General features: G+C 32.6%; 2 protein-coding genes across 3 annotated transcripts; both read left to right on the forward strand.

Annotated features, from left to right (window-relative positions):
* The first annotated feature begins 9,451 nt into the window (after nucleotides 1–9,451).
* Nucleotides 9,452–14,814, forward strand: LOC143059326 (echinoidin-like). The gene is made up of 7 exons (XM_076232807.1): nucleotides 9,452–9,469; nucleotides 10,161–10,215; nucleotides 10,968–11,153; nucleotides 11,698–11,777; nucleotides 12,480–12,591; nucleotides 12,987–13,215; nucleotides 14,723–14,814. Coding segments are annotated over exons 1-7 (681 nt in total). The 3' UTR covers nucleotides 14,724–14,814.
* Nucleotides 14,815–29,837: 15,023 nt separating this feature from the next.
* On the forward strand, nucleotides 29,838–59,597 carry LOC143059068 (uncharacterized). 2 transcript variants are annotated; one of them, XM_076232532.1, is made up of 5 exons: nucleotides 29,838–30,329; nucleotides 33,789–33,944; nucleotides 34,346–34,469; nucleotides 40,859–41,044; nucleotides 59,495–59,597. In XM_076232532.1, exons 1-5 carry the CDS (start codon nucleotides 29,875–29,877, stop codon nucleotides 59,570–59,572), a joined length of 999 nt encoding a protein of 332 aa, XP_076088647.1. In that variant the 5' UTR covers nucleotides 29,838–29,874; the 3' UTR covers nucleotides 59,573–59,597. The 2 variants fall into 2 exon arrangements, with proteins under 2 accessions (XP_076088647.1, XP_076088646.1); XM_076232531.1 differs by lacking the exon at nucleotides 59,495–59,597 and adding an exon at nucleotides 45,855–48,028 and having other exon boundaries at nucleotides 29,839–30,329.
* Nucleotides 59,598–68,985: the final 9,388 nt, after the last annotated feature.

The raw sequence follows: 68,985 nt of genomic DNA on the forward strand, positions 1-68,985 counted from the left end.
ATTTCTTTCTGTTTCAAACATGCTAATTCATCAGGAAATGTTTATAATTACAAGACTGTATGATTATACAATCAAACATATTATGAATTACATGTATTTCAAACTTGTCAGAAAACATGCACATAGAGTCGGCTAACAATAAATCAAGTCTTGTTTTTGAATTCTTTAAGATTGAAAACAAGAGTGGGGGTATAAAAAGTACTGTAAAGAAAAGTTAGAGTTTAATTTATTGAAAACTTCGGAGCCTTGTTTTCGATATTTCTCAGTATTGTATTCTTATTATTCTAAAATTCTTTAAACACAATTATGTCGAGGCCATTAAAATGAAAAAAAGATATCTAACATCGGGATTTTCTTTTTGAAAATAAGATATATTGATAAGTTTATACATGTTTGTCTCTATTTTAAACAATCCGAACAACTTTTTTGTATTTTTCCCCCTTATATTCTTTTACTTTGATGAAAAACATTTAATCTTGATGTACAAAAACTACTGAAATCAGATAGTGGCTCATTATTTCTATAACAATCAAGAATTTTTGGATTCATATTCAACACAAACAAAAGTATTAGTATTAGTATATCACAGCGTCACTGATGAGTTTAACGTAGACTAAACGCGCGTCTGGCGTACTAAATTATAATCCTGGTACCTTTGATAACTATTTACAACACTGGGTCGATGCCACTGCTGATAGACGTTTAGTCCCCGAGGGTATCACCAGCCCAGTAGTCAACATTTCGGTGTTGACATGAATATCAATAATGTGGTCATTTTTATAAATTTCCTGTTTACAAAACTTTGAATTTTTCGAAAAACTAAGGATTTTCTTATCCCAGGCATAGATTACCTTAGCAGTATTTGGCACAACGTTTTAGAATTTTGGATCCTCAATGCTCTTCAACTTTGTTCTTGTTTGGCTTAATAAATATTTTGATATGAGCGTCACTGATGAGTCTTGTGTAGACGAAACGCGCGTCTGGCGTACTAAATCATAATCCTGGTACCTTTGATAACTATTTATAATTACTTTAATAAAATTCTTATTAAAAAAACTTGTCTTGAGGACCTTGCAATCATTAACTAATTTCAAATAACATCTTTTAGCAAAATAAGAAAACAATGTAATTTTAAACGATCCCACCCATATTTTAAAATATTTTATCTGATATTTTTTGAATTTTATGAAAAACAACCAATCCTACATGATATAAAGTACAAACATCTATTGGCGGTCAATATTTCCATTTAACTCATTAAAAAAAATATTATATTCTTATTCAACACAATCAAAAGTTTATGCATATTTTTCCTTCATTGATTCAAAATAACTTATCGAAAGGCATGTATAATAACTAATAGCAATTGGCGTTGCATTATTTCTGATACAAGAGGTAAAACATTTGCATTGTAAAGTATAGTGAATAAACTCATCATATTGAAAATTAAATTTTAGTATTAAAAATATGCTATGAAAAACAACCACTCCTGATGTAAAGAAAAGTTCTGAATTCAGATGGTAGTTCATTATTTCTATCAAATTTAGGAAATTAATGCATTTATATTCAACACAAAAAAAGTTAAAGCATTATTTTATTTACAATATTAAAATTCTGAAAGAACTTTTTTACATACATGTATTTTTCCGTGGTGGTTGCATATGTTGCTTGCATATTTCTATTGATTTATGTTTTTGTTTACAAGTAGATTTTCGTGTATATATTAAGTGTAGGAAATTGATGGAATTTGCTTAGTTTGTATCACCAACTTTTGGGACAGTTTTAATTGTAAGTATAGATGTTTTTGTCGCAATAAATACTATATTATGGAAATTGTTTGATGCAATGTTTGGTTAAGTACATCGTTAGTCGTTGTAGCCATTTCATGATTAAAATTTATAGATTTTCGAAGTTTTTTTAAAGGCAGTGGCTAAGAGGGCTATTTTACCATGTTTACCGGCTCCGGCAAAAAAGCCTCCTTGGCGCTTTTTTACAGGTTCCTGCAAAATAGTGACAGTTTTGTTATTTTGACGGTCTAAATTAAGTTTATAAATCAAGAAAATAAAGAATAAAAAAAAAAAATAGAAAAATTAAACTTTATTTAGAATATCTCTTAAAAAATATGTCTTCTGTTACACAATTTTGTTTTTTCATATGTTCATATTGAAAAATGTATATGATAAGCTAATAGGTTTAGAATAAAAAGTAACATTCAACAACGTCAAAATGTTTTTTAAGTGTTACAAAACCATTGCATTGCTCCAGAACACAATTGTTAATGATGTTAACCGTAAAAACGAAGTCGGTGGTATATCTTTATTTTTCATCACTATAATGTTTATATTTTTTTAATCTATGGAGAAGTAATAAAACAATTGTGATTCAAGACAAAATTTAGAAGGATATATGAGATAAATGCATATTTTTGTTCGATTTTCAGTTGAAGTTCATGAAGCCAAAGTTGTATGCAAATGTTTAACTGAAATCTGTGACATAACCCATTTACTGTATAATAAGCTAACGCCTAGTCCCTAGCAGTAAGCCTATTGCCTAAATAATGTTAGGCATTACTCTTATATCCTATTGGATTTAAACTTAAATCCTGAAAAATATGTCCAATCATTAATGTTAATGCCTAAAATGGAAATGAAAAATTAAAATTTAATAAAAATAATTTATTCAAAGTTAGAAAATATTTTGTACATAAAATCATAAGAAATGAAGTTTCCAAAACCTGCTGAAGCTCTTCATTATATTCATATGAGTCGAACTTTAATTGAAGTTTGTTTGATAACAAAAATTCTGTGTTTAAATAACTTCAATACAATTTGTATTTCAAATAGTCCGATTAAAAAGCCGTAACAAGACCGGCAAAATATCAACACTCTATAAAGATACCTATTTTGCCGGAGCCGGTAAAATAGCCCCTAAGAAGATATTTTGCCGGAGCCGGCAAAATATCCACTGCCTTTTTTTAAAACGATAGGGTATTTCTCGGCTACAATATCTTCGAAAAGATACCATAACTGTAAATTGACCCTTCAAAAGTCAGCTTTCTGAGGTTTGATATTGCTTTTTTTTTTCTTTTTTCTAAATCAAAGTGCCTCATTGTATAGGTTTGGGGAATTTAATGTTTAATTATAGTTTAATTTCAGTATAACGCATTGCGTATCATTCCCAGAGAAACTTTTACGAACATATATTGAGGTCTTGTCTTTTCTCTGCATTATTTTTGTTGTTTTTGTATTTTACAATTGTGTTTATTAATGATTTCCCCCTTGGTATCCTCTCTATAATTAAGGTATACCCCGAATCGTTGCTCATCTATCATGAGACTTAGCTTTTTTACAAATATAGCTACATGTAGATCGAATGAATAAGTTTGTCCAAGACTGCATAACAATGGAATATTCGAAACATGTTTTGAAAGAAACATTACTCAAACTTAAGAAGATGTGGTGTGAGTGCCATTGATACAACGTTCCATCCAAGTCACAATTTGTAAATATCTATTATAGGTCAAATTAGGGTTTTCAATCACAGTCATAGGGCTTGAAATGGTTCATATCTGGAGACATTGAAGGCCAAAAGTTAGTTTCAATGTCTTTTGCCTTTTGGTTTTCGGTTACAATCATTGCCATGTGTGATCTAGCGTTGTCGTCCATGTACAAGGGTCTTAACGTATGTGGGTGATTATCAACATGAGGGACTACACTGTTTCTAAGCACTACATCCCTTTTTCACAATACTAGTAGTTAAAAAAATATTGCTAGTTATATTTAGGTGGTGCTAAACTTTTGGCGGACTGTATATTTTCAATGTACTGCAAAAGAGGTACACAAAATAAAAACAACACGAAATGATACAAAAAATGTGCATGCAAGATTTAAATAAAAAGTACCTCTGTCTGTACGTTTGTAACAGTTGTATCATCTTACTTGAGAATTTACTGTGACCAAGTGACAAATTTATAAAAATCGCCAATATCCATGACTGAAAGATGAATAAAATGACGAATTCATTTGTCGACGACATTTTTTTTCTTCATATTTTGTTAATAAATTTGTTAACAATAGATAAAAGACCAAAATTAAATTGATTGATTGATTGTTTGTTGCTTAACGTCCAGTGGTAAATATTTCATGCGTATTTAGGACGAGAACTTGTTCACAATAAATAAAATAGGTAGGTTGATACAATAGAGGCCATCTAGGATGATGGTCGGGGAAATTTGGACTGCCACTGGAAAATGAGGGTATATTGTATAGGGACAGAAATTTTGCCTTGCAACAGGCCACCTACGGACCCCTCAAAGAATTGTTGCAAGGGTTCTTAAAGTGCAAAGAGCGTGGCACTCACTTATACGAGGCATCGGATTTAAAGTCCCCCTTCTGACCGGACGTGACTGCGAACTTGATACATCCCGCACCGCCAAACGGACGCCCCACTTCGGCAAGTGTTTTACTGCCGGTCGGGAGAAGACCAAGTGAACATATTTCTATACCCCAGTCACCCTTTGGGTCCAAAATTAAAAAAAATGAAAAACAAATTGAAAAAAATCAGGATTTCAAAGTCTTTCTAGGGATAGCGAGGATATTCCAAAATTAAAAGAAATGAATATCTTCGCTATCCCTAGAAAGACTTTGAAATCCTGAATTTTTGCAAAATTTTCAAAATTTGAAATTTGACCTTTTGGTGACCTTTCTAAGGAAATTTGAGGATCAACGATAGCATAATCATTAGTACCATATTGGTTCATATTATTGATAAAACCATACTAGAATTCCTACAAAATATTCCTTTTTAATGGATGCCAAAGGCCTATTTTATCAAACATAGCATGTTTTCAACCTGTTATCTTGATAGAAATTCTATGTTTAGTAACAGACCTTTATAAGGAAAATCCTTGAACTTTTTAGAAGAAAAAAAAATTCAGAAATCATTACATGTCTAGACCTTCCTTGTAACAGAATATGAAGATGATCTTGTAACCTTGGTTCTGGATGACTTTGCATGGATTTATCTGAGACAGGCACTTAAGAAAATTGACTTCAATGTTCTTTCTGACAAGTGTATATTTCTAAATTGTATTTTACAAGATTTTGATATGCCATTGAAAAATATCAATAAATAAGATGAAATTGTTTTATTATAACCAAAACACACCATATTTTTTTTCCTTTTTAGATACAAAAAAAAGGGAATTCAAATTATATAATTCTCGTCTGCTGAGGCGATTCTTCCTTGATTTTTATGTGTGACGTCATGACGTTGAGTAATTTTGGACCGGAACGGCTTGAATCTAAATCTAAATTTAGCAAGATTTTTAATATTGAACGTCAATACACATATCAATGGAAACATAGGCCAATATACTTAAAATTAGAAAACAAGGCTTTAGGCAGCAACCATTTGATTTTCTGGGGGGGGGCTATGGTTTTTTTTGGAAAAAAAAGTTTGTTTCCAGTTTTTGGAGAAAAAAATAATTTGTTTTTGATTCTGAGAAAAAAAAAATTGTTTGTTTCACCCTCAGCTGCCACTATATGTAATGCTAAAATTGAAAGAAAAAAATTGTTTTCGACTTGTCGCGAAAAAAATAGATTGTTTTTCGCCGCAGGCGAAAAAAATTATTTGTCCAGAAAAAAAAAACCATAGCCCCCCCCAGAAAATTAAATGGTTGCTGCCTTATATATATATATATACTTGAAATAATATTTGAAACACGTGATCATAATAACCAATGAAAAAAGTAGAATGCTACACCATATGTAATATTATGTAATTGGTGTATTTCATGCAACATGGAGAATGTAAATATTGTATAATATGAGCCGCGTCGGATAGAAATCGACCTTATGCAAAAAAAATCTCAATTTGAGTTTTGTTCATATTAATTTTGCTTATAGTCATACAATTTGAATGCAAAAAACCGTTTTACTCTAGCTTTCTTCTTTCAAACGTTTCGCTATTTCAAAGTTGTGACGGCTACATATATTTAACTTCAGAATCTCACGACATTTCTCGTGAAATTAGCATTATCGTGCATTAATTTTATTCTTTATCGGTCCTTTTCTCGTTATAGAGAGAGCCACGAAAACATGCATTTGTATACAATATTTAATTTATTTTATAAGATTGTTACAATGAAAACATAAATGATTCTCTAGTTTTCAATCCAACTGTAACCAGTACATGTGAAATGTTACTCCTCTGAAGCACGCGGACAATATTCGTCACGGAAATTATACTGGAAAAAAGGACGGACTTCATTGTACAGATAACGCATTCTCTCCTCTGTCAGCCCTACTGGCTGAATAACTTCTGGAAGTGTCGTGAGCAACTCCGCTAAGTTTGTGCTTTCCTTAAGCAAAACCAGTCTTTTCTCCGGTTGATCAAGAGTTTCTCTCGCAAATACGACTCCTACTTTGTCACTGGTAAATCGGAAGTGATGGAATTTTCCTATACCTCTGGGTGGTTTGAAATAATTAGTGAAGAAATTATCCCATCTGTACCACTTTAAGCTGTGTTCGTCATCGTGATTTTCATTATAAACTTCTGACCTATTGCATTTGACAGAATTGTCAACAATTTTAACCAGTTGTGATACAGTGTTTACGTCCGACTTTCTAAATTTCTTTTTCAACATGCCAAAACATGCGTCACATTAACATTCTGAGTACCCAGCAATCATAAAATGCAAATTAATAGTTTTGTGTAAACGCTTTGCGCACCTCCACAACAGATAATGTAAAGTAGTTTTATTTTTGTTTTGTCCCACGGAATTATCAGCATGAATATGACACGCCTTTTCATTGTAAGTATTACCATGCAGATAATGGTGGATCCTGCTTAAAACAGCATTGGGTCCATGTGTCCGACTTCCATTTTCCCCGATTGTTTGTTGCTCATCAATAGAATAATTCGTTTGCATTGGAAAGTTTTCATCGAAAACTCCAAATATTTGAACCTTTCGAGGCGTTAAAAAGTAAAGAGCTCCAACCTCTTGGGACGAATGTTGCAAGTTTATATATTGTGAAAAGTCAATAGTGTAATGAACATTTTCAAAAAAATTTGAACATGGAGTGTTATACTTTCCTATTGGAGACTCAGCCAACTAAATTCATCACGTGATCTTTGTGTACATAATTTATAATATTCACGCTGCGTCCGCGCAGACTGTATATGGTCAATTAATTTTTGAGTTCTCACTTATTTCGCGTCTTCTGAAATAGATCCGGAAATATCATCCCTCAACTGAAAGCACGTTTTACACAGTTCCGTCTTTGGTTTCATAAATTGAATATGAGGGACACATGCATTCCAAACTTCTTTAAATACGGTTAGTTGAACATATTGTTGTTCTGAGTTAACGAATGAACTAACAAATTTGGAGTGTACATATTTCTTGCTCTCGTTACAAGGCAGAAATTTACCACAACATTAAAAAGGAATGGAATTAAAGACAAATTGAACCAAGAGAATTTTTCGATACGACTGGTCGCGCTTTTTGCCATAATACATTTAATAGTTCAACAGTGATTTGTGACAGGTAGATCAAAATCCCAAATACTATCTATTTAAATTATAGTAGTTCAAATTTCAAAATAAACGGGTTTTTTAGATGAAATTTTGGTTTATTATTTATTAATCCGACATCACAGCTTACATCTTTCAAAATTGTTACCTTAATCACGCAGACGGACGGACGGACGCAAAATTGTAAGACCCACCGATGCATAGATCGGGAATTTTATTGCCCGAATACTAATTTTAAAGTTGTCGGGATATGAAAAAGGGAGTTTAAAAGGTTTTATTTTGAAAGTTATTAGTTTTCGAAATACATGTACACATGTATTATGCAAAAATTTCCCTCTTTCTTTCAATTTCTAAATAGAAATGTCATTGAACATAAATTACACGCAACACATTTCTAAATTTCTGAATAGATGTGAACAGATAAATTGCACGCACATAGTACAAAATCCACCTAGAGCACGGGTTGGTCTTTGTTTAATATTGTATATTTGTGTTGTTGTTTCTTTTTAGATTGTTCAAAATGCAACGGTACAATAATATGAATAACTTTTGACTTAATTTTGTTTTTGCGTGTCTCACTGTGTGTAGCGAAGTTTTGCAATAATTTCGTTTTATACTACCAGAAATAGTTTTTCAGAATATTACTTTAGTTTAGTTAAGCTTAAGAATTGCATACAATTATTTTTTAAAGCATGTTAAGACAGGTGTTACTTTCACTTTGTATAAAATGTAAAAATAGATCGTGAACGTAAAAATAGTTCAATATGTAGAACATATAAGCAAATACATACCTTAGCAAAACAATGTATTCCTGTTAGCCAAAACTGATACTAAAGTTGAGAAATATTATATTTAGAAAAGGACAGGATTCAGGAAGAATTTTTTTATCAGATAATTTGAAAATGTTCATGTCGGATCGGATAAAGCGGTTTCCGTGAAAGATTATCGGCATTTTTTACTAAACTTATCAGAAATAATATACTAGTTTTGTCTTATATGTATGGAATACGTTAGCTAAAGGCTCGATTTAATCAGATTAAAATGTAAGGTTTCCCCGTATATCTTTTTTTACAAATTTCATATAAAACCCCACTAAATAATGTGAAGGCATTATGTTTGATTTTCACCAGTACAGAGTTAAAAGACGCAGAATCGTCTAAAGTATACTAGTTTAATTTGTCATAGTTTTGTCGACCATAACTTTTGTTTCTCATGTAATGAACATGTATAACAGTTTTTACAATTTAATTTCGTTGAAATACATAAGAAATTTTTGAACAAAAACAATACTGGTTATATTACCAAAAATTGGAAACGTTTTACAACAAAAATCTATCCAAATAAACAAATATAACTGTGACAATTCTGCTTCTATTGGTACCTAGTTTATTAAAATCCGACCATAAATGTCCCCACAATATTTTTTTGAAAAAACGTAGTTTTGTCAGAAAGCGACATGTTTTTTTTTATAACGTCAGAAACTACCTGTATGAAAACTTGTGAAACTTTATCGTAACGTTACTCGGTTTGACGTCGAATTGCATAAGTAGATATAGGAAGATGTGGTGTGAGTGCCAATGAGACAACTCTCCATACAAATAACAATTTAAAAAGTAAACCATTATAGGTTAAAGTACGGCCTTCAACACGGAGCCTTAGCTCACACCGAACAACAAGCTATAAAGGGCCCCAAAATTACTAGTGTAAAACCATTCAAACGGGAAAACCAACGGTCTAATCTATATAAACAAAACGAGAAACGAAAAACACGTATATATTACATAAACAAACGACAACTACTGTACATCAGATTCCTTTCTATCCGACGCGGCTCATATGTAATATGGAGAATTTAAATTTTTCAGCACCATGTTTAATTTTTGTCACGTGATTGTTATTGCCCTCAGCATTTACCATGTATCAAACGCAGGACGTAAGTTTTTTCAAAATATTATATATATGAATTTAACATTGTAAAATTGGGTGACAATGCATTTAAATAACCAACACTTACTTGGATTTTTAATGTTAGGTTACAGTGTGCTATTATTGTGAAAAGCGTTTCAGATGCAAAAAGTAGAATCACAAAAATACTGAACTCCGAATAAAATTCTAAACGGAAAGTCATTAATCAAATTGTAAAATCATATGACAAAACACTTCAAACGAATGGACAACAACTTCTACAGTTTCGATTTTAGTAATGTTTTCAGTGGCTTAGGCATATATATTAATCATAACATATACGAATGCATCCTTTCGATTATTTTTCAAACCAAATATATTTTCGTTAAAGGTTATCGAGAAACCATTATTCAAATGTTTGTTTGCGTGTCTCATTTTTTTTAAACATATGGTTTATTCACACTTTATACATGTTATAACTAATTTTCTGTTTCACTTTATTGTCGTACGAAACAGATTTCTTTAAGCATGACAATTATCGTGCTTTCTCACTCTCCATGACACTATTTTCTCATAGTGCAATAATGCTTAGTCAGAAATACCAAAAGTCGCATGACATATATATTTCATTATATACAATTGAACTTTTAAGAACTCACCCGTCAATGTATGGCCTACAAGGGCAGATGCGGCAGCAAAAAAGGCTCATCATGTGCTAGCGTATTCGGATCTGGGTGGACGGGAAATGTTGTAGGAACAAACCATGTTGCGTATGTTAGTATACTTATTTGAGGTCATTTTATTGCTTAGAACATTTAGAAACTGAGTGATATGACGCTTACCATGTCAGTGTTCCTGCTCAAAGTCCTGTATTTCAACACACTTTGATGTAAACTCCAAAGTTTGACTTTTTTTATACCAGACATATTTCTTACCATTGGATACTTGTATTGACGTTGTCTCTTTAATTATCATATAGCAAGTTGTTCAAAATGTGTATTTTAATCTGACGTCTAATGCGCTATTACAGTCATTTTTAATTGACGTTAAAACACCAACTTATAGAATATCAGTAAATTCTTATGTTTAGATGAACAGTTTCTTCAAAATTTTAATAGAAGACGAAATAAATAAAAACGTTATAATGAAATATCAGATTCATTTTTTTGTTTTTCGTTGATGTTGATATTTCATCAACTTCATTGTTTTCTCTGAAAATTATGTCAAAGCACTATAAGACAATTTTGCTGTAACGCACTTTTATTTTGTCGTATCGGACATATCTCTTTAGAAGGATTGTTTCTCTCTAATTTTGAATGGCAGAAATAATTGAACATGTTTTTCCCTTGAAAAAGGACATGGTAATCAGAATTGATATTAGGTATAACGATTCTGATATTTGCTTCGAACAAAATTTTTTTGAAAAAAATCAGTTTAAATTTATATAATGGAATAGATAATAAAATGTTTTGTTGTTGTTCTATTAATTGAAACTATCTCGTTTAAACTAAAGAACATGTTTTCAGTTCATTGTGACGATATCCAGCAGGATCAGCTTCAAAACGGGCAAACAGTTAATATTACCGGAACAGAGGTCGGTGACACTGCAACTTTTTCTTGCAAAGCAGGATATGTTTTTCTTGGAAACCAATCTATAGAAAAGAAATGCCAAGAAACAGGATGGAGTGGAGGTGGCATCCAAACATGCGTTGGTATGGACAACATTGATTATATTCTTACGTTTGATGACTGTTGTTTGTTTAAGGTGGTACCTAACACTACAGGAAGATAACTCTGTAAAGTCAGCTGAACGTTTTAATTATGTTGTGTTGTAAAAGGAATATTAAGCACTGTTTAAAATTGGTGTCAGTCAAACTGCTATATAACCAGTGTATTTTCTGACAAAACGGTTGGTTCAAAATTTTTGAAATTTGTATATTTTTGTTAAAGGGTCAAAGTAAATACTTTTTCTAAATTTGATGAAAATTAAACGGGCCAAATAAATTTTAGTGAAAGTGTTGGGTACCACCTTAATATATAAGTACAATATGTTTCCCTTTAGAAAGTCAAATAAAATGTTAAATAAAACCACTAAAAGAAAACTATATAAAACATTAGTTCAATTTCAATTTCAATGTTGTTTTAAATTGGTTCAGATGAGAATGCATAGTTCACGTTCTTACATAATATCCTCAAATAAGATCTTAACGGGGTCATTGCCTTATGCAAATAACGCTGTAATCTTGATTATTGCAGGTTGTCCAGAAACGGTTATTAATTTCCGCGGAACAACTTACAAGTTTAACTGTGGTGACTTTACATTCGACCAAGCTGAGGTATTCTTTTAGCATTAAATTACTGTTGAATTTTGTAGATTAAAAACTACTTGCATTTAAAAAAATATATATATATTACACATTGTTAGCATAGAAATACTTGCGACAGTCTTATTTTTCCTTTGGTTCGATAATAGTGGACACACACACATATTTAAAATATCTACTTATACTTCAAAGAATAATGACTCAAAAAATGAAAACCACCCATTAACGTATACCAATATGATTTTGTACATGCCAACTTAGAACAAAGAGAACCGTGGTGTAGTGGTTAGTTCATCGGACAACTAACACAAAGGTTCCTGGTTCGATCCCCGTTCCGGGACGAAAATGTTTCCAAACTTTAATATACCAGATGTGCATTTTGACCATTTCTGAGGTTTTTTCAGTTATGCCTGAGATCAAAATGATAAAAGATCAGAAACCCCATACAAACGCTGATACGCTTGTATAGCAAAAAAAAAAACAGAAATACAATAAAGCCTAACTCGAACAAACAGTCAAAGATATGCATGCATTCATTAATTCCAAATTATTTGACTTTTTTATCGTGTATAAGCAGATTGTATTATTTATTCATAAGTGTACGTGATAGAAGAGATGGTACCAATCAATGTGTTTTATCAGAAACACATGTTATACTACGATTATTGGATTTCTACATATATGTAGTCGTTTAACTAGGATTACCTTTTGTAGGCTTTTTGCAAAAACCAAGGTGGAAATATCACAAGTATAGAAACTGAAGAGGAAAACAGTTTCTTAAAGCATATACTTACACTAATAAAATCTGCTGGAGGCGCTTCGGCGAGTAAGACACTTTAACATTTCTTTAAGACTTGAAGAATATGCAAGGTTATTACTGTGTCATACGCAATTTTGTTTGTGTAATTCAAAGACGCTTGGAGAAAATTTATAATATCTAAAATTGATGTGTTGAAATGCATGCACTACGCCAGGAATACAACAGTTGTTTCCCATTCGTTTGATGTGTTTGAGCTTTTGATTTTGCCATTTGATAAGGGACTTATACAAAATCAAAGTTCGCTATTTTTCATTTTAATTTTTTTTCTATTTTTGAAGCTTAACGCTCCTATGTTATGATATTTTTTATTTTGAATTTATCTAAGACGATGCATTATGATTTTATAACGTTACATATAGAAAAAAAACTATGCGTATATATTTGTTTATATCTTTTGGCAGATAACTGGTGGATAGGTTTTACAGACATTAAGACAGAAGGTTCATTTGAATGGATCTCTGGTCAACCTGTGACATACACGGACTGGTTTCAAGGACCACCGCCTGAACCTAATGGTGAGACTTGGAACAATGCACAAGCGGACTGTGTTCTGATGAGGTACAGTTATGGATTTCAATGGACAGATGATTATTGTGGATTTATTGATGGCCACGCAATTTGTGAACTATGGTAACTATTCAAATACTTTAATCATTTGGTGTAGTGTGATGCATGTAAACATGAAATGCAATTTGTTTTTCCACTGATCAACCATAATTGAAACATGACCGTTAAAGCCTATCGACTAAATAATATGTAGAAAAGCCGTTCGTTCGATTAAAATGTTTTTAAAAGTGAAGTCGTAAGAGACAAGCACATGTTGAGGTAAGGCATCGTTATATATTTCCTGATATAGAATGATCTTATACTTTGCCGAAAATGTAGCTTTTACCTTACTTAAAAAAACAAACTAAGAACAAATTAGGGGTCACCATATCTTTGTTAAGTTATGCACAGTTGTATAAATGTAAATATATTATATGACAAAAAAACACCTTATTTTTAAAAAACAAAACAAATTATCTTTGAGATTGAATATTCTAAAATAGCATGTGATGATAGGTTAAATAATATGCTCGAAGAAACTACAAAGTAAACATGAACATTTGTTTAACATTCCTTTACAACATATTAGAGTTATCCTCTTTAAGATAAAGTTGAAATTGTATGTCAACACAACGACAGGTATATCGTATATGTTTGAAGAGTGCCAAGAAGGCAATACATAAAAAAAATTGATTTTATAAACGTTGATTGCCAATCTATCATAAAGTTTGCATATTTAAGCATTGATATAAACCGATTTTGAACTTCTGCAATATATTCTACAATCCGAGATGGTTAATAATAATTTACCTTAACTATGTTGTGTCTTGTGTACTATTATTTTTCTGTTTGTCTTTTTGTAGCCATGGCGTTGTCAGTTTAGTTCCGATCTATGAGTTTGACTGTCCCTTTGGTATCTTTCGTCCCTCTTTTAAAAGAGAGGTAAAAGATACAAAGGGGAATTCAAACTCATAAGTCGACTATAAACATACAACGCCAAGACTAAAAAAGGTCAAAATACCAACAATATTTTTTGGCAACAATAGTTTACTGGTGTTCAACAAAAGATGCTGAATACACGTCCATGAGACGAAAACCAAACCAACTTCTAAGCAAGGACCGAAGCTCATAAACTCGACAATTAAACGCAGGACTTCGGTAAAGTTCGGAGAGCCAACAACCTTGCTTCGGCCGCATGAATATGAAAAAGATTATTACTGACACAATTATTTACTTGCAAACTGGATTGATATACAAAGAGTATATAATCTAAGTTTTGAAACCAACTATTTGACACACGAAAGAACAAACAAGATATGTTAAGGTTATATTTCCCTTAAATAGTTAAATACTCGAAAATGTGTATATGTTAAAATATCAGTATTGTTATTATAGTGCTCTCAATAAAAAAAACAAGGATTCGGATATGTCTGGAAACCTCCGACACCTTGTTTTATTCTAAAGTGCCTTTTGAAATTGAGCAAAATTAATAAATGTATTTCTTTGTAAGTCGTTACCTATGTGTCAATGTATCAAACATACAAGAAACAATTTTTACTCTTGCCAGTAATGACTTCTTGAAATTTTGTAGATCCCATTTATTTATCAAAGACAGATCACAGATCCAACACTGAGGAAAGGCATTTCGGCGTTATCTGTCTTTATAATAAAACAGTGTGAAAAAATTATTTGTATTATAGCATTGTTATATGTCCCCCTCCCCCTAAAATCAACATCCAATAAAAAATCAAATACAATAAAACAACGACAGAATTGTACAATCAAGACACCAGTTTCTTCGTTCCACATAGAAAAAAAACGACCATAAATGTATGCTACTTCCAGCATGTAGTTAAAAGTCTTCTGTGTTGTACAATACAAATTTGGTAAAACGAACAGCAAAGTTAGAACAAATGTATTAAGTATGATATTGTGTTTATTTTTAGTTTTAAGGTCCTCAATGCTCTTCAACTTAATTTTTACCTCTTAGGTTTTTTACAACTGATTTTATCTGAGCGTCACTGATGAGTCTTTTGTCGACGAAACGCGCGTCTGGCGTTCTAAATTATAATACTGGTACGTTTGACCACTGGGTGGATGCCACTGCTGATGGACGTTTCCACCCCGAGAGCATCAACAGCCCAGGAGTCAGCACTTCGGTGTTGACATGAATATCAATTATATAGTCATTTTTATAAATGATATTTGGTTTAACTGTTTTATTGTATAAATTTCGAAATTTGTATAATTTAATCAAAGTAGATTAGTAAGATTCATTTAAAATGATAATCATACTGATGAAGGATTTCTGTTATTCGAAATATTTATAAATAATTACATTAATCGTTTCCTTTTATTTGTTATTGGTGTTGTTTTGTACACTTTTTATGCGTTTATACCATCATACTAAAGCGAATTTACTCCTCGGAATTCAAACTTAACTATCGTTTGGGACAACTAACTAGAGGCTCTAAAGAGCCTGTGTCGCTCACCTTGGTCTATGTGAATATTAAACAATGGACACAGATGGATTCATGACAAAATTGTGTTTTGGGGATGGTGATGTGTTTGCAGATCTTACTTTACTAAACATTCTTGCTGCTTACAATTATCTCTGTCTATAACAGTACTTTCTGTGGAAAATGTTATTGAAAATCTTCAAATTTTAAGAAAATTGTTAAAAATTGACTATGAAGGGCAATAACTCCTTAGGGGGTCAATTGACTATTTTGGTCATACTGACTTCTTTTTAGTTCTTACTATGCTGTACATTATTGCTGTTTACAGTTTATCTCTATCTATAATAATATTCAAGATAATAGCAAAAAAACAGCAAAATTTTCTCAAAATTACCAATTGAGGGGCAGCAACCTAACAACCGATTATCCGATTCATCTGAAAATTCCAAGGCAGATAGATCGTGACCTGATCAACAATTTTACTTCCTGTCAGATTTGCTTTTAATGCTCTGGTTTTTGAGTTATAAGCCAAAAACTGCATTTTACCCCCATGTTCTATTTTTAGCCATGGCGGCCATCTGGGTTTGTTGGCCGAGTTACCGGACACATTTTTTTTAACAAGATACCCCAATGATGATTATGGCTAAGTTTGGTTAAATTTGGCCCAGTAGTTTCAGAGGAGAAGATTTTTCTAAAAGATTACTAAGATTTACGAAAAATGGTTAAAAATTGACTATAAAGAGCAATAACTCCTAAAGTGGCCAACTGACCATTTTGGTCATGTTGACTTATTTGTAGATCTTACTTTGCTGAACATTATTGCTGTTTACAGTTTATCTCTATCTATAATAATATTCAAGATAATAACTAAAAACAGCAAAATTTCCTTAAAATTACCATTTCAGGGGCAGCAACCCAACAACCGATTATCCGATTCATCTGAAAATTCCAGGGCAAATAGATCGTGACCTGATCAACAATTTTATTTCCAGTCAGATTTGCTCTAAATGCTTTGGTTTTTGAGTTATAAGCCAAAAACTGCATTTTACCCCTATGTTCTATTTTTAGCCATGGCGGCCATCTTGGTTGGTTGGCCGGGTCACCGGACACATTTTTTAAACTAGATACCCCAATGATGATTATGGCCAAGTTTGGTTAAATTTGGCCCAGCAGTTTCAGAGGAGAAGATTTTTCTAAAAGATTACTAAGATTTACGAAAAATGGTTAAAAATTGACTATAAAGGGCAATAACTCCTAAAGTGGTCAACTGACCATTTTGGTCATTTGACTTATTTGTAGATCTTACTTTGCTGAACATTATTGCTGTTTACAGTTTATCTCTATCTATAATAGTATTCAAGATAATAACCAAAAACAGCAAAATTTCCTTAAAATTACCATTTCAGGGGCAGCAACCCAACAACGAAATGTCCGATTCATCTGAAAATTTCAGGGCAGATAGATCTTGACCTGTTTAACAATATTACCCCTGTCAGATTTGCTCTAAATGCTTTGGTTTTTGAGTTATAAGCCAAAAACTGCATTTTACCCCTATGTTCTATTTTTAGCCATGGCGGCCATCTTGGTTGGTTGTGCGGGGCACCGGACACATTTTTTAAACTAAATACCCCAATGATGATTGTGGCCAAGTTTGGTTAAATTTGGCTCAGTAGTTTCAGAGGAGAAGATTTTTGTAAAAGTTAACGCAGGACGACGACGGACGACGACGGACGCCGGACGCCAAGTGATGAGAAAAGCTCACTTGGCCTTTCGGCCAGGTGAGCTAAAAACACAGCTGAATTCAAGAGGATATAAAACTAAAAACATCAAAGACGCTTTTGATAAAGCCAAAGAAAAAGATCGAGCTAGCCTCATGGAATACAAAGATAAGACGACCCGTGCAGATGGAATTCCGTTTGTTGTAACCTTCCATCCCGATTTGACAAACATTTTATCTACTATCCGAAAGCACTAGCGTCTTATTGAAAATGACTCTCCCTTAAAAGAAATTTTTCCATCGAATCCTGTTATTGCCTATCGCAGACCCAAAAATCTCAAATTAAAGGTCAAAGATTTACAACATATGGCATTCTTGACCTCGAAATACATTTTAAAGAAACAAATTCTTATCTGCTTCTGCACAGAAATAGCTGTCACTCACAACATGTATTCAGAGGATTTATTAAAGGTGAAGTAATACGGCAAATTAGAAATACAAGTGACCATAACAAATTAATAAACAATCTAACTAATTTCAAAGTGAAATTATTAGACAGGGGTTATGATAACGTTGAAATAGATGATAGTATTACTGATGCTTTATCAATTGACCGTACGGATTTATTACAACAAAACAAATCTAAAGAGAAGCAAAGTATTCCGTTATTTTTAATAACTAAATATAATCAATATATACGTAAAATAAAGAAACGTATAATGAAACACTGGCATGTATTACAGTTCGACGAAGACTGTGTACAAATATTCAATACAGCACTAATAGTTGCGTATAGCAAACATAAAAGTATTGGAGATATGCTTAGTAGATCAAAGTTAAAGACTTTAACATAAAATTGACAGTTGGACCCCTGATGATGGTAGATCTGTCATAATAACTAGATATATTGAAGAAGAATTGAATTTAAATATATCAATCTAAACATGAATAATTTTCATATTTGATTATATTCAAATAATGCATCTGAAAATGACCATCCCAAGCTTAACTACCGAAACACGAAATTATTTGTGTCGGGTCCAATCAGCAATATGGGATGCGTGGTTGCATGGGTGTTTTGTTATAACAAAATAAACGCATATGTATTCAACACAAAAACCTGATCGGACATCAAGTTTAGTAAAATAATGAGCGTTCGATAATTGGGGCAGAATATCCTCTAATGTTCGTATCGGATAGTGCGGACGCTGAATCGCAGAATTCAGATCTTTCGGGTCTAGGCATACCCTTAGCTTTCCATTAGGTTTTTCGACAACGACAAGGGAATTAACCCAAGGTGTTGGGCCGTTTACTTTACAAATAATGTCTGCGTTCACCATGCGATCTAATTCGGACTTTAAACGACCACGTAACGCTACAGGAACGCGCCGTGGGGGATTTACAACTGGGGGTACCTCCGAATCAATGTGTATTGTTGCCTTGCCTCTAACAAGACCGACACATTTGAAAAAATCTGAATAATCTTTTAACACTGACGGCTTAGTCATTGGGTCAGAGTCAGAAGTACACGTAGATTTAGTGCTGTATACCAGTTTTATAAATTCATAATCCAAGCAAGACTGCATGCCTAATATTGGTGGGGAATTAGTATCTAGACAATAGAATTCTAATTTACTATTAACAGAACCATGTTAACAAAGGTGACAACAGACGCCAAGTGAGGGCAGGGCATTACAATTATAAGTAGTCAAGATACGAGGGGACTTTTTGAGAGTGCCATTGAATTTGAGACTTTCAAATATATGTTTAGGCAAAATATTCACTTGAGAACCAGTGTCAAGCTTAAACTTAAACAAACATTAATTGTAGCAAAAGCTTGATCTCTCTTTACCTTATTCTTATCATTAATGAAGGTATTATGTTCATTTATACAATCAATAAAAAACTCGTGGTCACTGTCACTATCTGTGTCTAGTACTACTTCGTCTACCTTTAGTTTGGATCTCCAAACTTGGGCAAAATGATTCCACTTTTGGCAACTGTTGCACTTCTTTCCTTTCGCCGGACATTTTTTGTGTTTGGAGTGTCTTCTCCCACAATTTCCACATCCTTGTTGTAAAGAATAACGATGGGGTTCGACTTTAACTCGATTTTGGTTCACTGGACCCGTCCTAGTTCGGTCAGAGGTCTTGTGGTTCTTCCTAGATGAGGCACTGTTATACTGCGAGTATCTCGGAAGATTTAATTCGTGTACGACTGTTGACGGTTCTAAATTTTTCATCCCCTTTAATTGTCCTTGACTATACTCATACTATACATCGTCTTTACTTAATTGCCATGTGTTATAAATATCTCTTCCTTGTTCACCAACCCACAATAGCAGATAAGTAATTTTTACCTTCTCGTCTTTTCGGCGAGCGGTCCATCGAGGATAAGTCCCATGTGTTGTTTAAATTTTTTCAAAGTATCAACTAAATTTGTTGAATCCCAGTTCATCTGAGGCTATGGTACCCATTAAGATCCATTTCCCGTATTTATCTGATACCATCTAATATACTCTGGGGCCGTATATGGCGATAATAAGAATGACAAAATAAGCAGCGTGTTCATTTGTATTCCACACGAATAATGATACAAATAATATATGGGGTTTACATAAATCATATCAGACTGATACCAAAGGGAAGTAACTCAAAGAAAGTAAATCAAAGTACGTAAAGTACTATATAAGAATAATGTTACAAATACGACGTTTATCGGCATCTAACGAGTAAATTTTTCTTGTCGAGTCGTATATAGTATTTCTATTTTGACGGAACATACTTCCGGAAGGGAGACAATTCGAAATGATAATATGGAAGACTCCATTTCGGCTGAAGGGGTATTATAGGTAACTTTTACGATCTGGAATTCATTTATTTTAATTTAAATCATGCATATGATTTAAAAATATGCAACAACAATAATCCTCAATAGCAGACAGACATAGAAAGAATCCCATGAGTTTCAAATTAATCAATGAAGCGGGGAATCCAGAGCAACCACTCAATCTGATATCCCTTGAAATCAGGAAAACTATACGCATTAATACATAAACAAACCGCGACTTGCGATTTGGACCAAGAACGTTTATTAAATATTATGATGAATGGTTCTCCATTTCTTTATGAGAATACAGCATCAAATATCAGTTTCATAACGGTAAAATATAGAAAGATTCACTTCAGTTCTTATGACAGAAATAGAATTGTCGGAATTCAGAGAACTCTCGCATTTATTCAAATTTGGGAATTCCCTCTGACGTGTTTCTAAATATATATATGTTGTTAAAACCACGCATTTAAGTCCAGGGAAATATCACACATGAAGATTATGAGAAGAACATTACAGGAAAGTTCAATACTTTTGCTTGTTTTTACCTTGTAAAGCAAGACAATCATTAGAATCTGAGATGTTGCTGAATGTTTAGAATAAAATTAATGACGTGAGGGAATGTAGCATGAGTCAACGGTAAAAGTCTACAGATTGATTGAAAGCAATCGTATCCCAAAAATGAGGACATGACGATGGTTGTTTATTCCTATCTCACCAGATACTTTGTCTAGTGAGACATTGTACTGTATTAGGCTTTGTCAGTGCAATGCCACAGAAAGAACAGTTTACTGTGTAATGATTATATGAAGTAAACATGCAGGTGAACAATGCATGTGTTTAAGGATGTTTGCTTGTCAGTTCAGTTCAGTTCAGTTTCTTGTATATTCCTCCATTAATTGTGGAGCACTACCCAAAGGGTATAGTTTTTGGCAACTATGTACACCTTAAAACATAGGGAAACAATTAATTATATACAGATGACTGAATTTGGTTATAATAATCACTAAATAATAGATATCATAATTAATTCATAGGATTGTCATTATAAATTTGTATAAGATATAAAATAATTCATATGTGCTGGGGTGTGTGAAAATGTTAAGAAACAATTGCATACCTTTACAAATAAGAATTAAAATGGTCTCATATTAAAATTACTTATAATTATTAGTTAAGAGGGCTGCTTTGCTCATTGTTGAAGGCCGTACATTTACCTATAATTGTAAATGTTTGTGTCATTTTGGTGTTTTGTGGATAGTTGTCTCATTGGCAACTAGTTACCATTAAGTTGGGAGCCATCTCTGTGGGCCCCGCTGTCAATAACGTGGGGTAAATAAGTTGTATGGATAATCTGATATGAAGCATTATTTGAAGTTATTACATAGTCTCATGTGTGATTTTATTCTGAGATTTTAAGTTAAAACTGATAAATATTCTCAAATTACTTTCATAGTATAATAGTGATATGACTGCATAATTCCTCTCTTTAAACTTTATCCGCTTTGCCTCCTTATTATATACATGTGTGAATTGAAATAAAAATTCACACAGTTAAAGCTTATTTGACGAAAATAATCAAAATGATACTGTGAAAGTTATGAAACTTGTTCGTTGACCATTTTTACAAGTAGTATTTATTTAAAGTTTAAAATTTATTTGAAAATAATATAAACTTTCCCAAAAAAAATATTCAACAACATTTATTTTTTTATTAGTTGTTTGTGGCTTTGAACTAGCTGTCAGATAACTGCGAGTACTCTCAGATCTATTCATTGTGTCTTTCTGTGTCGGGATTCCGACAGCCCATTTGTCCGACAGCCCATTGGTCCGACAACCCATTAGTTCGACAACCCAATAGTCCGACAACCCATTGCTCCGACAGCCCAATACTCCGCCTACTCATTGCTCCGACAACCCATAAGTCCGACACTTTTCAAGTCAAATATCAGCTTAGGGTATCAGGGTAAAATACAATTTGTCTGTCTGTATATTATTACGTTTATGTAATAACAGATTTTAAGAAATAACTACGTATATATTACATAAGACTAAGATAGTTCGAATACTTTCTATATACTCAATTCGAAATCTGTATATATACAGAATAGAACAGAAAAGAATATTTCATTTTCCAAATTACAGAGTATTAAGAGCATATATATAAATCAAGACCAACCAGTGATGGTGCGAGCTACTGACAATACTCCGCTTAAATATTTCGGTAAATAGCCGAAAGTTGTTGATTTGTGAATCTGAAAAGCACCAGACAGTATAACGGACTTATATAAACATTGAAACCAAATTTCAGACAACTCTCCATCCAAATAACAATTTACAAAAGTAAACCAATATAGGTCAATGTTTACCCATACACACAAGACAGATGCATAGTCGGAATAATGGGTTGTCGGAGTAATGGGTTGTCGGTATAGTAGGCTGTCGGAATAATGGGCTGTCGGAATATTGGTTTGTCGGAGTAATGGGCTGTCGGAATAATGGTTGTCGGACTAATGGGATGTTTTCCCAGAAATGAGAGATACTGCACTGTATGTAATTCTGGTCAAATTGAAAATGAAAAACATTTTCTTTTACATTGTGAAAAATACTCAACTTAAAGGGCCATATTTTACCAAAAAGTTTCAAATATATTCGTTCATCCTACAAAATGTACTTAGGCTTATTGTGTTTTTGTACTATCAATTCCAAGTTTACTTTCCACAGCAGTCACTGAGACTCAAAGTGAGTGAAGTATTTCACTTCGTATCTTATCACCTATTTTCCTACGTTAAATCTAGAAGGAACCCCATTTCTAACTCTTTAAATATTTAATCTCCTTTGGGTCAGTAATAATGACTCCTTTCCGTACACATTCCTCGGTTTAAATTGCGATTGTTTTAATATAATACGACGTTTATCGACGGAACGAGTTAATTTTTCTCAACGTGTTGTTTTGATTCAGAATTCACGGAAGTGACTTTCAGAAGGGAGACAACTCAAAACGATAATATGGAAGACTTCATTTCGCCTGAAGGGGTGTTGAAGTTAAACCTTTACGATGTGGACTACATTTATTTTGATTTAAATGATGCATGTGATTTAAAATTATGCAACAACAATAACCCTCAATAGCAGACATACATAAAAAGGATCCCATGAGTTATAAATTAATCAATTGAGTGTGGAATCCAGAGCAACCATTTAATCTTGAGGGCATTGTCCTGAGCCAATGGTATAAGGCTACAGATTGCTTGAAAGCAATCGTATCCCAAAAAAGACAAAGGTAAACCAGCTTACAATTTGTTAACTACAAAACCTAATCGGTTATTGTTCGGTCCGTTTTAAATAAGGATGGAACTTTTTTACTTTCAAAGTTGTATTAAAGTGATATCTATTATGAACGGATTTCACCTCTCACTGTTTTTCTTCTTCTTTTACACGTGCTAGTTTTAACCAGGTTTTAACATTCACCATGTTCACAAGTTTCTAAATTTTTTTGTGTGTGATATTCCATTTTTTGCATAAGAATGATCTTTTCAGGAGAGTCTTCTTTCATAACAGGGGGTACAATATGTTTAGATGTTACGCGCGATGTTCGTATGTATACAAGTGTAACACGACAGATATAGGCCATTTCAGACTTTTAATGGTTTGTAGTGTGTTTAAGTTCAATCCTTTGTTTGTTTTTACCTTTTAAACCAAGACCATCATAAGAATCTGAGATGGTCCTTAATGTTTAGAATAAAACGGTTGACGTGAGGGCATTGTCCTGAGCCAATGTTATAAGGCTACAGATTGCTTGAAAGCAATCGTATCCCAAAAAAGACAAATGTAAACCAGCTTACAATTTGTTAACTACAAAACCTAATCGGTTATTGTTCGGTCCGTTTTAAATAAGGATGGAACTTTTTTACTTTCAAAGTTGTATTAAAGTGATATCTATTATGAACGGATTTCACCTCTCACTGTTTTTCTTCTTCCTTTACACGTGCTAGTTTTCAACAGGTTTTAACATTCACCATGTTCACAAGTTTCTAAATTTTTTTGTGTGTGATATTCCATTTTTTGCATAAGAATGATCTTTTCAGGAGAGTCTTCTTTCATAACAGGGGGTACAATATGTTTGGATGTTACGCGCGATGTTCTTATGTATACAAGTGTAACACGACGTCGCGACTTTTTCAGTAAACAAGCTTATCTTTTAAAAAAGTTAAACTTTACAAACGTTTATGTTATTGACAAATGATTAATGCGTGTTTGTTTATTTGTTTGTGATCAATACATTCAATTTTATTGGTGAGTACATGGAACAATAACTAAATAATTATTTTAATTCATTCACTGTTTATTTGCGTTACAGTATAACAAAACGATATCAAGAATCTGGAGCTTGATTGATAAACGTATCTTAATTTGTTGGAACGTATTGCTTTATATCGCATATATTTTCAATCTCTATTTCACTTTTGAGACAATGACATTCCTAAGGATATGTACTAGAAACTATAAGTTTTTGCTAATCTTTATGTTTTTTAATGTCTGTATTGATCATAAATCATATTTTGTCATAGCAACATTTATTGCATAATCTACCTTGAAGTTCCATTTTTTCTAGTACGAGAGTCCAAACGAACGGCTTCGGGACGAGTAGGTTAAAATCGGGAATTAACTCTTAACTGGACTAACTGCTGTGAAAGCATGATAACGACTATTTCGTGTAGTATCGTGCTGTTAGGTTTTTGTCTAATCAATTAAAACGACAATTGTATTTGAATCTATTCAAATATGCTTCGAAGTACGGTCCATGAATGATTTTTTTTCTGTAAAAGAAACGCCCCGCAAAAATGTCATCTTCAATATTTCTTAAAGTTTCAGGGCAAGTAAATGCGCAAATTAAATAGTACTTTGTATTTTCTTCATCTGTTTATAGGGACAGTTGAGTTCCCTCTGCAATTAAGTCAGTCATTGCAGTGTCAGTTTTGTCGTCTTCATTAGTATGTTTTCCATCAGGTCAAATATCAATATATAAAGGCACGACCTCATTGATACCATGCAATTGTGTTTTTAGGTTAACCAGTAAAACTGTACACATGTCATAATTCTTAATTATACATTCGTCGCATGAATAACATAAAATATATATTAGCTTGTCCGGTTGTGAGTAAAAACTTAATGTGAAGTTTGTATCCACGAGTAGGTTTAAAATTTTGAACCGAATCAAGATTTGTTGTGTCTACAAACCTGAATATTCGCTTCCTTCAATAATGAGACTTCGTATCGTTTAGGTTAAAATATGCCAGGGTTTCGGTCAAAACTATATATTTTAATACAAAATTCAACGACATGTGGTAGAATATAAAAAAGTCATATATTTTAACCGTTTTCAAAATCTTTTGAATAATCAGAAAAATGGTTTGTAACGTTCACGTCAAAATTGAGTCTGAAACGTCGTTTTTACGCAAGTGCGACATTCTCGTAAGACTCCGAAAAATTGACGGTGATTTTAAATTATTTATAGGAAATTGATGTATTTTAGATTTTTGGAAAATTGAGAAAAATAACATTTCGAAAAATCATGAAATTCGATTTTATCAGAGCACGGATAAGCAAAAAAAATGCCGTAAATTTGAGTTAAGTTCGTTTTTATGCCAAAAAATGGAAGTGCGACAACATTGTAAGCCTTTGAAAAATCGCCCATAAACCATCATTTTATATTTTACAGGATATTTGTCTAGAAATTTAGAAAATTAAGCAAAATAACATTGACGTAGAAATAAAAATTCTAACTTTTTTCAATTTTAGATTAATTTTTTGTAACTCTCAAAACTGTAAACCCCCTAAAAATTCCCAGTGGGACAGAAATGCCTTAGTTGTATGGAACGCATTTTTTCTATGGAATTATATAATAACATCATAAAATATTGCGTAAATGACTGAAGAAACATTTCTGTTAGACAATGGAAAAATCCGGTTTTTTAAATATTTAATGGTTAAGATAAAAATCATGGTGCAGTTGTTACAATAAACGAAACATGTAACGCGGGACACCCTAAAAATCCCATTTTTTTTTAAATTGAAGCTTGTCCCATATAACATAAAACATAGTTTATACAATTATTTTCTTCGTTTTTCTTTTGAAAAACCTAATATTTTAAAATGCGTACAACAGAAATTTATTTTAAATAACAAAATTGCAATTTTGAGACCCGGATCTTGCCGAACACGTCAATTTTTTCAATGAGGTACGAACATCGCGCGTAACGTCTAAACCTATCATTCAGAAACCCCTCATCAACAGAAATTAATTTAAATCAGAACCACCACCCTCCAGATTAGAATTATGTTGATAACTCACCACCCATGGAAAAAAATATCGTCGGCCTTCCGCCCCACCTAGGTAAATTTTACTGAAATAGCCCTCAAGACAATAATCATTTCTTAATACATAATTTTTAAGCAGTGTAAGGGAGGTATTCAAACATATATATAACAGTATTCTTTAAATGGAATTGGAATTACCTCCCTTATACTGCTTTTAAATTGTCTAAAGAAAAAAACTCGTTTTCCCCCCTTTTTGCCCCTATTTGCTAAATGATTTGAACTTTGAACCCAACCCCCCATAACCATCCCTTTGCAGTGGGTCCCATTTGGGTCTAAGCGTGACGCAGGATTGTCGATTTTTAGTAAGCGGGACACGTGAAATACAAATTATTGTGCCATGAAAACGGGAAATGAGGTCTGGCGGGACCCGGGAAATTACAAAAAAATGACAATTGCTTACTTACATAGTGTAAGCGGGATACAGGAATCTGACAAAACAGTAAGCGGGATCAGAACCCCCCAATGAGACCCCCTTTGTAGTATGGAAACTTGTGGTATAATTTTAGAGAGATTTACAGTGATCGGGAAGGACGTGCGCCCTGGGCCTATAGCGCATATTGACAAGAAATGGCTAAACCCCAACAAAACGTGCATATATATATATATATATATAGCACTTTTACTGAGATACTGGAGGTGTATCACCCCCTAAAAAGCGTTCATATAACACTGATACTAAGTTTTTGTAGAACTTGAGCCCACCACGGTATGTCCTTCCGACTTATTCTAGGGCTAGACCCAACAAAACGTACATATAGTACTTTTACTGAGATACTGGAGGTGTATGACCCCTAAATAACGTTCATATAACACTTATACTAAGTTTTCAAAGGGGCATGACCCTTATATAATATGCAAATATAACACTGTTACTATGATATGGTAGGTGAATATGTTAACCACTAGCGAACTAGATTAAAAAGTTTATAATGATAATGAACAACAGCGATCACAAAGTAAGACAACAGCTTAACTGGACCAATGATACGGCCATGTGAGCTTAACATCACACAGTGAAAATGGCCATACAGATGATATAATTGCTTAAATCTACTTCATTTGAATTCTGATGGGTCACGGGTTGTCTCTAAGGCAATTAAATGCGGCTTTTTTGCCCATCTTTTTTATATGTTTATATTTATACATTTTTAGCAAAATATTTTAAAATCAAGTGAGAAAAGAGAGAAAAAAAAGGTATAAATCTATATAGCTATAAATAAAGTTTGCCACATCTCTGGAGTAGCAACTCTGAAATACTTTTTTATTTAACAAATAATACCTGTATGACTATTTCAAGTTTATTTTACAATGTTATGTAAAATACTGTATGATGTATCTATTATATATGTTATGTGTATATGCCCCCCCCCCCCCCCCCCCCCCCCCCTGGGGACCTAATTTGGAAAATAAAATTTATCTTATCTTATCTTATCTTATATGGCATTGGACTTTTTTAAAGTTATATTTCCCTAATATAGTTCACAACTCCTTGTCTTAAAGTAACTACAAGCTCTTCCTGGAGAACGTATTTTACTTGGGAGGATTTGAAATGTATAATATTCATATATTTATTTCCGTGTTACAAGGGTGCTCCAATAATGGAGAAATCTACTGAGAGAATAAGAATTGTTGGACGTATGAATGTGCAGACCGGATATTCGCTACTTTTATGTCGACGTCCAATCAGCTTTTGATGTCGTCCAACATACCATTCTTCTTGACAAGCTTCTCGACCGTGGAACACACCCTGATATATGGTTACTAATTAAAGACTTCTACAGCGGTCTTACCTCCAAAGTTAAATGGCAGGGAGAATTCAGTGACAGCTTTAACATCCAACAAGGAGTTAGACAAGGGGTTTTTCTATCAACCCACCTATATAAAATATTTGTTGAAGATCTTCTTAAAGAACTGGAAGAAAACTCCTTAGGCTTTATATTAGGCACAATATACTGTGGTGCACCAACGTGTGCTGATGATGTAGCACTACTGAGCTCAAATCCAGAAAAACTTCAGGTGATGCTTAACATTCTACAGTGATATGCAAATCAACATCAGTATACTATTCACCCGACTAAATCCAAAATTATCCACTATAAATCATCAAAAAGTCCCGAGCCTTACTCCTGGAACATGTCAGGAAATGTAATTTCTGCTTCTGAAGAAACGGTACATCTTGGTATAAAACGAACAGCTAGAAAGGAATGTGATATCACCATAGAGGATCGCATCAAGAAGAACCAAGTATGCTCTAATGAACTCAGGTCTACATGGAACCAACGGCTTAAATCCCAAAATCTCCGTTACAATATACAAAAGCTATGTATTGCCTAGACTCCTGTATGGCTTGGAAGTCCTGACTCTTACCAAAGCTCAAATGGAACTACTGGAAAAGTTTCACAAAGAAACTCTCAGATCACTTCAATCATTCTCTAAAAGAACGGCTATTCCTGCCATTTATTTACTATTGGGTGACCTACCGGTAGAAGGAGAAATCCACAGAAAGAAACTGACACTCTTACATGCAATTCTGGCCTGTGACAACTCTAAATTAAAGGAAATTCTTAAAAGACAAATATCCGTCAATTCCAAAAATCCTAAAAGCTTCTTTCATCAATCAATTTTAGGGAGCTACCATTTGATTTTTATGGGGGGGCTAGGATGAAATTTGAAAAAAATAGGCAGGACAGGAGTTTTGGGTAAAAAAAAAAAGGCAGGATGAGACACTTGCAAAAAAAAAAAGTCAGGATGACAATTTAGGTAAAAAAAAGTCAGGATAAACTAAAAAAAAAAGGCAGGACCGAACAGAGTGAAAAATAAAAAGGCAGGACAGGGATTACAGCTAAAAAAAAAAAAATGCAGGACAAAATTTTTCATCCTAGCCCTCCCCCCCCCCCCCCCCCCCCCCCCCATAAAAATCAAATGGTAGCTCCCTTACTGCTACAACAATACAACCTGTCAAACATTCTTGACTCCAGTATAAAACTGCCTTCAAAAGTTGTATGGAAAAAAATCCCGAGATCCACAATCAACAAATACTGGACCTATGAACTACAAGAAACGGCAAGGTCAAAATCCTCATTGAGTTTACTTAACACAACCATTTTAGAGATAGGTATTGTCCACCCAGTCTGGGAATTTGCATCACAGAGCTTATTAGATGTATGGAAAAGCATGAGCAAAGCTCGTATGCTCACTGATACATACTTGGTACAGGCCGACACATACAAATTTAGCCAATATACAAGATAAATGCAACCATTTTAGAGATAGGTATTGTCCACCCAGTCTGATTACCCAGTACGGGGTGTTCCTTAGATAGGAAGCTCATACACAAGAAAGAAAGAAGTGCTCATGGCGTCTAAACAGCCACCGCGTAAATTGTTGCGGAAACGTCCACGTTCAAGTTTTCACGAGATGACTTCGGACGATGAAGGGGATAATTGTTCGTCAACAGGAGACACTAATTTTAGTAATGAATCACGTCCATTTGGTGCTTTGCCAAAGAATGTTTCAGATTGGACGATATTTGATCTTGACAAATTAGCCATATTCTACGACCGAACTGCTAAACCAACACCATCCGATGTTCTTCAGTTAGTAACAGACAAAACTGGTTTTTATGGAAATTTAACAATAGAACAACAAGAAGTTATGAAAGTAATTACAGATAACCTTGTCTTTGATCTCGAAATAGATGAAGAAAATTTGAAACAACAACAGTATATGGAAGGAATTATCACGGAGCTACGTCTAACAGAGGACAAATTACTACAAAAACAGATGGAACCCATCTCATCGCATAAACAGTAAGTTTCAAATTCAGATTCATTTCTACCTGTGGCTGTAAAACATTTTAGCGTTAATTATTTTTAAAAAAGAAAGGATCTCCTGTAGTTGTATACAATACTGGTATAAAAATTTTGTACCAGTATTGTATTCCAGTATTGTACCAGTATTGTGCTTTTTTCTTGCTTTTTTTAAATAAACAATATAGGTAATTAATCTTTTATTAAAGGTGTCACATATATGCATAATAAAATTAACATATGACATGACAATTTTATTAGGAATGATTGTGTTTAACTGATGATGGTACACTGTGATTGTCATCAAATAAAGTTTTAAATCTTCTGATGTTTTTTTCTTAACCATTCTGTCTCAGCATTTTAACAAACTCTGTACTTTCTTTTATGTTTTCTTTCAGCTCTCTTTTTCCAAGATTCATGTAGTATATTTTAGTGAATTTTATATTGACATTAATGCTGTTATAGCTTCTGTATCATCAGCATTGGTATTGTCTATTTCTTCTTCAGATGTGATTTCTGCAACCCCTCCCCCTTCCTATATTGGTATTTAGGTATTCAGTCTCTGTGGACTTTCTCTAACGCTTACTAGATTACAAACTATTTCAGATAGCATTTGTACAGCTCTCTTACTGTCAGAATGCTGGTCTAGTATTAGTATTTGTACCAGTAGATATACATGTATCTGCTACTAATTGTATTGTCCATGGTTCTGAATCAACTGCTTCAACCCTTAACATTCATGTAGACAAAATAGTTAATTTGATTATAACAAGATTCCCCTATAAAGCAACTTTTTATAATTAATGAATAATATTGATATCTTTTTTTTGTGAAAGATTAATAAGAAAATAAAGACAAACAAATGCATATCATCTTAGTACACAAAAAATGTATACATGTATTAAAATATCTGTCAAAATATAATATGATGGCATACAAGTAAATGCTGAATTTACAGATACAGTGTTAGAGTCTATTAATTTGCTTGAATTTATTAAATTATTGCTCAGATAATAATAAGCTTTTATTTTATTATTTTATCTATATTGAATTAAATAAAATATAGAAATATGATAAAATTATTAGCAATTGTTTAAATAATAATGATGACTTTTGAGTTAATTTCAATAATCCTTTGTTTATTTGTGCAAGTATAGTAATGACTTTTAACTGGTTGTTAATTGATTTCACAATTATCCTCTATAATCTTTTTGAGTTCATTTAATCTCCCTTTGATCTTCAAATATAGTCTAGTCAACAATACAACTACAATACTGGTATATCAGTAATGTACCAGTATTGCTGTTTTTTTTATAAAAAGTTACAATACTGGTACAAAATTTTTATACCAGTATTGTGGACAATACTGGTATACCAGTATTGCGATCACCAACTACAGGAGATCCAAAAGAAAAATCACAAAAATAGTGAACTTGGAGGAAATTCAATGTTGTAAATCCGTTTCATGATTTACAGTTCGTACATCATTGTTTTTATTAATTTCAAGCTGAATATTTTATCAAAACAAAACGTTTGATTTTAATTAATAATTCATCAAAGGACAAGTATCACAATAATCAGTGATCCGAATTATTTTGTCATTAAACAATTAATGATCCTAAACAAGCCATAAACTTTTAAGATATTTCCCTGTTTCCATAAATTTCTAGAATATATATATAGAGTGGGGTGCTCATTTTCGCCACATCTTTCCATGTTTTCTATAGTTTATGTTCAGGTCTAAATGTTGTTGAAGTATACTGATATTTCTATATGAAGATAACTTCAAATGCAAAATATACTAAAGCTTGAAAACTGGTTTGTTTTAAGAAAATCATCTGAAAAGTTAGATTAAAGGGTGTTTGAAATTTCCGGATGTTTTGTCAATGGGGGACACATATTCACCGTTTTTACACATCTATTTAAAACCAAATAACCGCAGCTTTTAACAATTTTTATCAAATCATGTATTGCATTATAGATGAATAGCAGACATTTCAAAGGTATAAAGAATTTAAAATTAGGGCATTCAGTCAAATATTTACTTAGAAATACTTCTTTGAAATCATGTTTTTTATTCAGGAAATTGTCCGAAAATTGTTGTCCGTTTTTCGGTCATTTTCGGTAGGACCCGCAATTTTGTCTCAGTTTAAAAAAATGTTATATTTGTTATAAAAATATAATTTACGGTACATTTCTTCCATTTCAGCCATCCTTTGAAGTTTTTACACCTCAAAATCCTTAAACGGCGAAATTGTGTCCCCGGCGAAAAATGAGCACCCCACTCTACAATAGATATATCTGAATAAGTTTATTCAACTTTAATGCCCTGAATATTAATATTTTTTTGGTAGGGCGAACGGCCTCTATGGGCAAACGAACTCAGGGCGAACGTACCCAGGGCGAACATGTTATTAGGGTGAACGGTCCCCATACCGTAATCACATGGCAAAATCAAATAACAAAACATATTAAAAATGAATGGACAAGAACTGTCATATTCCTGACTTGGTACAGGCATTTTCAAATGTAGAAAATGGTGGATTAAACCTGGTTTTATAGCGCTAACCCTCTCACTTTGATGACAGTCTCATCAAATTCTGTTATATTTACAAAGTAAAATCACAAATTACTGAACTTACAGGAAAATCAATTCGGAAAGTCCATAATCATGATAATCACATGGCAAAATCAAATAACAAAACGCATCAAAAACGAATGGACAAGAACTGTCATATTCCTGACTTGGTACAGGCATTTTCAAATGTAGAAAATGGTGGATTAAACCTGGTTCTATAGCGCTAACCCTCTCACTTTAATGACAGTCTCATCAATTTCCGATATATTTACATTGATGCCTTAAATAAACTGTAAACAGATATGACTTTAATGAAAATTAAATCCAAGTTGATTTGGAACAGTTATACAAAAATGTTAACATGTTTAAGGTGGCTTATATTTAGTACCAGAATTTATTCCGAACTAAACATTCTATATTTTGTTTAGCTATTAATTAAATCCTTAAATTTGACAATAATACACCAAACTACAGATAAATTTGAATTAATATATATATATATATATGATAAAGATAGCCCCTTGTTTTTATGGTAATTCAAGTTGATTTGGAAAAGTTTAAATTTAGTTCTAACAGAAAATTCTAGATTTTTTTTTAAACAATAACTTCATTGTACTTTAAAATTCCATACCACATCTACTTATATCTATATACTAAGATTAGCAAGTACTCAATCAGAATTATTCAGTAAAGTCAAGACCAAAGAGGAGTACAGTTACATGTTCATGTAAGTGTAGTGTGAAGATTATGTAGAGTCTTTTTAAGTAAAACCTGTGCTCTACCAGTACAAAATATGGTCTTTTCAGACTTGAAGCATTTTTGTTACATGCTTACATTTATTACTACACTTACATTTATTACTACACTTACATTTTTTTCAGGTTTATGATTTGTAGCTATGCTTTAGACTTTCTTACAGAAGTAAAACGTGTGATATATAAGATGGCTGATTACAACTTGGGAAAAGAGACAGTGCCAGAATCATTTTACACATCCTTAACATCAAGTTTTGCAAGAATTTGCCAGCTGACACCTGTGTAAGAAATTTTCCTTACAAAATACTAGGATTTGGTGATTTTTCACCTGAACCACATTAAAAAATAAATTTTATTCAAACATTAACAACAATTGTTTTTTAATGGCAGCGAAAACAAAAGTCAAAAATATTTTTATTTCTATAAAATCAAGAATTGTGATATATAACATGTATAAACAAAAACAGGAAAGGAGTGTTGATTTAAAGATCACAATACTTATTATTTTCAAACATAAGCATGATTAGTGAAGATGGAAGCAATTGTTCACCTGCTATATTCATAAGACATCATTTGTTCATAATTGTCTGTATATAATATATATATATATACATGTGTATATTGATATTTATAAGGGATTACATTATATTCCATTTATAAGAGCCTTCATTTAAATATTTTAGACCAGGATTACTGTATAAAACTAAACTGCAAATTGATACAGTTGAAGTGACATCAATTCCTGATCTTGTGTTGGAGAAGAAAAAGAATATCACTTCAGCATCATCAGTTGTGTCTATTATAGAGGTAAACTACCTTTTAGAACATTTATAATTAATTATACATGTACACAAATGTATTCATGTCTTTGAGTAGCCTTTTGTTTTTACACTTTCATGACTTTTGTCCCATTTAAATCTGTCTTGTCTCCTATTGATACATTGTAAGATTTTAAGATTCTCCTATGGTTGTGGCCTCCCAATAATAATTCAAAGTTAAAATAATAGCCTGTTGTTATGTTCTAATTGTGTTAAATTTAATTTTCCTTCAATCATTAATCTACACAGACAGTCACACAGGATAGAGTTTTGTCACCAACATGAATGCCTCCATATAATGTCTTTTTTCATGTTATTTCAATAGACAACTTTCGAGTTCAATGCATTTCCGTCCGTCAAAAACTCTGGTTTTAGTGAACGTCATTCGTGCGTTTAGGGGCGTTGTCACTTCCATTCCAATGTTGAGCCAGTGGTTGGAAAACTATAATTCTATATTGTAAGAATTATTCAGCAAATTGAATTCTCAAAATTGACAATCAGCACTGCTGTCATTAGGGAATTGTCATTAAGTACCTACAGAACAACCATTATTTCTAGTTTATCCTGCACAATGACAATCACTAAGGCGCTTGATGAAAGTTAATAGTGCAGGGAGACAGGTGACCCCCTCTATCTGGTAAATGACGTCATAAAGGCGTGTATAATTCACGAGTTTTTTCCAGTGACGGATGAACTCGAAAGTGGTCTATTGGACATTTGGTCAGCACACAGACAGTCACACAGGATAGAGTTTTGTCACCAACATGAAATCCTCCATATAATATATTTCTTCATGTTATTTCAATTGGTCAGCACACAGACAGTCACACAGGATAGAGTTTCGTTGTAGTAGGGTCTAAAAACAGCACAAACAACATTTTCCAAAAGACCAAAAAAGTGAAAAAGTACATTTAAACAAAAAGCATTTGACTAACAGGTCGAACAACTGATGTTCTTTAACCCTGCTGACTGCCATTGGCGATTGCCAAATAAAATTGATTACAAGATGTAACAAAATGGATCTTGATATAAATTTAATACTAAACAGAAAAAAATTTAACTTGTGGCCACGATGTTATGCCACAAACATACGGTGTCAATATTTTTTTAGTACACCAGATCCGGATTTCGACAATAAATGTCTCTTCTGTGATGTTAGGGTTGGAAGGCCATATAAAAAGTATATATATATGTAGGACTCTGAACCGCGATGGTACTCCGAACCGCGATGGTCACGCTGAGATGCGATGGTTTGACGCTGAGCCTGAAGTGTGTTTTTGGTCACGCCGAAGTGCGACAGTGTCATTGTGACGCCATCTTGTTGATAGCTACGCGGAAGTGCGATGGTGGTAACGCTGAAGTGCGATGGTCTACACAAGCCTCATTTTCTAAGCTTTTCTTGTCGATGTTTAAGTCAATGTAAAAAAGAGACTGAAATGGAGAATGTGTCAAAGGGACAACAACTGGCCCAAAGAGTAAAAAAACCAACCGAAGTCCACCAAAGGGTGGGTCTTTAACACAGCCAAACGGACTTCAGCTGGTCAATAAACTAATAAGTGTACTAATTCAATGAGAATGAATGTTATACTAAACTCCTAATCATAAAAATGAACTAAAAGAGCATGGGTCAATTCCTTCTGTCATTTTTTCACAGAAGGGCCATTTTCCAAAAGTGCTGAAAGATTAAAATTTAGGATTAGAACAAGAAATAAAAATGTTTTTTATTCCATATATCAATTTTTATATATAATGATATGTCTGAAAAATAGATTATTTAACCCCCCAAAACAGATGAAAGTCAAATATGGGGAATTTACTGTGTTTTTAGTTGGGAAAACAGGGAATCCCCCGATAAGGACATTTCAAACCAAAACAAAGTGATGTTTTTGTTGATGTTGTTATTTATACAACTTTTTCACTCAAAATAGAAATTGGTTTGGTGTGTCCTTAATACCTAAAAAAAATCATGAAATTGTACCTATATAATTGCCTAATAATTGGATCTGGCTCTTTAAAACATACAAGACCAACAAAGGCCAGAGGCTACTGACTTTGCACGGGCGCAAAAATGCAACGGGTTTAAACATAATTAGTGAAAAATCAACCCCGTTCCCCTATACCATGTATACCTCTAGCCAATGTAGATTAAACAAAATCAAAAAACTTTAATACACACAGTAAATCTCAGTTTAAAAGAAGTTAGTGTGCGATTTCAGAAAAGGTACCAAAATTAACTAATTGTATACGCAAAATGACAATGATAAACTAAATAAAAAAGGACTACTAGCAGTTACATGATACGGGTCTTATAATATTTTAATACTACGCGAAACGGGGATTTTTTTTGGTGGATAGGAGAAATCTACAAAAGGTTCTGTTTAACGTACGATGGTGCGTGACATTCTCTCAATACATTCGAGTCTGCAGACAAACTCTCTTCATTAAAATTATTATACACGAGGCACTCATGAGAGAAACAAGTAACGTATACAAGTAGGTCTAGATAAAATGATAATCTAGAATTATGTCCACATGTAGGAATTCGAAGAGTACAAGCTCTCATTGAGTACTATGTAACTTAGTTAAGGACAGCCATACACAATAATGATTGCAAATTAAAAAAATCTATGAAAAAATCTACTTATAATGATAAGTGAACTTCTTTAGAAAGTAGGGTTAACTAGCGATCGTGCGTCAAATAGACCATCGCACTTCAGCGTACAGACCATCAAACTTCGGCGTAGACCATCGCACTTCAGCGTAACCATCACACTTTAGCGTAACCATCGCACCTCCGAGTCCTAATACTAAATAGTATTCAAGATAATAACCAAACACAGCAAAATTTCCTTCAAAATTACCAATTGGGGGCAGCAATTATATTATATATATATATATATGAGAAAAACAGCAAGGCAACTTTATCTTCAACTGTAAGCAACAACTTTAATACTAAACCAGCACAGTATTGCATATTTTGCTACAAATACTGCCTACAGCTTAGTAGGCACATACAGCTGGTACATAAAGAAGAAGACAGAGTAAAGGCAGTCCTAAAGTTCTCCCCAAGAACAAAAAATAAAATATTTTCATAATTTTGCTCTTTTTGGTTATTATCTGGAATATTATTATAGATAGAGATAAACTGTGAACAGCAAAAATGTACAGCAGATTAAGATCTACAAATAAGTCAGCATAACCAAAATGGTCAGTTGAACCCTTAAGGAGTTATTGCCCTTTATAATCAATTTTTACCAATTTTTCTTAAATTTGTGTAATCTTTTACCAAAATCTTCTTCTAAAACTACAGGGCCAAATTTAACCTAACTTGGTCACAATCATTATTAGGATATTTAGTATTAAAAATGTGTGCGGTGACCCAGCCAACAAACCAAGATGGCCGCCATGACTAAAAATAGAACATATGGGTAAAATGTAGATTTTGGCTTATAACTCTGAAACCATAGCATTAAGAGCAAATCTGACACGAGGTTGAATTGTTAACTAAGTCAATATCTATCTGCCCTGGAATTTTCAGATGAATTGGGCAACTGGTTGTTGGGTTGCTGCCCCCAATTGGTAATTTTTAAGGAAATTTTGCTGTGTTTGGTTATTATCTTGAATACTATTATAGATAGAGCTAAACTTTAAAAAGCAATAATGTTCAGCAAAGTAAGATAGATCTACAAATTAGTCAACATGACCAAAATGGTCAGTTGATCCCTTAAGGAGTTTTTGCCCTTTATAGTAAATTTTTAACCGGATTTTTGTGACAAAAATGTCGGTTATTGATTTGGGGATGTACGGCGGGCGGTCGGGCGGGCGGGCGGCAATCAAATGTTGTCCGTGCATTAACTCATGAACCGTTCAACCAAAGCTTTTAAAATTTTAATATGTTATTACTGACAACTATACAAAGGTCAAGTTCAATAATGGCGATTTTGACTTTTACCGTTCAGGAGTTATGGTTCTTGAAAGATTGAAAAATGGAGTTGTCCGTGCATTTACGCATGAACTGTTCTACCAAAGCTTCCCAAATTTTAATATGTTGTTACTAATGAAAGAATGGAGGTCAAGTTCAATAATGACGAATTTGACTTTTACCGTTCAGGAGTTATGGTTCTTGAAAGATTGAAAAATGGAGTTTCCAGTCGTGTCCGTGCATTTATGCATGAACTGTTCTACCAAAGCTTCCGAAATTTTAATATGCTGTTACTGATGACAAAATGGAGGTCAAGTTCAATAATGACGATTTTGACTTTTACCGTTCAGGAGTTATGGTTCTTGAAAGATTGAAAAATGGTTTTTCCCGTCGTGTCCGTGCATTTTCTCATGAACCATTCAACCAAAGCTTTTGAAATTTTAATATGTTGTTACTGATGACAAAATAGAGGTCAAGTTCAATAATGACGATTTTGACTTTTACCATTCAGGAGTTATGGTTCTTGAAAGATCGTAAAATGGCGTTTCCATTCAGGTTGTTGCATTTACTCATGAACCATTCAATCTAAGCTTTTCAAATTTTAATATGTTGATACTGATGACAAAATGGAGGTCAAATTTGATATTGACGATTTTCACTTTCACCATTCATCAGTAATGGTTCTTGTGATATAGCCAGGACACAAATAAATGTTAATAAATCCGGTTTGCTGTCGTTGTGACAGCCTCTTGTTAACAATTTTTTATTAATTTGGTAAATTTGGTAAATTTTTACAAAATATTTTCCTCCGTAACTAAGGGGCCAAGTTCATTACAGATAGATAAAATTGTAAGTACATTTAGGAAGAATGTTCAGTAAAGTAAGATCTACAAACACATCGCCATCACCAAAACACAATTTTGTCCCGAATCCATCTGTGTCCTTTGTTTGATATGCACATAGACCATGGTGAGCAACATAGGCTCTTAAGAGCCTCTAGTTATTATTGCGAAAAATGCTACAGAGTTATTATTATCAATTATTGAAATTCTCATTTTGATTTTTTCCTATAAATTAAACAGGATTTTTCTCAAAATAGACCAAATGGCAATAATAAATGCTGCAATAATTTCTGGGTATTATCAAGAACAAGAGATACATGCTTCATATTAACATTTGAAAGACATAAATGACCTAAGGAATAGACAATGGAAATGTGGCAATATTGTCTCATAATGCTGAACAAGCCAACATAAAATTGAGAACGGAAATGGGGAATATGTCAAAGATGTCCAAAATTAAACTTTATTTGATATCAACAAAAATTGAATCCTTGGGTGTTTGATATGCTGAATCTAAACATGTATTTAGATTTTTGATTATAGACCCAGTTTTTAAGTTGGTCCAAAATTAAACTTTGTTTGATTTCAACAAAAATTGAATATATATGGGGTTCTTTGATATATGCTGAATCTAATTATGTATTTAGATTTTCATACGACCACAAAAATTGAAAATTTTTTGGTCGTATATTGGTATGACGTTAGCGTCGTCGGCGTCGAAACTGGTCCACAATCATCATTAGGGTATGTAGTTTAAAAAATGTGTCCAATGACCCTGTCTGCGAACCAAGATGGTCGACATGGCAAAAAATAGTACATAGGGTAAAATGCAGTTTTTGGCTAAAATCTCAGAAACCAAAGCATTTAAAGCAAATCTGACGTGATTAATTTCTTCGTTAGGTCAAAGTCTATCTGCCCTGAAAATTCTGACGTGATTAATTTGTTCGTTAGGTCAAAGTCTATCTGCCCTGAAAATTTCAGACTGATCAGGCATCCCGTTGTTGGGTTGCTGCCCCAGAATTCGTAATTTTCAGATAATATTGCAGCTTTTGGTTATTATCTTGAATATTATTATAGATACAGATAAACTGTAAACAGCAATAATGTACAGCAAAGTAAGACCTACAAATAAGTCAACATGATCAAAATGGTCAGTTGACCCTTTAAGGAGTTATTGCCCTTTATAGTCAATTTTAAACAATTTTCATAAATTTTGTAAATTTTGTAAATTTTTATTTGTTTATGATATGCCCATTGACCAAGGTGAGTGACACAAGCTCTTTTGAGCCTTTAGTTTGATTTATGGCATGAAAATTACAAAAGGGCATGTTATAACTGCATCAGTAGAATTCGTAAATACTTATTAAAAGTATTTTAGGAAATACAAAACATGAATATAAAGTGAAGCCTTGTTTCTTCTAGAACTCGAAAAGACATACAAATCTTTGTTTAGGAATCAATTGACCAAGTTGCATGATCCAGGACTGAGGTGTAACTGAACATAACTGAATTATGTTCACTTCTATTGAAAATGATCAGACTATTTATGATGGATTTATCTTCTGTTTATTAAATAACATAATAAAATTGTACAATGCATTTATATCTGTAAAGGTGAAGAAAGCTGTCATAACAAAAGCTGAAGAAAACAAAGAAAATAAAGACGATAAAAAATCAAAAGCTGATATTCAACACTGGCTTAGTGAGAAAGCTTTAGGTCAACATGGAGGAGAACTTCTCTTAGCATGGAATTCTGTGGAAACAGAATATGTTCCGGGTATGATTGCTGTAGGAACCAAGGTAAAATGGTACAATTAAGTTGTATTAATGGTTATTTCTTTTAAGCTTTTCTCATCTCTTGGCGTCCGCCGTCGTCATCTTTAACTTTTACAAAAATCTTCTCCTCTGAAACTACTGGGCCAAATTTAACCATTGGAGTATCTAGTTTTAAAATGTGTCCGGTGACCCGGCCAACCAACCAAGAGGGCCGCCATGGCTAAAAATAGAACATAGGGGTAAAATGTAGATTTTGGCTTATAACTCAAAAAACAAAGCATAAGCAAATCCGACATGGGAGTAAAATTGTTTATCAAGTGAAGATCTATCTGCCCTGAAATTTTCAGATGAAATGAACAACCAGTTGTTGGGTTGCTGCCCCTGAATTGGTAATTTTAAGGACATTTTGCAGTTTTTGGTTATCTTGAATACTAATATAGATAGAGATATACATTAAACAGTAATAATTATCAGCAAAGTAAGATCTACTAATAAGTCAACATGACCAAAATGGTCGGTTGACTCCTTAAGGAGTTATTGCCCTTAATAGTCATTTTTAACCAATTTTTCGTAAATTTTTGTAATTTTTTACAAAAGTCATCTCTGAAACTACTGGGCAAAATTTAACCAAACTTATCCACAATCATTTTTAGTGTATCTTGGGCCAAAAATAAAATATTGTTTGTTTCCCCTCCCACCACCAACCCAGTAAAATCGCTGGGACTCGAAAAATTTTATTGGCCATTCTTGTCCAAAATTTTTTTTGTTGCTATGTTGGTTTTTGGTGATATCTTTCCGATGCTGTAGTAAACGTGTGTTGGTTTTTTGTCATACCTTTCCGATGCTGTAGTTAACAAGCGTTTTAAATCGAGGCATTTTTGCATTGACATGTCTATATGATACAGAATCAAGGAAAACAAACATCACAAGTCATTAACATATCTTTTTGTCATCTCATAATTGATGATCAAGGTATGAATTGGTGAACACAGGAGTTGTTTTGTTGTGAGTTATGCATCAAATTAGACTTGAAATAAACTTGTTTTTTAACTAATTAAAAACTTGCTTTCATTAAACATTGTTATCACATGAAGAATGTGTGCTTTTGTAGATTTCATACCATAAAATAAATAGGAAAAAAAGGAGGTCCCTGTATACAGTTTTTAACACCAGAAAACTGGGATGTACACTGAAATCAGTGAATACCCCACTTTTCTTGACTTATCTTACCTGTTGAATTTTGTAAAAATTCAATATAAAAAAAATTATATCAAGAAATAAAATAAAATAATTTGCCTACCTACCTACCCATACCCTGATAACCTCAGTCAGGGAGGGGAAACAAAGATATTTTTAATGTTGGCCTTGTTTAAAAAATGTGTGCAGTGACCCAGCCAACCAACCAAGATGGCAGCCATGGCTAAAAATAGAACATAAAGGGTACAATGTAGATTTTGGCTTATAACTCTGAAACCAAAGCATATAGATTAAAATAAACAATTAATTTCCCCATAGGCGACAATGGTAGCCTTTTTCGAGATACAGACTTTAGAAAGTTGATTTTTTAACAAAACCTTGCTAGAATCAAAGAAAAGTTATTAGGACAGTATTTTTTGGTCCAAAAAATATAGGTTCGCGTTGCTTTTCTTAGCGTATTTTGTACTTATCTCCCATGCCTATCAATTTTGCCCTTAAAAATATGTGTCTTGTCCTAGCGTTGAAAAGTCATCTCAGTGCCTTTAGGGCTACGGAATAATTTTTATTTTGCCTTTTGTATAAAGCAGAGTGCACGAAGTCTCTAATAATGAAAAAAAACAGCGCACATATCGACCAATCAGGATTCGCCATACTCTTAATTCTGAATACCATGTTATGCTCATAAAATGGCTGTGCACATAAAATCTAATGGTGTATTGTAACCTTTAGAGCAAATCTGACATGGGTAAAATTGTTTCTCAAGTCAATATTTATCTGCCCTGAAATTTTCATATGAATTGGACAACTGGTTATTGGGTTGCTGCCCTCCAATTTAAAGAAATTTTGCTGTTTTTAAACGACCACAAAAATTGAATATTTTTGGATCGAATATTGGTATGACGTTGGCCTTGTCGTCGTTGTCCGAAGACATTTGGTTTTCGCATTATAACTTGAGTATAAGTAAATAGAAATCTATGAAATTTAAACACAAGGTTAATGACCATATAAGGAATGTTGGGATTGATTTTGGGAGTTTAGTCCCAACAGGTTAGGAATTAGGGGTAAAAAAAAGGTCCCAAATAAGCATTTTTCTTGGTTTTTGCACACTAACTTTAGTATAAGTAAATAGAAATCTATGAAATTTAAACACAAAGTTAATGACCACAAAAGGAAGGTTGGGATTGATTTTGGGAGTTTTGGTGCCAACAGTTTAGGAATTAGGGGCCAAAGAAAGGTCCTAAATAAGCATTTTTCTTGGTTTTTGCACAATAACTTTAGTATAAGTAAATAGAAATCTTTAGAATTTTAACACATGGTTCATGACCACAAAAGGAAGGTTGGTATAGATTTTGGGAGTTTAGGTCCCAACATTTTAGGAATTAGGGGCCAAAAGGGTCCAAAATTAAACTTTGTTTGATTTCATCAAAAAATTAATTATTGGGGTTATTTGATATATGTTTAATCTAACCGTGTATTTAGATTCTTAATTTTTGGTCCTGTTTTCAAATTGGTCTACATTAAGGTTCAAAGGGTTCTTTGATATGCTGAATTTAATCATGTACTTAGATTTTTGATTATGGGCCCAGTTTTCAAGTTGGTCCAAATCAGGATCCAAAATAAAAACTTTGTTTGATTTCAACAAAAATTGAATTCTTGGGGTTTTATGATATACTGAATCTAACCATGTATTTAGATTTTGGATATTGGACCATAATAGGTCCAATTTAGAATTTTAAAGTTTTTAAGTTTAAGTTCTTAGACCACATTCATTCTGTGTCAGAAACCTATGTTGTTTCAACTATTTAATCACAATCCAAATTCAGAGCTGTATCAAGCTTAAATGTTGTGTCCATACTTGCCCCAACTGTTCAGGGTAAGACCTCTGCAGTCGTATAAAGCTGTGCCCTGGGGAGCATCTGGTTGGTTATTATCTTGAATAGATAAACTGTAAACAGCAATAATGTTCAGCAAAGTAAGATCTACAAATAAGTCAACAGTTTAACCCTTAAGGAGTTATTGCCCTTTATAGTAAATTTTTAATTATCTTCATAAATTTGGTAAATTTCCTCTGTAAATAAAGGGCCAAGTTTATTATAGATAGAGAAAATTGTAAGAAGCAAGAATGTTCAGTAAAGTAAGATCTACAAACACATCACCATCATCAAAACACAATTTTGTCATGAATCCATCTGTGTCCTTTGTTTAATACATGTATGCATATAGACCAAGGTGAGTGACATAGGCTCTTAAGAGCCTCTAGTTTGACAAACAAGACACATTTCTAGACATGTTCTATAGATGTACTGTAAAGTACTTCATTAGCTCATGATCCTTTAGCTTTGATATTTCGGGATTATGTTCTTTTTGATGTGGGAGATCCCTTTTCATTTTGGCCAATTGGTCTAAAGACATGGTCACAACAGCTATTGGTAGAATGAAATTTCTTCAAAATTTTGGTTTTGGTGGAGCTTGCGACTTTTGTTGCAGAAAGCTTGACATAGGGATAGTGATCTGGTGTTAGCTATCCTTTATATTTTAGAAGGTAGAAGACCTGGATGCTTCATACTTTGTATATGAATGCCTCATGTTACGAAGTTTCCATAAGTCACATGTCCAATGTCCTTAACCTCATTTTCATGTTTTAGTGACTTCTTTAAAAACAATTATGATTTTTTGTAATGTTTAATTCTCTCTTGTTATAAAAATAAGATAACTATGTTTGGTATGTGCATACCTTGCAAGGTCCTCATGCCTGTCAGACAGTTTTCACTTGACCTCAACCTCATTTCATGGATCAGTGAACAAGGTTAAGTTTTGGTGGTCAAGTCCATATCTCAGATACTATAAGCAATAGGTCTAGTATATTCGGTGTATGGAAGGACTGTAAGGTGCACATGTCCAACTGGCAGGTGTCATCTGACCTTGATCTCATTTTCATGGTTCAGTGGTTACAGTTAAGTTTTTGTGTTTTGCTCTGTTTTTCTTATACTGTATGCAATAGGTCTACTATATTTGATGTTTGGAATGGTTGTAAGTTTGGAAAGTATTCATGCTAACATGTTTTTCAAATTTTTGTCTTCTTTTATAAAAATCTTCTCTGAAACTACTAAGACAAATTTTAAACAAACTTGGCCACAATCATCGCATGCATCATTAATGTATTTACTTAAAAAAAGAACAAACATCGATGGCTGACATGTTGGAGAGCGTGCTTTATGTATGATATACCCATAGACTTAAGTGAGCAACACAGGCTCTTTAGAGTCTCTTCTTGGTCATGCTTTAAGATATTTATTTGATAATAGGTTTATGTAGTTTTAAAGAGACAGGTTACAGATCACGTACACTGTTTTCACTGTCTAATGATCTTGTGCAGAGTTATTGGCCGTTGAAAAATTCAGTCAAATAATTAGTTTCCACACTTTTTTTCATTGGTCCTGAAAATATTGACTAGGTGTTTGTTATAAAAGTTTGCACCATGACAAGTTATATAGATCCAGTAGAGCGTTTTGAAAATGATTTTGTTCCATTTATACAGTGAGGAATATGTATTCCCATACAACACTCTTGGAATGCTTGTTGCTTCTAAGGCTATAAAATCAAATTTAGTTAACAATGAATTACTTTTTTATTTTAGATATATTTTACATTACTCCATATAAGTTTAAACCATGTTCGTACCCTAGGACCTGGTGTTGCAGATATGAAAGAAGTTGATAAGCACAGAGCAACTATATATTATTCAGAGTCAAAAGATATCCTTGTAAAAGATGATAGAAATAGTTTGATTCAGTCAATAATGAGATTAAACAATTAGTGCACATTAAATGTTTAAAGATTCATTGATATTTGCTTCACATTAGAATTTGTATAGATAGATGATTAAGTGGTAATGTATTTAGATACTGGGATAAAATGAACCACAGCCTGCTAGTTAAAAACATGAAAGGGGCAAAAATATGATTTTTATTTTTATGCCCCACCTACGATAGTAGAGGGGCATTATGTTTTCTGGTCTGTGCGTCCGTTCGTCCGTCCGTCCGTCCGTCTGTTCGTCCGTCTGTCCCACTTCAGGTTAAAGTTTTTGGTCAAGGTAGTTTTTGATGAAGTTGAAGTCCAATCGACTTCAAATTTTGTACACATGTTCCCTATGATATGATCTTTCAAATTTTAATGCAAAATTAAAGTGTTTACCCCAATTTCACGGTCCATTGAACATAGAAAATGATCGTGTGAGTGGGGCATTCGTGTACTGCGGACACATTCTTGTTTTTCAATCATTTAATAACAAAAATGAAATAGTGAAATAATAACTAGGTATAAGCAGCTGATTTTGTTTAAATTTGTAAATATAAGCTAAGAAACATCACCATTTTCACTGACAAGTTATTCACTTGCAAGTGAATAAGTCGAACTATTTCAGTGTATTCATGTGACCTTCAATTTAACCCCTTATCTATAGATGGAAGCCCATGAACTAGCATCTTCGCTAGCCAAGGGTTACAATCCACTCCCGTTCTCCTCACCCTTGGCGGATTGAGATAAAATTTCGGAAACACAAGGTAAGGATTTTTATTGGTTGCAGTCGAAACTCGCTGCATCCAATCAAAAAGCGCTTATTACATGAACACGTGTAAATGTAAGACGTGTTTGTAAACAGTTGCCACGTGTTTATTGTGCAACAAGTCTAATTACATCCCTAAACATGTGAATATATTAATTGACAACTTGAAGGTTTTTAATCAACTATTAGAAGTTCCTGTGTGTATGTCTCATGCACAAATGCATGAATGTTGACATATATTTTTCGTTTCCCGGCTTTACCAAGTGTGTAGAATCTACATGTTTTTACCTCCAAATTGAAGAGTTTAAATTCTACCATTGGTCAAGAATAATGTATTCGGAATGGGTGTGACTTTAATCTTCCGATAGATGGCGCAACATTGTTATCACAAATCTTTGCTCAATCCACCAAGGGTGAAGAGAACGGGAGTTGATGGTAACCCTTGGCTAGCGAAGATAATGAACTAGGCGTTTTCACTAATTAAAAGGAAAATAATGTCAACATTGAAATTGTCGTCTTTGTCGTCGTCTGAATACTTTTAGTTTTCGCACTCTAACTTTAGTAACAGTGAATAGAAATCTATGAAATTTTAACACAAGGTTTATGACCACAAAAGGAAGGTTGGGATTGATTTTGGGAGTTTTGGTCCCAAGATTTTAGGAATTAGGTGGCAAAAAAGGGCCCAAATAAGCATTATTCTCGGTTTTCGCACAATAACTTGAGTATAAGTAAATAGAAATCAATGAAATTTATACACAAGGTTTATGACCACAAAAGGAAGGTTGGGATTGATTTAGGGAGTTTTTGTCCCAAGATTTTAAGAATTAGGGGCCAGAAAAGGCCCAAATAAGCATTTTCTTGGTTTTCGCACTATAACTTTAGTTTAAGTAAATAGAAATCCATAGTTGAAAGCAAGCTATAAAAGACCCTAATCTGATAAAAAGTAAAACAAAACAATAACCAGAAACATATGTATTAGACAAGTGCAACCACTGAATTACAGTCTTGAAATTATGTTACCTTGAGACAGTAAAAAAAACATAACCTCTGAATTAAAGTCTCCTGAATTTGAACAGGGTTCAACCCTCCTCTAAGCCAGGACAGTGGTTTAACATCATCACAAAATTAAACTAAACATCTTATAAAAAGGCTTGACACATGAGATATTTAAGTAGACACAAAGCATGAAACAACAAACAAAAACACTAAAGACATAAAGTACTGATCTAAGAGTACTCACAGTTACTGTAAGCTAGTTTCCAATTAATTGCAGCAACAACTAATGAATGAATCATGTTTGCAAAAAGGCCGTACTTTAACCTATAATGGTTTACTTTTTAAATTGTTATTTGTATGGAGATTTGTCTCATTGGCACTCACACCACATCTTCCTATATCTATAAAATATCAATTAGTACTGTGACTACTATTTGAATAATATATGTGAAAAGATGTCAAATGCAGTCTTTTTTTAAATGTATTGGTTAAATTTCACAAGTTAGTCATTGTTTAAAATTATTTGTTCCAATTATTGAAAGAATGCACAGCACCCATTTTGTGAAATACTCTTTAAAATAAGGATTATATCTTGTCAATGAAGAACTTGTGTCAAATGCATTCCTGATTACAAAATTAATATTATTACCAATCATATCTGAGTATAAAAAAATCCAAAATTTAAAACCTACCACAAACACATTATGTCCACACTATTTTATTTATTTGCTTAAGGTATATCAAATGTCTGCCATGTTGGATTGTAGCAGAAAACTATCTGCCTATATTTTTAAAGAAATGTGCAATTTTTTAAAAGAAGAATGTTTAATTCATTCCTTAAACTTTTTCTAAATGAAGAACATGGTGTCTTCTGTCATGTTTTTTACAAATACAGAAATTTAAGTTAATTATGTATGCACTTTTTGCTTTTAGGTCTGTCAACAAGTGCAAACCATCTTGAATAGTGTTAACTTGAAACAAATGTATTGCATTTTACAAATGTGTCAATCTAAATTAGGGTGGAATCAGAAAAAATGAAGATTTTAACATATTGGGGCATATTGTTTCCCCCATTATATTTAGGAAAGTAAATTAAATGTCAAACCAACAAGTTCAATACCAGCTAACTTGCAGCCAAATTTCATTTAGATATCTTGTACCAGCCAAAAGTTTTATTAAAAAAACATGTCAAATTTGTCAGGAGTGTGACGCTTTTTGTGTGACAGGATTTTTTTTTAATAATTTACATGTTGAGTAAAAATTATTATGATGAATGCATGTATATGAAGATGGTTTATAATCATTCTTCAATACTAGGTTTTGTAGATTATAGATTGGTGTTATCATTGCACAAATATTATGTAAATAAATATACATTGTGAAAAGGTATGTACCAAAAATTAATATTGGCAAAATTTGATAATTTCTAAATTAAAGTGTTATGGTTGTATTTTAAAGGAGTATTTGTGTGTAAAACTGGTAAGTATTTATTGTATACATGTATAAGCTATCCATAAAAGGCTATACAGACATCCTGAGGTGCATAATTCACATATTGGATTAACTTCTATACAAGCACCCAAAAATGTCAGGAGTGTGACAACTGTCTTTAAACATGTACCAAAGAATACATAGGACTTAAATATGTTCTTCTTCTTTATTTTTCAGTAGTGGCTATTCCAAAGAGAAGAAAAAAATTTATTACAACTGTGATATGTTTATATCATAGATGTGGGAGTGCATTATATATGTCAGGAGTGTGACGCTTTTTTTAAGGCATTTTCTGTCAATTCATAATTTCACAAGGACAAGTTCAACAGGTTTCTTTGTGTTAGAAATGTTAAAACAAAGTTATATTCCTATCATTTACCTCTTAAATGTGTTATTTATCATGATTGTTTTGGCACAATCAGTTTTAATTAGTCATTTTTCTATTTTTTGTGCACAGTAATGCAAATTTATCAAAGGAAATAAGTGTGTAAAACTATAAAATCATATAGGAAAGTGAGGAAATGAATTTTGTACAAAATAGAACAATCATTTTGAATTTAAATGGTATATTTAAAGATGTTTCAAGGATTAACCATTCAGATGTAATTCGTCACACTCCTGACATGAATTTAACAATTTAAGAAAAATATGAAAATTAGCTTTATTTTTAGGACAGATAGTTGAAAGACAGCTAGTAATTTAGAAACTTTTGGTAAATCTTCCATTCCTTAAAACATCCACTAGACTTGCTGACATAAGCCAGGCAAAATTATCTGGAAGAAATGATTCAAAGAAAGAGACTTGGAAAGAGAAAACCCGCAAATATTGGCTGAATATAAAATTAAAAAATTATCAGAGGAAGTTGGACAATCTTAAACAAAATAAAAAACTACAAAACCATGCTAACAAAAAAAGGCTTAAAGAAAGAAGAACTTTGAATTCCAAATTTGATAAACAATATAAAGAAAAACAAAGGCAGTAGCAGAAAAACAGTAGAAAAAAAGGAAGAAAGATAAAAAAGAAGTTGGGTTGAATAAGGACTTAGAATGGAACAAAAACAGCTCAAAAATTCAAATGAGAACAGATCTGTAACTGTGTCAGATTCCAGATCTACAGTGAGAAAACCTGCACAACACACAAGAAAACAACTGCCACAAAACCCAAATGCTTGAACGAGTTCTTTGAAACACATCATAAAAATTGCTACACCCAGAAGGGCCTTCTAGAAGGGATCATTTACTTTGATAAGCATTTTTGTTTTGTGGCAATTGTTTTCTTGTTTGTTGTGCAGGTTTTCTCACTGTAGATCTGGAATCTGACACAGTCACAGATCTGTTCTCATTTTAATTTTTGAGCTGTTTTTGTTCGATTCTAAGTCCTTATTCAACCCAACTTCTTTTTTTTATCTTTCTTCCTTTTTTTCTACTGTTTCTCTGCCACTGCCTTTGTTTTTCTTTATATTGTTTATAAAATTTGGAATTTGAAGTTCTTCTTTCTTAAAGCTTTTTTTTGTTAGCTTGGTTTTATAGGTTTTTATTTTAAGATGGTCCAACTTCCTCTGATCAATTTTTAATTTCAGATTCAGCCAGTATTTGCGAGTTCTCTCATTCGAAGTCTCTTTCTTTGAATCATTTCTTCTAGAAAATTTTGCCCTGCTTATTTCAGCAAATCTGGTAGATGTTTTAAAGAATGGAAGGTTTACCAAAAGTTTCTTCATTTTACTAGCTGTCTTTCAATTATCTGTCCTAAAAATAAAGCTAATTTTCATATTTTTCTTAAATTGTTAAATTCATGTCAGGAGTGTGACGAATTACATCTGAATGGTTAATCCTTGAAACATCTTTAAATATACCATTTTAAATCAAAATAATTGTTCTATTTTGTACAAAATTCATTTCCTCACTTTCCTATATGATATTATAGTTGTACACACTTATTTCCTTTGATAAATTTGCATTACTCAGTGCACAAAAAACAGAAAAATGACTAATTAAAACTGATTGTGCCAAAACAATCATGATAAATAACACATTTAAGAGGTAAATGATATGAATATTACTTGGTTTTAACATTTCTTACACAAAGAAACTTGTGGAACTTGTTCTTGTGAAATTATGAATTGACAGAAAATGCCTTAAAAAAGCGTCACACTCCTGACATATATAATGCACTCCCACATCTATGATATAAACATATCACAGTGGTAATGATTTTTTTTCTTCTCTTTGGAATAGCCACTTCTGAAAAATAAAAAATAAAAAACATTTAAGTCCTTTGTATTCTTTGGTAGATGTTTAAAGACAGTTGTCACACTCCTGACATTTTGGGGTGCCTCTCTTTGTGTTTTTTTTTAAATGGTCCTAAAAAGAAAGTCCTGTTCTATGGGTAAAGATATCAGAAATTGAAATCAATGATATAGCAATGTGTTTAGTGATTTTTTGTGAAAGTTTAAAGCATTTTTCAATCTTTATAAAATATGTCAGGAGTGTGACAAAATACTGAAAATAGAAGGCTTTTTCTACATACAATTACATTAAAACGGTACAATGAAATGACATTTTGTTTTTTGCAAATGATCACAAAATCTCAGGGCTTTCAAAGTTTACTATTGTAACTGAAATATATTAAGATTCTTTTTATTGGCAAAAACTTCAATCACTAGTTACTATTATTTTTTTCAAATTAAGCTATTCAATTTGATTGTTATTATATGATTTAGCAGAAAAGATGGAAATTTTGGTTTTAAAATTTTCCTTTTTATATTGACTTTCATTTGGAAAAGGTCTGAGCAATGTTTTCTTGACTGTTTTATTACCAAACTTGTTTTTAAGTAGTATGGTTTCTGTTAAATATTTTTGAGATGTATGCTATTAAGATTTAAGATTATTCAATGTGTCTGTTTCGTTCGGCCTGAAACTTTGGAATTATAAAATTTAAAGTATTGGTAATAGGGCAAGACAAAAAGAAATACAGAATATTAAGTTTGAAATTGGATCCCCCATGTCACACTTTTGCTTCATTTTTTCTGATTCCACCCATTAGTATGTTTATATTTTTACTGTTTCAATTTTCTTTTGTTATACTATTCATTTTGTTATTCTTATTAGTTCATATACACATTTAATGGCAATTTTATTTATACATATTAATGAATTTTGAAGTAAAAAATGTTTTAATTTTTTCAATTATATTATCTTACTAGGTTTTACTGTGAGTAAACCCCATAACTTTGAAATGTAAAATTTATAAAATTCTAAAGGGAGCTTATATCAATAGATATAAACAATTCGCCAAAGGTATGGTAACTGTAATGCCATTGTTTTGGCACCTATAATTTGAATCAGTTTTAGTATTGTTGCATTTTTTCTTACTTATTTGTTGTTAACTGCATTTTGTCACACTTCTAATAATAAGTGCAAAATAAAAACTCATAAACAGTCTCATTTTGAGTTCTAATTACTGTAAACCAACTTATTTTCGCGAGCGATTTATTTTCGCGACTTTCGCGAGTAGAAAAATAACGCGAAGATAAATCGTCGCGAATATGTAAACCTTGGATCTTTCCTTATTAAACTTCATCAAGTTAATTAGAAAATTGCGATATTAAATAGCCGCGAAGTGGTAAAGAAAGGATAAAACGCGAAATAAAGTATCCGCGAAAATAAGTTGGTTTACAGTATCAACTTTTGAATACACAACAAGAGTTTTACTGTATAGGTATTTCAAAATTCATGGTCAAACTACAAAATGAACTAATGGCTCTATCAAACCACCTCCATTTTCATATTATCATGTTTATAAACATAAAATTTGAATTTGATTTTAATTATTTTTATTGTTATGAAATCTTTTCTCCTTTTGAAATACAGAAGTTTATATTTTTTCTATATTTTGTTAATCAACATGATCAACTTGCTGAGTTATCTTATTTCACATATGTACATATAAACATATATATTGCAGCAAATAATTTGTAAATAGAATCTTCATTTGCATTATGACCAATATTTTTTGTACAGTTAGATTGATACAGACGAAATAAAAAATATACGATTCTAGTTTTGATTTTCGCAATATTTGTGCTATGACATTGTTTTTTATTAGCTCACATGGCCTCTTTGAAATGTATGGAATTCTACATACATGTAACAATACTATCTGTTTGTGGTGAACCAATGATGTATACCAAACCTTTATTCCTCTCTCTACCTCTTTGATGGTCTTTCCAATTCTACAAAAGAATAAAAATAAAAACATCAACAGTTGCTCATGACTGCAGATATTTGGGAAATGTCCTTTTAATTTAATACAACCAGAACAATTAAATTATATATACATATAAATATACAATTAGGAGATGTGGTATGATTGCCAATGAGACAACTATCCACCAAAGTTAAAATAATAGGCATCCATACGGCTTTCAACAAAGAGAAAAACTGATACCGGATTGTCGACTTTAAAAGGCCCTGATATAAAAATATAAAACAATTCAATTAAGAAGACTAACGGCCAAATATATAACAAAAAAATTCATGAAAAACAACGAGAACAAGTTGCAATTAACTGCCTGCGTCTGACTGGACACAGACTAAAGAGAATGTACAAGGTAATCAACAGTAACAAAATGCAATGTCGTTGTTTAGTAAGCAGAGGTTATTGAGTACATTCGTTGTGTATGGTGACTAGAGGTACACGAGTAACCGAATACAATATATGTTACGATATAAAAATTTCAATATCCCTCTATAGATGATTCCCTAATAGTAAATAAACTCATCATAGATACCAGGACTAAATTTTGTATATACGCCAGACGCTATCATCATTGACCTGAGGTCATCCCATTTGTTTAAAATGATTCCCTGATACCAATGAATCATACAAAGACCTGAGGTCATTCCTCTTTGTATAGGCTGATTCCTTGATACTAATGTGACATAAAAAAGTCTGAAGTCATCCCTCTATGTATAGGATGATTCCCTGATAGTAATGTATCATACAAAGACCTGAAGTCATCCCTCTATGCATAGGCTGATTCCTTGATAGTAATGTATCAAACAAAGACCTGAGGTCATCCCTCTATGTATAGGATGATTCCCTGATAGTTATGTATCATACAAAGACCTGAGGTCATCCCTCTATGTATAGGCTGATTCCTTGATAGTAATGTATCAAACAAAGACCTGAGGTCATCCCTCTATGTATAGGATGATTCCTTGATAGTAATGTATCATACAAAGACCTGAGGTCATCCCTCTATGTATAGGATGATTCCTTGATAGTAATGTATCGTACAAAGACCTGAAGTCATCCCTCTATGTATAGGATGATTCTCTGATAGTAATGTATCACACAAAGACCTGATCATCCTTCTATGTATAGGATGATTCCCTGATAGTAATATATCATACAAAGACCTGAGGTCATCCCTCTATGTATATGATGATTCCTTGATAGTAATGTATCATACAAAGACCTGAAGTCATCCCTCTTTGTATAGGATGATTCTCTGATAGTATTGTATCATACAAAGACCTGAGGTCATCCCTCTATGCATAGGATTATTCTCTGATAGTAATGTATCATACACAGACCTGAGGTCATCCCTCGATGTATAGGATGATTCCTTGATATTAATGAATCGTACAAAGACCTGAGGTCATCCCTCTATGTATAGGATGATTCCCTGATAGTAATGTCTCATACAAAGACCTGAGGTCATCCCTCTATGTATAGGATGATTCCCTGATAGTAATGTCTCATACAAAGACCTGAGGTCATCCCTCTATGTATAGGATGATTCCCTGATAGTAATGTATCGTACAAAGACCTGAGGTCATTCCTCTATGTATAGGATGATTCCCTGATAGTAATGTATCATACAAAGACCTGAGGCCATCCCTCTATGTATAGGATGATTCCCTGATAGTAATGTATCATACAAAGACCTGAGGTCATCCCCCTATGTAAAGGATGATTCCCTGATAGTAATGTATCATACAAAGACCTGAGGTCATCCCTCGATGTATAGGATGATTCCCTAATAGTAATGTATCATACAAAGACCTGAGGTCATCCCTCTATGAATAGGATGACTCCATGATAGTAATGTATCATACTAAGACCTGAGGTCATCCCTCTATGTATAGTATGATTCCCTGATAGTAATATATCATACAAAGACCTGAGGTCATCCCTCTATGTATAGGATGATTCCTTGATAGTAATGTATCATACAAAGACCTGAAGTCATCCCTCTATGTATAGAATGATTCCCTGATAGTAATGTATCGTACAAAGACCTGAGGTCATCCTTCTATGTATAGGATGATTCCCTGATAGTAATGTATCATACAAAGACCTGAGGTCATCCCTCTATGTATAGGATGATTCCCTGATAGTAATGTATCATACAAAGATCTGAGGTCATCCCCCTATGTAAAGGATGATTCCCTGATAGTAATGTATCATACAAAGACATGAGGTCATCCCTCTATGTATAGGATGATTCCCTGATAGTAATGTCTCATACAAAGACCTGAGGTCATCCCTCTATGCATAGGATGATTCCCTAATAGTAATGTATCATACAAAGACCTGAGGTCATCCCTTTATGAATAGGATGACTCCATGATAGTAATGTATCATACTAAGACCTGAGGTCATCCCTCTATGTTTAGGATGATTCCCTGATAGTAATGTATCATACAAAGACCTGAAGTCATCCTCCATGAATAGGATGAATCCTTGGTAGTAATGTATCATACAAAGACATGAGGTCATCCCTCAATGTATAGAATGATTCCCTGATAGTAATGTATCATACAAAAACCTGAAGTCATTCCTCTACGTATAGGCGATTCCTTGATAGTAATGTATCATACAAACCCCTGAGGTCATCCCTCTATGTATAGGCTGATTCCTTGATAGTAATGTATCATACAAAGACCTGAGGTCATCCCTCTATGTATAGGATGATTCTCTGATAGTAATGTATCATACAAAGACCTGAGGTCATCCCTCTATGCATAGGATGATTCTCTGATAGTAATGTATCATACACAATCCTGAGGTCATCCCTCGATGTATAGGATGATTCCTTGATATTAATGAATCGTACAAAGACCGGAGGTCATCCCTCTATGTATAGGATGATTCCTTGATAGTAATGTATCATACAAAGACCTGAGGTCATCCCTCTATGTATAGGATGATTCCTTGATAGTTATGTATCATACAAAGACCTGAGGTCATCCCTCTATGTATAGGCTGATTCCTTGATAGTAATGTATCATACAAAGACCTGAAGTCATCCCTCTATGTATAGTATGATTCCCTGATAGTAATATATCATACAAAGACCTGAGGTCATCCCTCTATGTATAGGATTATTCCCTGATAGTAATTTATCATACAAAGGCCTGAAGTCATCCCTCTATGTATAGGATGATTCCCTGATAGTAATGTATCACACAAAGACCTAAGGTCATCCCTCTATGTATAGGATGATACCCTGATAGTAATCTATCATACAAAGACCTGAGGTAATCCCTCTGTTTATAGGATGATTCCCTGATAGTAATGTATCATACAAAGACCTGAGGTCATTCCGCTTTGTATAAGATGATTCCCTGATAGTAATGTATCATATAAAGACCTGAGGTCATCCCTCTATGTATAGAATGATTCCTTGATAGTAATGTATCATACAAAGACTTGAGGTCATCCCTCTATGTATATGATGATACTTTGATAGTAATCTATCATATAAAGACCGGAGGTCATCCCTCTATTTATAGGATGATTCCCTGATAGTAATGTATCATACAAAGACCTGAGGTCATCCTTTTATGTATAGGCTGATTCCTTGATAGTAATGTATCATATAAAGACCTGAATTCATCCCTCTATGTATAGGATGATTCCCTGATAGTTATGTATCATACAAAGACCTGAGGTCATCCCTCTATGTATAGGATGATTCCCTGATAGTTATGTATCATACAAAGACCTGAAGTCATCCCTCTATGTATATGATGATACCCTGATAGTTATCTATCATACAAAGACCGGAGGTCATCCCTCTATGTATAGGATGATTCCCTGATAGTTATGTATCATACAAAGACCTGAGGTCATTCCTCTTTGTATAGGGTGATTCCTTAATACTTATGTGACATAAAAAGGTCTGAAGTCATCCCTCTATGTATAATCAGATAATCATCGTCTTTATACACAGTTACTATATTGTAAGTAGAAAGTAGAATTGCGTATTTTTAGATTATTCTATTTTTAGAACAACCAATACATTTATAAATTCCGTATAAGTCAGCATTTCACCAAAGTAGGCACGGGGTTTAAGTATGCATTTCCCTGCATACATAAACTTTAACGATATTTTTTTTCTAAGAAAAAAACTTATTTGTTCATTGAATTATGGTATTATTCTTAAAGGCTTTTACATTATCTTTCAGATGCACCAAAAATTAGCTCAGTTGCGTTAATTTTTGTGAAATGCCGACACTTCGAAATTTGAAGACGTATATATGATGACCTATGCGCTTGCTTCAAACATAGAACTTAAGAGTTCACGGTCTTTAATCATATATAATATCAATTAATTATATATAAACTGATATATATATATTGCTTTTTATTTATGAAATAGATAAAGTGTAAAATACCTTAATTTTTGGTTAAATTATATAAAACCAACTTTCTTAGTTAAAAAGATATATTTAATAAACCGATATATACGACTCCGTTAACAATGGTTAAAAGGTCTTTTTTTCTAGCAATGAATCATCTCAAGGTGTCATTTTCATCGTAGAGGCCTTGGATAACTTTAACATGTGTTTTTCAATATTGTTCTTATATATACATGTCTGGTGTATTTAGAAACGAGGTATTAGCTTCTTAATTATAACATATTTAACTACTAGTATGCTGTATTCATTGTTGTAATGCACTGAAATATGGGCCTTTCCCAATTATTGTAATTGTGTTTGTGCCAATAAAATATTGGTATATTTGTATTTGTATATAAATAGGTGCTTTATTAAGCGTAAAAGACGATGAACCCCCATAAAAGCCTAGAAAAACCAACATAAAGACAACTACCCATAAGAGTAAAAATCTTCCCCTAGCACCGCCCAGGCATTGGGGTATATTATAGCCCAAACAAATGCTTATGGTGTATTTTACATGCCTGAATCTTTATTTATACTAAAATATGTGTACGTAGGCCAAAAAAATATTTAATCGACCCCTACCCCCAATTTAGATTGCCAGACGCCAATAATGACCATACCAAACCCGGATTGTTTCACCATAGGGACCAAACTGAGCATATTATTGGTCTATAACTTTATGTATCAAATATACATTGGCCGCAGTATGGGCTGTAGTATAAATTTTGCTCTATCTTTACAAATTCAGCATTTATGAATGTTGTATTGAAACTGGAACTTGAAAATTGGATACCTTACATGTTTATTACAAACAAAGTGGGAAAAGAAGTAAAAAAGTCCCTTATAGGAAAATATGCACTCTTTCACTGTACTTGTCCAAGGCCACACAATAATCAACAAACTCATTTCCTGTAAATGTTTATGTAATGTAAGGCTTTTGGAAGCATTTGAAGTTGTTTTTTACACAAATTTCTATCTTAGCTGCGGCTATCAAGGATGCACTGAGTGTACTGTGAGAGGAAGCATGGGGTATATGGTAAAAATCAGTTTTTGTGTGCAGATTGAAAGAAACAATAGAAATTACACTTTAGAGTTATGATATCAATGAAAGGCATACATATTCTCCCCATTTACATCACATTTTGCACATATTTCTCCTCATAAAGTATATAAAATCATTTGAAAAAAACTGATTACTTCCCTTTGACATAATATTTTTTTTATCTGTGTTCCCCATGTTAAGTTGTAGAACAAGTGGTAAATAAGCACTTTTGTAGTATTTTAACACTCGAATAATCTGACCGCATGAAGGTATTCATTTATTTTTACAAAGCGCATTGAGTTTCTTTATTTAAAAAAACTATACTAGATTACATGTCCTTCATCTAGGAAACTAGTGTTGAAATGTTTGTAATTGGATGATTTTTATGTTAAATAATTGCTTTTAAATATTCTAAATTGTTACTTTAATCTTCCAAATGCAAAGTTTGGTTATACGTAGTCTTATTTATTCATCACTTTTTTCTACTTCAGTTCTGGCTGTCTAGTTTTGGCGAAGAATCCATCCTGATGTTGGGGTTAGAGGAATTTCTGCTGAATGATTGTCAATGACATTTTATAAACTTTACAAGTAATTTTATTGAACCTATATGCTGAAAGCACCATGAGATGCGCACGCAGATCGTAGAGGTCACTAGCGTATTTGGTCGCATGAGGTCAAGTCATGGAATTTATCCCTCTTATGTTTATTTGAAAATAATGGATATCTTAATTGTTTTGAACTGGAATTTAATATATTTGTGACATTTGGAATACAAACTTTACGATTTGATACAGTTTTTGGATGGATTAATATTCTAACGATGTAGTTGGTGATGGATAATTTGTCACGTTGTCAGCAAACATTTTTTAATGAAATGGCTGAACATTCGAGCATTGACTCGGTAACGGAACTGTCTGGCACGGCCAAGACTAGTTTCAAAAGTGACAATATTTTTAGTATTATGAATGACCACAGGCAACTTATTTCGCCAGGTTATGATAACAATATTAGTGGGTTTCAAGCAAGCATTGAAAACATTAATGTAGGAGGAGGAGCCATGAGCAATGCTCCTGTCACTCACACTCCGGAAGTGGTTATACCTGATATTTACAATATGCTACTGCAAAATCAGTTGTATATCCAAACTTTGATGAAAAATCAGAATTCAAAAACTGATCCTATACAAAGTTCAACAAAGGTAAATCCTAGACAATCGGCAACAATGGCCGGACCAAAAAAGGTCGTTAAAAGTAAACCTAAAAAGGATGATTACAAAACGCAACTGGACAGTTTGTTTGATAATGATATGAACAATAACCAAACTAAAAACATATCTGCACCGTCTGAATTATATTCAGATATTTCTAGTGACGAAAGTTACGATAGCGATGATGAAGCATGTTCTGAGAATGAACATGATGAAGTGGATGTTGAAAAGGCAGGAAATGAAAATGTCTTGGAATCTATGAAAGACTTCATTAGTTCAGATGAAAAGACCGGTCCAAAAATTAATTCTGGTTTAGCCTCATACATGAACCAGGGACTGAGGACACGAGTCAATGAAGAAAAATACAAAGACCTCACAAAGAAATATGATAAGCCTGCCAATGTGAGCAGTCTAAAAGTCCCACGAGTCAACATAGGTGAGGATTTTAAATGCAATTAAATTGCATTTTAATAAAAATGTAAACTTTTAAAACAGCAATAACAAACATTACACAAAATTGCTGGTTTGGTTCTGTTGATTTAAAAGATGCATATTATTCTGTTAGCATCAATGAAAAAGATAGGAAATATCTTAGATTTTATTGGAATGGTGTTCTGTATGAATACACTTGTTTGCCAAATGGATTAACAACAGCACCGCGAATTTTCACAAAAATTTTAAAAGTTGTATTTTCTAAACTGAGAAGTAAAGGACATTGCAACACACCATATATTGATGATAGTTTACTTGTGAGCAAGACCTTTTCTGGATGTCAAAGTAATACAATTGACACAGTACAATTATTAGATCATCTTGGTTTTACCATACACCCAGATAAATCTGTACTTCAACCTACTCAAATTATTGTATTTTTGGGTTTTGTGATTAATTCAATAACAATGTGTATTAGAGTAACAAAAGAAAAGGCGGACAATATAATTAAATTATGTAGTCGGTTAATTCTCAAGGAAGAGATTACAATAAGAGAGTTTGCACAAGTTATTGGAAAATTAGTAGCAACGGAACCAGGTGTACAGTATGCACCATTATATATAAAGTCTTTAGAAATTACAAAAGATTTATTGTTAAAACAAAATTATGGAAATTTTGATGCAAAAATGACTTTGTCAGATGGAAATATTTCAGATTTAAATTGGTGGGTTAATAATATAAATACATGTAGTAGTTTCAAGCCAATGACTTTAATAGATCCGCAATTTATTCTTAACACTGATAGTTCAAACACTGGTTGGGGTGCAGTTGTGCAAGATACATTGTTCGAAACCAAAGGGTTTTTGGTCATATGAAGAACAGAAAAACCATATTAATTTTCTAGAGCTTAAGGCAGCATTATTAGCATTAATTTGGTTTTGTTCGTCAAGAAACAACATTCATGTAAAAGTGTATCTAGATAACATGGTCGCAGTGAATTACATTAATAAAATGGGTGGCCGCATTGTAAAGTTAAACAATTTGACAAAGGAATTGTGGATTTAAGTGTATACAAAGGAAAATTTGGGTTACTGCTTGTCATTTGCCAGGAGTTGCTAATATAGAAGCAGATAGGCTATCAAGATCAATAAATGTGGATATTGAGTGGAAATTGAATGATGATGTTTTTAATATTATTGATTGTTTATTTGGACCACATGATGTGGATTTATTTGCATCAAAATTTAATCATCAATTACCACGTTATTTCTCTTATTTGCCTGATAAATATGCTGAAGCAGTAGATGCTTTTTCTGTAAAATGGAGTAACATTAATTGTTATTGTCTTTCACCTTTCAGTCTGATTGGGAAGATATTGCAAAAGGTGGACCAGGATCAAGCAGCCATGACATTAGTGGCACCATTGTGGAACACTCAGAACTGGTTTCCACAAATACTTCATCGGATTGTGGCACAGTCATTCATAATAAACAATCGAAAAAATCTTCTGTATCAACCCCAGAATCCAACAAAGGAGCATCATTTAGTGAAATTGCGATTAGCAGTTTTCAGGATATCGAGGAAATCTTGCAAAATTATGGATTATCAAAAGAATCTTCTGAAATCATCATTGCATCTTGGAAACCAGCTACTCGACAACAATATTGGACATATTTCAAAAGATGGTTGTTATTTTGCAGTGAACGGAAAATTAATTCATTTAAAGCCACTGAGTTAAATGTTTTAGAATTTTTAACTTCGTTATATAAAATAGGTTTAGGTTACAGTGCTATTAATACTGCCAGAAGTATGTTATCTTCGTTTATGTCTGTAAATCAAGAGAAAACTGTTGGACAATGGCCATTGGTTAAGCGATTTCTGAAAGGCATATTCAATCTTAAACCATCATTACCCAGATATCAAAGAACCTGGGATGTTGAAGTCGTGCTTAAATATTTGAAGACATTAACACCAGTTTATATGTTATCTTTGCGTGTTTTATCCTATAAGCTAGTTACACTGCTATTATTGTTAACAGGTCAAAGGTTACAAACCATTCATAGCTTAGATTTAGATGATATAACTGTTACAGATAGTAACATATATATAGATGTGAGAAGTTTATTAAAATGTTCAAAGCCAGGGAGGCATTTACAACCAATAGTGTTGCCAGCTTTTATTGAAGATAAAAGTCTGTGTATTGTAACTGTGCTAAAAGAGTATTTAGTTAGAACATCATGTTTTCGGAAAACTCAAAAGTTAATCTTGAGCTGTATAAAACCATACACTCATGTGTCTAAAGACACGCTTGGACGTTGGGTTAAAATTGTTTTGCAAACGGCTGGTGTAGACATAACTATTTATAAACCACATAGTACTAGATCAGCAAGTACATCTGCAGCACTACGGTGTGCTACTTCAATTGATACAATTTTAAAAGCTGCAGGTTGGTCAAATGAATCAACATTCAGGAAATTTTATGATAAACCTGTATCTACACAAAATTATAATGATAATTATAGTGTGAAGGTTTTGAGAAGTCATATGTTATCAAATTCTGATAAGTCTCATGTATAACATAATAATGATAATACATATGTTAGATTTACAATCAATGACATTTTAAAAATTTAACATAACAGTTGCATATATTTGTCAATGTATGTTTGATTTAATTTACTTTTGTACTTTGATAGAATACAAAGTTGATACAACATCTTGTGTTTTTAAAGCCTATAAATAAATCATGATTGATAAGGCTGTAATAATTACAGTGAACATGAGTAACAGATCACATATCTCTGAAATCTCATGGTACTCTCAGCATATAGGTTCAATAAAATTGTACAATTAAATGAGACTTACCTTAAGTCGAAATTTGATTGTAATTTTGTTGAACCTATTTATGCTGAGAGTTAACATGCCCTCCCTATCACTCGTATTCCCACCCAGTTTTCTTTCGGTGTATCATGTGCTTATGTGCTCTGTTACATTCTCTGAAAAGTGACCTCTACGATCTGCGTGCGCATCTCATGTTAACTCTCAGCATAAATAGGTTCAACAAAATTACAATCAAATTTCGACTTAAGGTAAGTCTCATTTAATTGTACAATTAAAACACAGATTTAGTATAATGAAACATAATTATTGTTTTATTTGGCATCAAACTGCTTTAAAAAGCCTTTGAAAAGTCTTGTTGTGGTCTTTTTAGGGTATTTAATCAAACACTTCCAAATAAGGAAAAATTTAACTAAGAGTACACCAAGTCTTTAGTTTCTAGGTGTACTTGCAATACTAACCAAAGTAAACACAGAAAACAATTCATATTTATTAAACATAGTATTTTTTTTTTTAAATTTATCATATTTTAATGAAATCTGTACATTTGTTAGTTTAAACCATCAAGTACCTGTACCTTATCCCGGCCTCGTTAACATTAGTAAATATCATATTTATACAGTTGTTAGTATTTGTTAGTATTATACATTCAATTTTCAATATTTGAAAAAAAACAGAACGAAGTTTACTATTGAGATTTTTAAATATAATTATCTGTATAACAAATGCACAGGTTTTGAAAAATATATATATACTGTTTTCTATATTAAATTTCTTTTTTCCTTTATTTGCACATGAACATAATAATTTACACACATTTGTATGCATAATAGTTATATACACTAAAAAGAAGACATATTATATATTTAATAGACACAGCTGTTTTAGTTTGATACATTGCAGATAATAATTTTAAGACAGAGGCTGTTTGGATATGAAATATATACAATATATGTGGAGTCTATTGGTTTTTGTTTTTTTGTTTTTATGATAGTAAAGGAGTCCAGGGGTTCCAGCAGTTTTCTGCCCTACTGAGTAATTTATTTTTATAGAATATATTTTTTTCTATTAATAAGTTTTCCTTTAAATAATTTTTAAGTGCTATTATATTGGTTTGTTCCATAGCTAATTTGCTTCTATAGATGTAGAATTTTGTTAACAGAAGTATTATGTTTCTTATATCATTTTTATCTGTTTTTGTTAAAATACCAAATAAAACCAAATCAATATTCAAAATTAGTTTTATTTCTGTCTTCTCAAATATCCAGAAGTTAAGGTCTTCCCATAATTTTGATATATATGGGCACGTCCAGAATATATGTTCTATTGTTTCGACCCCTCCGCACCCAAAACTACAAATATTTGTATCCTTAATTTTTATTTTAAGGAGGAGTTCATTTGTGCCTAAGATTCGATGTATTATTCTGTATTGAAACCACTGCAGTTTTGAATTTTTTGTTATATGAAAGGGCAGTACATGAATATTTTTCCAATTGAAGTTTGCATTGAGAATTAATGACCATTTTTGTTCACATTTTTGTTTAGGATTTGACTTGTTACCATTCAAAATGTTATACATATCTTTTGAACCTTTCTGGGATTTAAAAAAAAAGCCTTTAACACTGAGGGCAAAACAGGACCATTTTCTCTCTTTAAGTCATTTGGACATATTTGATATTCTTTTAAATACTTTTTTATTGACGAAATTAGGCCTTGATATGTGAGAAAATTAGTTTTAATATTGTATGCATTATTAAAGTGATCAAAAGTCATAAAATTTCCATCTTCCTGTAACAAGTCATTGATCAGCCAAACCCCTTTTTTTGTCCAATTATTATATAGTACTGGATTGTTACCAATCTTTATTCTATCATTCTTCCATAAAGGGCATGTTTTAATTTGACAGTTATTTTGTACATTATGTAGATCTTGCCAAGCATCAAATACTTCGTTCCAAAATGGATTATTCAACTTTTTATAAGGACCAAGAAATTGTATTTCCAAAAAATTCAAATTTTCTGAAAAGAGGAATAGTTTTACTAGTTTGGAATTATTTCTATTAATTTTTCTTATCTAGGTTAATTTAAGACCTTTTATGTAGTTTTCAATATTTATCATTTTTAGTCCTCCTACACAGTGCGGTTTGGATAAGATGTCTCTATTGACTTTATCTGGTTTGTTATCCCAAATAAAGGAAAATATTTTTTCAGTAAAATGTTTCAGCTTTGTGCTATTTGGACTAGGTATGGACAGGAATAGATGGTTTAATTTTGATATTATAAGTGTTTTTATCACTGTAATTTTTCCAATTGGTGAGAGTATTTGATTAGTCCAAGTTTTTATAATGTTTTCAATTTCTTTCAACCTGGGGTTATAGTTTAAATTTTCAATTTCACTAATATCCACTGAGAAATTTATCCAAGAAGTGTAAATCTGCTGGAACCCCATACCAATCCCCACTTGACACACATAGTTTCTTGGCTAAACCTTTTCTTCCCAATGCAAACAACCTTGGTCTTGTCTAAGTTTATATTGAGACCTGATAAATCTGCATATTTATCTAGAGTACGGAGAGATGCATCCAAAGATTCAGGTGATCCATCAAGTATAAGAGAGGTATCATCTGCATATTGTGATATGAGATATTCTGAGTCATCTATAGTGATTCCTTTAACCTTGTCATTATTTCGTATAAGTATACCCAGTATTTCTGCACATAGTACAAATATATAAGGTGATAGGGGATCCCCTTGTCGGCAGCCCCTCTGAATCTCAAAAAAATCTGAGAGATGGCAATTTTGAGTTACTGCAGATTGAATCTTGGTATAAAAAGTAGTGATCCAATGTTTAATAGAAGGTCCAAAATTAAAAAGTCTAATACACTTTCAATAAAACTCCAAGAAATTGAATCAAACGCCTTTTCAAAATCAATAAGGAGGAGAATACCAGGTATATCATGTTCTTCTGTATACAATAAAATATCATAAATTAGTCTAGTATTTTCACCAATATATCTACCAGGAATGAACCCTGTTTGATCATTATTTTAAACATAAACATAGTATTTTACACCATTCTTTTAAAAACAGTCAATGTGCAACTTTATATACCAAATATACTGCATTGGCCGCAGTATGGGCTGTAGTATAAATTTTGCTCTATCTTTACAAATTCAGCATTTATGAATGTTGTATTGAAACTGGAACTTGAAAATTGGATACCTTACATGTTTATTACAAACAAAGTGGGAAAAGAAGTAAAAATGTCCCTTATAGGAAAATATGCACTCTTTCACTGTACTTGTCCAAGGCCACACAATAATCAACAATCTCATTTCCTGTAAATGTTAATGAGCAATACACACTATATAATTACATGTATGTCCTGAGTTTTTATACCAAAATAACACGAGATTTTCTTTTGATCTAAAACATCGAAACAGTTTGGCACTTTGAGTTCGTCTCATCTAATTATTTACAACTAAATATTTATTTTTAACGTCCATGCATGTGTTTACAATTTATTGGTATATGTTTAAAATATAGGATTTAAGTTTAAGCATAATACGCGTGCAGATGTAGCATATAGAAATCCTACTTTTTGGTTTATTCTTGTTAGATTAATTACATTATTATACGGCGAGAAAATTTCACGTAGGACTACTATAGGACATCTTTGTTAAGATTATCTTAGGACACCTTCGATGTACAGTCTGAGATATATCATAAGACAGTCCTAAAAATGTCCTATAATTTGTCCTAAGATATAACTGAAGACAAATCTTAGGACTCTTTCGATGACACGGCCCCTGCAATACAAGAACCGTTCAACTGAGTTTGGTTATATGTCTTGTTTCTTTCTCTGACCTAGGTTTTCTGTATTTGGCAGGTGTAGTGCATCATGACATAAGACATTGTTACGTGTACTTTCGAGCAGGACTGCTGTTTGTATTTTTGACATGGAACTCTTGCCCAGACTATGACTTTTTGACTCTCGACCTATGCACTTTGGGTGTGTCATCATGATATAGTGTGTTCCTTGGTATATTACCTTGACCTCAAAATATAATTTTCAATTGACCTTGCTTCTGAATATGTGGCATGTAGATGTATTGTCATAAGATGGTGAGTCTTGTGGCACGAGGAACTTCGTGTGAGCTTGCCCTCAATGTACAACTTGTATATATTGCTTGAATTAAATGGAGAATTGTCTGATTGGCACTCATACCACATCTTCTTATATCTATATTAGATATATAAATATATTTGTTAGTTTTGTGTACCACGATGATCCTTTTCTCAAAATCTGATTTGTGTTTTTTTGACAAGGAACTCTTGACCAAACTATGACTTTTTGACTCTTGACCTATGCATATTGAGTATGTCTCTTGGTATGATTACCTTGTTTTTGTTAGTCTTGTATGTTTTAAATTGTAAGTTCATTTTAATGTTTTCTCAATTTTTTAAAAATGTTTGGTTTAAATGTAAACTAAATCCTTAAAAATCCGTGAAAAATTAGAGAGAGCATTTACTAATTCAGTATCACTATGTGCTGCCAGATGTGATAGATAATGCAAAATGTTTCAATAATTTTACCTTAGATTTTATTTCATGGACATGTAGATATGGATAGTCTGTATTTACATCTAAAGAATTCACACAGAAGGTATTCGCATATCAATAAACTGAACTCAGTGCAAAGAACCTTAGAAGTACACTTAGACAGAGAGCTCAATCTAGTGAAACACTTGTTATGCTGGTCACATGTAACTTGAAATATCACTGTCTATTACCAAACTGCACCGAGATCCTGAAAAAAATATGCAAGTTAATTCTAATAGAAGTAGAATTCAATGGAAGTAAATAAGCTGTTTACTAAAATAAATGTAGAATATGTCAATTTGCCACAGATGCCCCTGCTTGTGAAACCATGAGTAAACTTCCACATATAGATACAGGATTCACGTAATTTTTACCGTTTTGTGACCATAAGCATTGTGTATAAGTTTCGAAACATTTGGTTGAGGTTAACTAAAGTTAAAGAACGGAAACAACAGATTTAGCATTTTTCCTATCTTCAGGCTCCGTGTTGACATTTGTATCATTGGTACTCGTACCACACCTTCTTACATCTAATAACTCATAAACAGTGACGCCACCCAATATTGAAATTGATAGTTCTGTGTTATGGGGTAATAAGCATTGCGTATAAGGATTATACCATTTGAATGAATCAAACTTATTTAAAAGAATGGAAACGAAAAATTCAGCATTTTCTGTGTTTTTAAAGGGACATGATAACTCATGAATGGTAAAAGTGACGCTAACAAATTTGAAATTTGATTTTGTATTTTGTGGTAATCAGCATTGTCCCAGGTTAGAGGAATGGTGGGGATCCTACTTACATGTTTAACCCCGCCTTATTCGGTATGTATTTGACTGTCGCAGGTCAGGATCCTGTAATTCAGTGGTTGTCTTTTGTTTATGTGTAACATGTTTTTATTCG

This window comes from Mytilus galloprovincialis, chromosome 14 (genome assembly GCF_965363235.1).
Source record: "Mytilus galloprovincialis chromosome 14, xbMytGall1.hap1.1, whole genome shotgun sequence".
Taxonomy (NCBI): Eukaryota; Metazoa; Mollusca; class Bivalvia; order Mytilida; family Mytilidae; genus Mytilus; species Mytilus galloprovincialis.

Excerpts from the sequence above, each read along its gene's own strand:
- LOC143059326 (XM_076232807.1), top strand. Across the intron at positions 10,216-10,967 it reads GAACAAACCATGTTGCGTAT|TTCATTGTGACGATATCCAG; the intron begins GTTAGTATACTT and ends ACATGTTTTCAG. Across the intron at positions 11,154-11,697 it reads TGGCATCCAAACATGCGTTG|GTTGTCCAGAAACGGTTATT; the intron begins GTATGGACAACA and ends TGATTATTGCAG.
- LOC143059068 (XM_076232531.1), top strand. The coding sequence starts at position 29,875 with ATGGCGTCTAAACAGCCACCGCGTAAATTGTTGCGGAAACGTCCACGT. Across the intron at positions 30,330-33,788 it reads CCCATCTCATCGCATAAACA|GTTTATGATTTGTAGCTATG; the intron begins GTAAGTTTCAAA and ends CATTTTTTTCAG. Across the intron at positions 41,045-45,854 it reads TGATTGCTGTAGGAACCAAG|ATATATTTTACATTACTCCA; the intron begins GTAAAATGGTAC and ends TTTTTATTTTAG.